Genomic DNA, 70,902 nt, shown 5'->3' with positions numbered 1-70,902 from the left:
ATGTTTAGTGTGAAAGATGTAAAATTGTAAAATATATTAATTTCTGGTATCTCTTGTTTCAGATCAGAAAATCAAAGGAAAGAAATAGAGCATTCTCCCACACATCTAGCAATCTGGCCCTAAAAAGAACAGAAGAAACAAGTTGATAAAAAAAGGGAAAGTGAACTCCTGCAACAGTAACTGGTAAGAGTAACACATTAAGAAAAAGAGAGAGGGGGGCAAGACCGGATCAAGTTACACTCTCGCCACAAAGAGTTGCTGATCCTCTACGGAGGGGAGACATGATTGGGAGAGTGGCTTGTACCGGACCCCCATTCCTAGGAATCCTCCTACTTATGATCATCGACAAGGGAGGGACAGAACCATGTGAGAAGTGTTACTATCCGCTGTATGCAGGAGAATCTCGGACTGCCGTCCTCAGAACACACACTAACCCGAGTCCTAATTGTATCAACTTTTTGTCAGTAACAACTTGTATAGAGGACGGTAAAACATATTGGCTATTCGAAAATATAGCAAATTTTAAACAAAAATTGTTGGGGGAATGCCCTATGAAAGAGAAGTGGATCTGTTCTGAGAAGAAACCCATTGAAGGACAAGTAGGATTTGAGGATTATGAACCCGATTTGATAAAAGAAAAAGAAATAAAATGGGTGATTAAAAAGGGACCGAAAATCCCAACTCCGGGAGGAAAAAATCTATTCCTTGACCTAGCAGAAAAGATAAGTCACGAATTTAACATCTCTAACTGCTGGTTTTGTGGAGATACTCGTATGGCTGAAATTTGGCCATGGGAGGGAATCCCCATGAGTCCACAGGACGTACTTAGAATTCTAGACAAAGAAGGATCCGAGCGAGACAACCAACCGGAAGAAGAGGTATGGAACCTACGATCCGAAATGACTGGTGAAGAGTGCCTTTGGAGGAGGCATCCAGAGTACACCGTGTATTTGGGTGAGATCCATTGTAAGAGTTATTTAGTCATGAATAAAACCTATCAGTGGTGGATCCCCAAACGTCCGCACTTATATTGGTCAAGGTCCAAAAGATCCCAATGCTCTTATATAGAAAAAGTTATATGAATGCCCTACCAGAGAGCCCAATCCATTCTGGGATGCACCCCAAATTGCCAAATTTTGGAACAAAACCAACTATAACTTAGAAAGCCAACTCCAATTTTGGAGAGCTCCGAAAAATTTATATTGGCTGTGTGGAAAAAGAGCATATGTAGTCCTGCCAAAAGGATGGGCTGGGAGTTGTACCCTGGGCGTAATAAGACCCTCCTTCTTTCTCCTCCCCAGGATAGAAGGATATCATCTAGGGGTACCTCTCTATGATGAGTTAGCCGGAAAAGGTGATATGTATCCATAGGAGGCACTCAGCAATGGGGAGAGGAAGAATGGCCACCAGAACGTATCATAGCCACCTATGGTCCAGCTACTTGGGCTCAAGATGGGTCATGGGGATATAGGACACCTATTTACATGCTAAACAGAATAATCAGGTTACAAGCTTTATTAGAAATTATTTCCAACCAATCCACACTAACAATAGACCTCCTCAATGCCCAATCGAGGCAGATGAGAACCATGATATACCAAAACCGGCTAGCTTTAGACTACCTTCTAGCCAAAGAAGGAGGGGTATGTGGGAAATTTAATTCCTCGGAATGCTGTATTGAAATAGATGATCACAGTGAAGTAATTATCAATATCATGACTAACATCAGAAAACTAGCCCACGTCCCTGTTCAAAGGTGGACCCCATTGATACAGACTGATTGGGGAAATTGGTGGAATAACTTATTAAAAGGTGATTGGTGGAAGAAAGTACTGGTTGTCTTAGGCGGTGCCCTAATAAGTATCATTTTTCTTCCATGTATGATCCCATGCCTCATCCGGGTTGTTACGAGAACCATGATCAACTCCCTCAAACTCACCCTCAAAAGTGGAGAAAAAGACAAAGATGCTAAGAACATTTTAATGTTACAAGAACAAGGGATGGAACCCAGCCCAGTGGCAGAGAATGATGAAACCGCGGCAGAGACTTATAGAAGATACCAGAAATTAAGAGAATTATACACTATCAAAGAAGAAACTATTTAAAAACAGTTCAAAACGAACTGTTGAAAAGACTGTTTGGAGAAACTGTTAAAAACAGCTCAGAAATGAACTGTTAAGAGACTATTTAAAAAGACTGTTTAAACTAAAGACTGAGTGGGAGTTGATGCGGGTTGATGCGGGCTAAAGCCTGATCAAAGTTTTAGAGGGGGAGTTGTTATGAGTTTTGTTTTAATGAAGTTGGGGAAGAATGGGGGTTGCTTGTTGTGGGGGAACGGAAGCGTCCAGGACTTTGTGGTGGCTGGAAGTGGACAGTGATTGGACCAGGGCACCAACCAATCACTCGACACCCTGGGGAAATGATTGGTCCAGAATGAACATCAGTAAGGACCAATCAAAGCGCCCAAATTCCACCAATTGGTGCGTGGATCCAAAACCCACCAATCCTGGACCAGGGACTGTTATAAAAAGGGGGGTTTTCAGTTCTTCGGGGTTCTTTCGGGTTTGTTCGTGTTTGTGTTCATGTATTTTTGAAAGAACCCAGCATGTGAGAAGCACACTGCTTTTGGAATTTTGAGCTGTTGTGAAAGACCTGGGCTTATCCTGGGTCTTCTGTTCTCTTAGACTTATTTTTAATAAACGAGAGCCTGTTTCGACCTCTCTTCTGAAATTTGGCCTCGTTCGATTTATAACAGCTGTGACAGCACAGGGTAGGGTGTGAGGCTATAGAGCAGACTCTTCCATCATAGAGGGTGGCTCTGTGACATCAGAGAGTGGGTTGTGACATCACCAGGTGGCTGTGAAACATCATAGAGCAGGCTGTGACATCACAGAACAGACAGTGACATCACAGGGTGACTTTGTGACACCACAGAGTCTTCTGTGACATCACAGAGCAGCTGTATGACATCACAGGGTGACATCCCAGAGTGGGCTGTGATATAACAGGAGGCTGTGTGACATTACAGGGGCTGTGTTACATTACTGGAAGGCTCTGTGACATCACAGGGGCTGTGTGAGGTCACTGGGGAGGTCACTCTGCCCCAGACCCCCTCACAGTTCCCCCAGAGCAGTCCAACCCTGCTCGTGCACAGCGGGGTCCCCTGTCCCCCCAGGTCCCCCTGCCCCCGGCGCCGCAGCCTCCCCCAGAGGATGTTCCACGAGATCGACCCCAGAGCCTGACATGGGGACGGGGGGCCGGGGACCTGGGGGTGGGACAGGGGGACAGGGACCCCCCTGGCAGTGTCCCTCTGTCCCCCAGGGCCAGAGCCTAGTCCAGGGCTCCTTCACCCTGTTACCAATGAGGGCTTGAGAGCACTTAAAACATGCCCAGCAAGGGATCAGCAAAAACCAGATTTAATATTAAGTGACAGCACCACAAAGTTTCTTGGCAAGAGTCACTCTGCTCCTGACTGGACACTTCAGGCACACCAATCAAATGAACAACAACTAAGCCAAACAAAATCTAGGCAGTCAAACAAGAATTGAAGCGTGAACTGTCCCTATGTGTGTGTGTGTGTGTGTGTGTGACAAAAGGACAGCGACAGCAAGGACAAAAGGAATACAGCCCAAAAGCTTTAACAGAGCTCAAACTTAACAGGACTTAACTTATATTTTAACCTTAATTTCTGCCTTAAACCTCACAATTTAGCAAAAGAACAGCACTTAACACTATTTAACCTTACTTATAACCTACGATATTGCAATGTAACAGTGGAATAACATTTAACAATATTTATATCAGCTTATAACTTATATTAAACTTAACGGAAGTACAACTCTTAGCAGCAACTCTTATAACAACTTAGCTTAGACGTCATGACTTAACCTCACTTACAGGCCTGACTGACTCAGCTATCCAAGGCACTCCAACCCCTCCGAGAGCAGCATTTCTGCCACATTTCCCCAACACAGGCACTCCTGTGTGCACACAGACACAAAGAGTCAGTGCAAGGCACCTGTGACAAATTCCCCTGAGGGCAGGAAATGCTCACTGTGGATGCTTTGGCATCTCCCCAGCAGGTGAAGGGTTGAGCCTGGAGGAGTGGGGGCAGGCTCCCTCATTGTTCAGGGATCCCCATGTGCAGCAAACAGGAGAGTTCCCGACTGGGAGAAGCCCCACTCAGAGGGAGTCACTGGCCCAGGAGAGCTCCAAGGGGTTCCTTTTGTAGCGCTGTTTGTAGGGCCCCAAGAGAGGGGCTGCAGTCCCAGCAATGGTTCATCCTGGCCGCACTTGGCATCAACAGCTTTCTTTGGCACTGTGAGAACAGGGATGTTGTGCCACTGAGGGAACAAAACCAGTTCCCAGGGCTGCTCCTACAGCAACCAGGAGCTGGTTGGGCAGCAGCAGCGCCTGGAGCAGACAGTGTTTGTGCTGAGCTGCAGAGGAGCTGAGCCCAGGGGCTGTTGGCCAAGGCCGAGGCCCAAGGAACATTTGTCAGCTGGCAGGGCAGCCTGAGAAGGGGAGGGGGGAATGCAGCAGCACAGGGCTCATGGAATGCATGGACCATTGTGACACCGTGAGGCCTTGTGACACCAAGGTACCATTGTGACATTGTGGGGACCAGTGAGACCAAGGGACCATTGTGACACCGTTGGGCTTCATGGAATCATGGAGAGCACTGTGATATTTCGCTCGCCTCATGGAACAGGGGGACCATACTAAAGCTGTATGGTTCCATGGAAGGTAGGGACCATTGTGACACTGTGAGGCCCCATCTACAGAGGGTCCATTGTGACACCAAGGGGCCTCATAAAACTGTGGAGACCATTATGATGCTTTGGAGTGTAATGGAACCAAGGGGCCATTGTGACACAGTTGATGAGTTCTCCTTAGAAGTTCTGGTTGTAGATGTGAGGAGAAATGAGATTAGAAATGATAGGTAAAGCCTGTCCCTGATGCTTCTCTCTTGCCACAGACGACAAAAGCAACAGCCGTCTCTCCCCTGGCTCCCTCTGCTCCTGGAGAAGAAGCCAAAGAGGAGCAAAGTGAGCAAGACAATCACATGCGTCCAGCTGTGCTCACAGCACAGCCCCATCATTCCAAGAGACTAAGTGCCAGTTGTGGGTGCAGCTGTCTTTAGTGCAAGGAAGAGGTGCAAGTTTCTGAGCAGCCAGCACTTTGTGTTGCTGGCCAAGGATGCTGAGTGCTGGAGTCCTGCAGGATGTAGCCATTTCCTGTGGGCAGTGACAGCTCAAAATTGGCCTTTAACCTGTCATGCTGAGGCACCGAAGAGCTGGGGGCTCTGCATGACCCTTTGGCTGTCTGACTCAGTGAAGCTCTATCTCTGGGCTTCTGCAGTGCTTCGGCCAAGGGCACACATGGCAGTGCTGGAGGTCCCAGGGCTATGTTGGTTTTTCCATCCTGGAAAGGTGTGGTTGGCTTGTGGAAGTGTTCTTCAGTATTCCTGAGGAGTTCTTCACTTGTACAGACTCTTTTGGCCCAGCTGTCTTTTGTCTTTTGATAAGCTGCAAGGAGATGATTGCACTGTCCGTGAAGCTGTGGGAGGCCATTCCTGTCCCGTGTGGCCAAGGAAAGGAACCGCGCAGTTGCGAAGCCTTCTTGTCAGGTAAAAGGCAGAAGCGGCAATTTTCTGTCGCTCTCTTTCGTGGTGAAGTCTGCAGCTTTGGAAAGTGCCTTGGAGCCTGGAGTGGGGGTGAAGCTGCAAGTCCTTGAGTGCGGTCTTGTGTTGCTCTGCACCCGAGGGGTGTGTTGAAATGGAGAATGCAGTATTTGAAGTCAGATGGGCAACTTTGTGGCTGGCCAGCTGCGTGGGCCAAAAGGAGCCAGGCGTGCTGCCCGTCCAGAGCAGCTGAACGTGAGGCAGCGTGTGGCCGGGTGGCTAAGAAGGCCAAGGGCAGGGTGGCCTGTGTCAGCAGCAGAGGGGCAGCAGGAGCAGGGCGCTGAGTGTCAGCCTGTGCTGGGCACTGCTGCGGCCACAGCTGCAGCAAGTGCTGTGTGCAGCTGTGGGCCCCGGTGAAGAAGAAAGTCCTTGAGGGGCTGGAGCGGGTGCAGAGGACACGGGAGCTGGGCAAGGGTGTGGAGCAAAAGCCCAGTGACGAGGTGCTGAGGGAGCTTTAGTCTGGACAACGGGAGGCTCATGAGGGGACCTTCCGCTTCTACTCTCTCCATTGAACTATTTTAGCCACTTTTTGTAGTTACTTTTTCCCCCCTTTTTTTAACTGCTGTTTTGTCTTTGCTTGGAGAATGAGGCCACTTCATTTTCTTTTTTTCCCATCCATGCTGCTTTTCCTCATTATTTTCTGCCCTTTTACAAGACTGGTACTGGTTCTGCTAGAATTTTAATTTCTAAGGTGTCACTGCTGTAGAATGAAATAGTTTTGCATGACATGACATCATTCAGTGCTAGCACCTTGGTACAGATGAAACTGTGTATTTCTTGGCCAGCCAGTATGGCATTTGAGATCACTTTCAGGTTATCAGTGCCTGTGGCTTTTTGCAGCCCAGGGAATCAATTTGTTTTGTGTTCGGGAATTGAGCAGGATATCAATGGCCCTTCATTCCAACTGGTCCTCTGAGATCAGAGGAGCTGGGAGGGGCTGGGCAGCATTTCTGATTACAGCCACTTCAGCAGTGTCACTGTGGTTGAGTCCAAGAGAAGAACTTGCTCAAGCACAGATGCAGAAAGAGTGCAGTTCTCAGTGCAATGCTCTGGGTCAGATCGTTTTCCATAAGTACCTACAAGCTCCAGATTCTCCAAGAGTGTGGTTTATTGAAGCAGCAGGACAGCAATCTCAGGATTGCTGCTGAGTGGGGGCACTGCCTACCAAGTTTTGATGTGAGAGAGGACAGTAAAGACAGATTATAGTAGTGATATCTACCTGTCTGTCTATCTATCTATCTATGTAACTTTTACATAATTGAATCTTCCCATCTCTGGCCCAAGGATGTTGGAGGTGCAAACCTCACCTAAAGCATCCCTTTCAGGAGAGGATTAGAGACATGTTCCATGTACCAGTTCTGAGCAGGCAGAGATGTTTCCCCCTCCAGACATGGGTTTTTTCCCCCTCAAAGCTGTTTTCCTCCTCCGGCCTCTTCTGCCCTGAAGTCCCCACTTAATTCTTTAAATTTCTGCTTGTCCTAGTTAGGTGGAACAATTCCATGGTTAGGTGCTGTTTGGTGACTCTGGTCATACATGCATTACATGACACATGGTTTCCTTCACTGGCATCCCCAAGGGTGTGTAAGTGCATTCATTATTGGGGCCTTATGAGAGTCTCTGTTACTGCTGGTCAGAATTCTCAGCTGACAAAAGAGGGAGAAAAAACACCTTGGCCCTCTTCCATATACTGAGGCGGCTGTAGAGGCTATGTGACATACATCAAAGTATCTTTGCACGCATTCCTATCTCCTGAATGACCAGGATTTCTAACAAGAGTGTAGACGTCAGGAAGGCAGGAATGCTGGTGCAGGCCTGAGGAGAACGTGAACTGCAGAAGTGCCTCTCACAAGGAGTGAGCTCAGCCAGGAAGCCACCTGCAGGGCCAGGATGGAGCTGTGGGACAGGGCTGGGTGTCAGTCACTACTGAAAGGCAAAGAGGACATGGCTGGAGCAGAGGGAGGCCCTCACCAGAGCCTTGAGGAATGCCACACCTTCCCTGTCAGCTGCCTGACAGGCTGTTGGAGCTCCAGTGCCAGATGGCCCCTGATTGTAGTGCCAGGGTCACTTTGGAATCTGTGCCTCCCCTCGGGCAGAGAATGACCCAGGAGAGCAGCAGCACAGAGCTTTGCGGATGTGTGAGCCCATCAGCCTTTGAGTCTTGGCCCACAAATATCACATGGGAAGTTGAAACCCATCGTCTCTTGCTTTCTGTGCAGGTCTTTCTAGAGAAAGAGCAGGAGCAGACTGCTTATCAAAGATGCCATGCCAGGCTCAGGGAGAGCTGTTCCCAGCCCGAGAGCAGGAAGAGCAGCTCAGGCAGCAGGTGGAAGAGCCACAGCAGAATGGCCAGGTAAGCCTGACTGGCCAGGTGACAGAGGGAAGGGCAGGAAGAGTGGCATAAAAGAGAGCTCTTGGCCCTGAGGAGGCCAGGAGTCCCACAGGCACTGAAAGCACAGAGCCTTGGAATCTGCAGAGATCAGCATTGGGCCAGGAGGTTTGCAGTGGAAGCAGAGGTGGGTAGGGAAGCAGAAAGAAGTGGCTGAATAGATGTGCTTTTGAGGCTGCAAGAGGAAAAAGCTGAGCCTGATGGCAGCTCCCGGTCACTTGCTCTGCATTTGTGTGTACAGAACATCAAGGCAGAGCCACAAGCAGAGCTGCCTGAAGCTCAGAGTGCCATCATGGCAGTGAAGAGGAGGAAGAGGAAGACATGAGAAGAATTGAAGAGGAGATTCATCTCCACCAGCACAGGGGCGATCAACAAAAACAGGTAAATGAAAGATTGGCAGCCACTCCACTCATGAAACTTCCTCTCCATTGTTGCTTACAGACCATCAAGGAAGACGTGCAGGAAGAGCTGCAGGAATCTGAGGACAGGGACAAGACAAGGGAGAAGAGGCTGGAGGAAGAAATGAAAATCATCAGAGAGAAAGTTAATCCCCTCCCTCAGGCTCTACAAAAGCAAGTGAGTGAGGGAGGGACAGCCAGTGCAGTCACCAAACTGGTGCTTTCTGCCCTTCTTGCCTTTCCACTGCAGAGCAGCAGGGAGTGGGGCCATGCCTCTGAGTGCCATCCTGCTCTAGTGTGGATCACAGTCACTCTGAAGGACATTTCCTGCTGTGCTGAATCTCAGCTGCTGCCCTGAACAGTGGGACTTGTCCTTTGGCCTTTTGGCCAGCAGTCATCCAAATTGATTCCTGCTGGCCTGTTGCTGCTCACCTTGTTTCTTTACAGTGGAACATGGTGACCCAGATGGAGGACTGAATCCCTGTCTGTATCCCTTTTAAATCGGTTCTTTCCCTATCCTCACAGTCAATGACTCTTGGCTGACAGGTACAAGCTGTAGTCTCTGACTGCTTTGTTCTCGTTGACTTGAGGTGCAAGTGTCGACATCTCACCTGGCAGTCTGCAAAGACTTCCAGAAAGCAACTGGCAATGAAGGGCCCCAAGGTTGGTGTGAGGCACAGGAACTGTCCCCACCAGAAGTGCGACAGGTTCAGCACACCATGGGCTCTGGCATTAAACCTGCTGCTGCAGCAGCATTACCTGGGGGAATCTATTCTGTCAAACCTGGGAACTCAAGCTGGGGCAGTTTGTTCATCTCCAGTTCTGACATCAGCATGGCTGCTCCAAAACCGGAGATTGACAAGGGGTATCTGGAGATACTGGGTATGTCTGGTGTATTTCTTGTCTGAGGGACTGTGTACTCTGTGTAGGTGTCAGCACAGCTGTACCAAATGCTCCTCCTGAGTCTGGTGTCCCACTGGGGACATTCAGGACTCCCCAGAGGAAGTGCTGTGCTCCGAGGCAGCGAGGGAGCACTCTGGGTGTTCCTGCTGCTTCAGAGGGCAGCTTGGACTGGCTTGGCTTTGCCTGAGCTTCCCTCTCTGCTAAAGGCTGAAGCAGCGATTGTTCTTGAACCAGATGAAGGCTGTGAGCTAGCAAATCATCTGGACAAGTCCTGTGTGCCAGTGGCCAAACTGAATGGAATCTTTAGCTTCCTAGATTCTCCTTAGACTCCAGACTTCCAACTAGTCATCAGAGCAAATAAACCTCACAGAAGTTAACTGGTTTTGGAGTTTTGTTCTTTTGGTTGGGGATTTTTTTTGGGGGGGGGGGGGGGGCGGGGGGGGAAGGTGTGTTGTTGTTTTGTTTTGCTTATTTTTAGTGGGTTGTTTTGTTTTGGTTTGGGTTTTTTTGCTATTGTGGTTGTTATTATTGTTACCCAGCTGACCACAAAGGGCTCAGAGCCCCAGACAGTGGGGCTGCCTTTTGTATCTCCTGGAAGCTGGCATCTCTGCTTTAAAGTGAGCATCTTGCACTTTTTGCACCGTTTCCCTCAGGGAGAACGGTGACCATGGAAAATCCCGCAATGAAATACACGGAGCAGGAACACATTGGCAGCGGGTGAGTCCAACTGCAGTTACTTCTTCACAGCCATGGGCCAGGAATTTTTCTGGTGGAATGTCTATCCAGCGTGAAGTCAGGCCAGATGGAAACATGTTCACACCCTGAGGATAGATTGTCCCATCTCTCAGTGCTGCTCAGAATTTGTGAGTATGCTCAGAGTGCTTTGTCAGAGACATCTTCATGCTGCCGAGGTCTTGCCTGCATCGAGGAACAGGACCTGGAAGATCTCCTTGTCTCTCAAGTGTAGGACAGCTCTGTGTTAATTTCTTTAGCATTTTTGTATGTCTCACAATCATACTGACACACTAATGAACAAAGAAGAATCTTGCTTGCCTGAAAGATCAACCTACCCCCTATCAAAGCTGTCAGGTAACAGTTCTCAGGAACATTCCTTTCCCATGGTTTGCGGAAGGAAATACTCTGTGGTCAGGAGAGGAACCACAGAGTTTAGAAACTGAAACCCAAGATGAAAGAACAAACTCCCTTTAGGAGCTGAGGCAGCGAACCCCAGTGCTTCAGGAACAGGTGCAGTGCCAAGGCACTTGAGAGGAAAATGCATCATCTGCCTTCTGGCAGAGCCCTCCTGCATCCTGCAGGTTTTGGGCATTTACAGGAGACATCTCCTGTGGGGGCTGGCTTGCACTCCAAGAGCTAAACAGCTTCTCCTTTCTCTGCCTCTGTTTTGTTTCTAGGTCTTTTGGAGATGTGGTTAGAGCACTCAAGAATGCCACAGGAGGAGAGATAAATGTCAACAACCCTGTGTTTTTATGTCTGTAATTTCATTGTTTTTATGAAAACATTCATTCCCATCTCCCTATTTTTGTGTTTCTAATTATTAATATACCAAAATACTTCTTTTCTAACTCTTAATTTATTGCAGTTGGCAATTTTTATGTAGCATATTTTAAAATGTCACAAAACAACACACTTCGGGTAATTTTCTGCATTCTTAAAAAAAACCCCACAACCCATTTTAGCTTCTGTCACTCAAAGGTCATTTCATACCTGTCTGTTTTAAATCAGGCCTACAATTCTTTAATAGGATTGAGATGGGTCCAGGAAATGCACACCAGTGACTCTTCTTACGGAATGTCATGGCCCTGTCATAAGCCTCTTTTCTTTTTTCTTATTCTTTTTTTTTTTTCTTCCTCTCTCATCAGCTCAACATTTAGCTGCAAACTTAAACAAGATGAACAAAATAAAAACGATGTCATGGGCCTTTGGGATCACCCTTGCTGATCTTTCTGCTTTTTCAGTTGAGCAAGGCTCTGATCCAGGCAAAGAGATTGCACTTAGTGATACAGAACCAGTTGGCTGGAACTCTGCTGATTTCTAGTAACAGCTGGAGGCCTGGATCTCCACAGGATGCTTTGGCTGTCCCAGGCTTTGTTGGCTTTTGGCTGCAAATACCATTGCCTTTGCTTTCTTATCCAGAAGCACCATGGCAATAATCGCCAGTGGGCCATTCCAAAGGCAGTTTGAGCCGGAGTTTGTGAAGGAAGGAGACCCTTATCCAATTCCAAACCACATTAAAAAAATCATAAACGAGAAATTCCCATCCTTAAAAAACAACTGACAATTCAGAAGTGGATACAGAGCTTATTTACAGAATGAAAAGGAAGGGAATTTTCCAATGGAGTTGTGATTTCTGGAGTTTTTATTCTGACTCACAGCTAGCACTGGAGAAAGTCATGTCTTCTGCCTGCCATGAATTATTTGGCTGCAACCATCAGAGGCATCAGGCTGGAGACAGGCTCGGCTGATGTTAGCTGCCCCAAGGAGAAAAAAATGAATGAACTTGTACCTCCCAAACCCATCTCCCCACAGGCTCCAGCAGGATTCCTTTGGTTCTCAGAAATACAGAGATATAGGGCTGAGAAGACCATCTGGATCTATGTGTTCATGCCCAAGACCTCGCTGATGCTGTTTGCGTTTTGTAATTTTTCTTATCCATGTTTTCTGTATTCTTGGCACATGTATTTGTAGCTCTGTAGAGCCTACTCTATTAGTGACTAGTTTTCCCAGTACTTTTCCACGGCCTTTCCCTAAGCAGAAAGACAAACTTCCAGAGCTCCAAGCACTACCGGGGGGGAGGTAGAAGGCCCCAGTGCTACCTTGACTCTTCCTGGGACAGACCGCTCCAGGCAGCTGGTGGAGTCACCATCCCTGCAAGTGTTTAAAAAAAGACTGGATGTGGCACTGGGTGCCATGGTTTACTTGAGGTGTTAGGGCATGGGTTGGACTCCATGATCTTGAAGGTGTCTTCCAACCCAGTGATTCTGTGTTTCTGTGACTGAGGGAGCTTTCCCTGCAGCCTTGGAAAGGGCTCCGGGGGCCCTTGGCCCAGGACGGGGATCAGGGCTCAGGGAAAAGCAGCAAAGGGCTCAAGGCGAAGGCGAGAGGGCAGAGCTGCCACAGCGTGGCCCAGCAAGAGCCTCATCTGCTCCTCCTCAGGACACGCCATCTGCGCTGCCGTTTGTGGCGCCGACGGCTCCTCTCGCTGCGGGGCTCCAGCGCGTCCCGGGGGCCAGGCCCGTCCTCTTCGGGAAGCGCCGGAGCCTCGGAGGCGAGCGGCTGCTGCTGCGGCCGGGCGGGGAGAGCTGCAGCCACGGCCCCGGGCACGGCGAGCTGCCGCTATGGCCGGCTCCTGCCACGGCTCCTGCCCGGCGGGCACAGACACGGCCAAGGGCTGCCCGGGAGCTCCGTGCCGGTCCGCAGCGGGCCCGGCCGGGCTGCTGCTCTCCGCGGCCTCTGCCCGCTGCTGCCGGCCCCGCTGCGCTCCCGCTGCCTCTGCCGCAGCGGGGCCCACACGGGAAGCGGCACATTCCGGCCAGCTCGCAAAAGCCCTGCCCGCAAACCCCCCGCATGGCCTCGGCTCAGGCACAGGCTGCTGGCGTCCTCGCAGCTGCGAGCCGGGCCTGGCCGCTGCCGGCCTCGGGCAGAGCTCCCGCCTGTGTCTCCATGGCCGCGGCTGCTCGGCACAGCGGGCTGAGCACAGCCAGCGCCAGGGGCAGCTCTTCACGGGCCCGGGCTCCGGGCACTCCAAGCTGCAGGCAGCACAGAAAGGGGCTCTTTGTTTCACCTCTTCTTTCAGCGCTGCTAAGAATGTAGCCTGCAGCAAGCTGAGAACACCAGAGCACGGAGCCCTTTGCAGGCAGGGCTGTGTCTGCTGGAGGGGCAGAGGGAGTCCAGCAGGGATCAGACACAAACCAGCAGGGCACTGAGGAGCCTCTGTGGTGGCAGTGAGCAGCTCCGGGCTCTGGGCGCTGCTGCTGGCATTTCCTATTGAGCCATCTCCAAGGTCTTGTCTTGTGCTCTGTATTTCTAAGCGTCTTCCGTCTTGGTTTTGGTTGTCTGCTGCACCCTCGTTTCTCCAAATTTTCCTACCCTGTCAGCAGCAACCCCCATCCAGAAGTGGCTAAAAAATACGAGCAAAACAGCTGGGAACAGCAATGTGTGGAACCCTATTGCTCAGGAATTCTTATGTCAGGGCCCTGTCTGTGCCTTATGCATGTCAGCACTTCCTTCTCTGTGCAAAAACTAGTGATGACTGGAATTTTTTTCCTTAAAAGCTCCTGAGAAGCAAATGTTGTGCTGGCATTCTCATGAGTGGATCCATTAAGTTCATTGCTGGGAAACAGAAAGTAAGGCCAGGGTAGCAGATCAGCTGGGAGCTGGTCACTCCCTGCAAAGGGCTCGTGTATGATGTGGGAACACCACGTTCCAGGATGGGCAAGAAGGGTCAATGTGCTCAAGGTGCAGCAGCTGAGGTTTGGGTTCACCTGGAGCACAGTCAGGGGTGGTGAGCACTGGAAGATCCAGCTGCAGTCCCCATCCATGTCCCTTTCACCCTTTCCCTTGAGGGTGCCTCAGCCTGGATCCAGAGCGCCCTGGGGGGCTCCTGGGGCTGGCTTTGCACTCAGGGTGAGGATGGCCAGGAGCCACTGAGGCCGGCAGTGGGGACCAAGGCTGGGGCTCGTGGCCTGGCAGGTGTGGCTCTGGGGGCTGGGACATGCCAGGGCATGGCTCACTGCCACTGTCCTCCAGAGCCCTGGCTAGCTCTGTGATGCTCCAGGGGCAATGGTGAGAGCAGGGAAGTGGCTAAACTGGGGTTTTGCCTGAGCCAGAACCTCTAAGCCAGCCCAGCAGTAGAGACCCTGGAGGAGCCACGAGCACCGAGTGAAGGAGGCAGAGGAGACTCTTCTGTGGTGCAAAGTTCAGCAAATTTAATAGGAGTGGCAGAGGGAGGGCACACAGGACAGATATTACCAAAGATGAACACAAGCAAAACAAGCCCCCAGCATCCCCGGTGCACAGCTTTTTAAAAGCTTTCAAAACAGGGGTTAGGCACCATATAGTAACCAATAAACGAGTCTCAGGTTGTGGTTTTGAGGGCTGCAACAAATCAGAACAAGGAGAGGAGAGAGGGTTGGGATCGGGATTGGATCTTAGGGTGAGGGACAGGGAACTTTCTGGAACAAAGGGTAGGGTTTGGGCTGATGGACAGAGCAAAGGGGCCAGGTTGTTTTGACAGACAGGGAAAAATCTGGGAAGGAGGGAGGGGATTCCTGGAGGGCCAGTTGTGTAGGAGGGCATAACATGGGGGAGAAACTAACTGTGATAACTCGGGGAACACCTGAACATACCACAAGGTAACGGAGCATGTGACTAAATAAACTAACACGCTGCAACCCAGGAATTGAGGCTCTCAGCAGCTGTGAGGTGGCAGTGTTAGAGCACGCAGCAGCTGGGGGAAACCATCTCTCTCGCTCGGCTCTTGCTGTGCGGGAAGGTGCTGCGAGCTGTGGTGGCTGCACTCAGCCTTGGCTGGGAGGATGATCTGTACCAGGGGAGAGCAGAAAGCTTCCACGGTGAGCCGAACATGCTCAGAGCACTGCAGTGCAGAGAATGATACTGCGCCTGAAGTGCAAAAAGCGTGAAAGCATAGAATTCTGTGCAGCACTGTGGTACAGATTTTCTCTTCTAGAACATGTCTCTTTTGTATTCTGTAGACGAATTATCAGGATTTACAAAATGCATTGGGGTTTTTTCTTAAGCTTTTTGGGAGAACTCTCAAGTTTATTTTTGTTTCCATACTACAAATAGTATTTATAGAGATTTCTTTTTATTCTTCTTTTGTGAATATTAGGGAACAATATTTTTGTCAGTCCTTAGGAATATTGTGATTTGTATTCTTAGAAAGGAAATGTAATAAATAGGTATGATTCATGCTGACAAAATTGAAACAGTAATCAATATTGATATTGTAATTAATGTTTGGAAATAATAAAAGAGTTGAAGGTGTAATGCCAAGAAAGAAAGGGAGATGAGGGCTTCCACCCGCCCACTTCTCCTGCAGATGTTCAGAACAGGAAAGTGCAAGAGATAACTATTACTAAATTTTGTTTGAAGAGGAAAATTTGGTTGGACACCAGGAAAAAGTTAATTATATGAAATTTGATGCTTTAATGTTCGAACATAAGATTGGCTATACTATACCAGCCTGGTGTACATGTGTAATCCAAAAGGTGAACTAAAGGACACTGAGGAAGAGGAGAGGCCTTCCTCAAAAAAGACCCCCAAAGAGTGGCGCAACACCCTAAAAGGATGGTGGAGCATGCGTGGTAAAGGTGATGATGAGGGCGGTGATACAAGTGTGACGAATCGAAAATGGGAGGAAATGGAAATGGCATACAGCATAAAAAGGGGAATTCTGGCTTGAAAAGCTTGTATGTGAGGTGACGGGGGTCAAGGCCTGCCCTCCATACCCTGCGCGGTTATTTTTGCTTGTACGCTATTATCAGAACCAAATTATTCCTTATTTTAACCAAAGTGTATTGTCAATATTTCAAGTGTATTTAATTTTATATAAAATAAGCTACTTAATTAAAATTGCTGTTACATTTAATTTTGCCTTTTTTTTTAATAATTGGGGAAATATAACAAGTATTTTGGGAGATCTTTCAGGTTTATTTGCATTTGCATTTTACATCCAGCATTTATACAGATTTTTTTTAAATTCTTCTTTTATAAGCACTTAGGGAATAAATACCCAAGCATTTTTTAATCCTTTGGGTTATTGTGATTAATATTCTTAGAAAGAGAACCTTGTTGAACAAGTGTGAAAACACCAAGAGAGGAAAAACAGCATAAAAGTCTTTTAAAACAGGGCATATAATGAGGACTGCAGAACTGAGTAATTCCTCCAAAGGGGGAATTAGCAAGGTATATTACCAAGAGTTGCTGCCAAGATACTTCCTGAAATCAAGGGAAATGTGATCTACAGCCATACAAAGTACAGCCAAAGCAAATGAAAACCCTTTGGAAAAGAGGGAATGTTGCCAGTGATATCAATCTGCTGAGATAACTGAGGGATGCCCACCATCCTTGCACTGCATTCCTCAGTATCTGCAGTGTGCTTTCTCCCAATTTCTGTCAAGTGAACAAGCAGATGCCGTTGCTTTACCATTAACTTCAGTTCTTAGGAGAATTACCAAGCACCATAAATGTTTTTCGTAGCTGAGCAGGACTTGAGTTTCCCAAAATCTTCTACAAAGCAGAAAGGAACCACACAGTTACTTCTGCTGATGTTAGTGAAGGGTTTCGTAAAAGGAGATGTATGAGAACATTGCATTCTAAAACTTCCACATTCAAGAAAACATGACTGCACTTAGAATAAAACATACAAGGCTAGCATAACATCAGAACAGAATAAAATGAAATTACTAGACTGGAAGTGATGTATCAGAAATGAAATGTATAATTTCTGATACATCTGCATGCATTTGCAAGCTAAAACAGAAAAAGAAAGGCAGAGATAAAAAGAGATGAAGGTTTTAAAATTGCACTGTGCAGGAGAGTAAACCACCAGTATAAACAGAGCTGAGAGATTCAGCTTGGAGTTGTATTAGAGTGGAATCCATTCACTGAAGGTTTCTGGTGCACACGAATGCACCAGACTGAGGAAAAAAGGAGAAAAGTTTAATTTCTGAAAGCCATTTAGATTCGGGGAAGCATTGTCTAGAGATCTAAACAGCTAAAGCCTCAGAGAATCTGAACCTAAAACCTCCCCAAATCGATTAATAAGGTAGGATGGGCACACCTCTGGTGTTTTCAGAGTCAATGAAACTGACAAGGAGTGTCTGGAAATTAGGAATGCCAACCCAGATTTTATCGGCATTACTTTAAGAACACCTTAATAAGGCACAGTAGGAACTCAACAGTAACATTCTCACCCTGCTCTATTTACTTTACATTTGAATACAGGCTGGTAGAAGGAGAGATCTGGCTTTAATTTCTCCCCAAGTTACCTGTTGCACTTTCAGGTTAGGAGTACATGTAAAATGCAGCTAATCACTCTTTCTATCCATGAATATTCCAGTAGTGAACTGACATGTAGGAACATGTACCTTTGTACCTTCCTAAGTGGTGCAATAATGAACAGGAGACTTGCATAAATCACACAGAACATCACCAAAATTGCTGAAATTAACATTTAATTCCATGACAAGGGGTTCTGAGAAAACACTCCATAGGATCACTGAACTAACTCAAGCTTTGAAGAGAAATATTCATTTTAGCACTGATCAAGGGGAAGGAAAAAGAAATGCTGCAAAGATTCCAAGTGGAAGATAAGGAGAAAGACAGGAAGCAGAGGAAGAGCTGTGGAAGGTAACTTTGTGCCCCGCTGTGTCAGAGGACGTTCCCTGTCATTGGTGCAAGCAGCTGGAGACAGAAATACTGCTTAATTTGGGGGCCACAGTCTTGGTAAGTGCAGAGATGGTTCAATAACGTGACATGAGGGAGTTCCCCCAGAGCAACTGGGGTTCCTGAAAGAAGTGAACAGCTCACCACAGCCTGGCCCACTCGGCTGCTTTTCCTTCTGACCCTCCTGGGGAGGCTCTGAGATTTCCTCTTCCCTGATGGAAGTGCAGCTGCTGCCAAGGGAAATGTCCCCATACTGACTCAGTGTTCCCTTTGCTTCCCACATGTCCCATCTGCTGTCCCTGTCCAGGAGAGCTGCTCTGCACGGGAGGAGGAGACCGAGGGAGAGCCTGGGAACATGGGGGGCTGCAATCCCTCCTGATCTGGTTCTGTTTATGGATGGGTGGAGTTAGACTTTGATAGTTACAAGTGTAGGGATATTTACATACATTGACTGATATTTGTATAAGGATATTATGAATGTGAATCTAGTTGCATTTATGGATGTATGTTATGTATGTATATATGTGTGTGTGTGTGTGTGTAAACATATATAAAAACATAGATATGTATGCAGTTACATATATGTGTACCTATGTTCATTTTACGTCCCTGCTTTGTTATATTCACATATGTGTACAGTTGTACAGCTCTATAGTTCCACTGTTACAGTTAGATGGATTTTTCTATTGGTACACTGATATTTGTATTTTTAGATAGGATTTTTAAGAATATGTTTACATATGTCTTAATATATGTCATATGTAACACTTAATATATATTTATATTGCACATTGCTGTGGTGTATTTACTTCTATTGAAATGTGTTTGGATTTGTACAGTTCTGAAATTGTGTTCATTTAGTTCTAGGCTAGGGTTGTTTAGAGAGGAATATTGATATTCCTGTTTTTGTATATGGGCTGTTCAGTTGTAGTAATTTGTAATAAATTTAGTTGTTAAACATTGATTGATATTTGTTTCTAATTAGTGTTTGTAGAGGGTTTCAGTACATTATTTTTTTAACTGTATTTGATATTTGTATATATTTAAATTGCATGATAGTAACAATAAATTTGTTTTGCAACCTTTAATTGATATTTGTATGTTGACATCGCCAGTGTAGCAATTTATAAAAAATTTCATTTTTTTAACCTAAGTTGATTTTTGTATATTTGTTTAGTGTTGCAGCGCTGCAGGGTGGTAGAAATGCTGCAATCTTCTTGGAGGCGTCTCCTTCATAAGCCGCTCCGAGGAAGGCCACGAGAACAGCCATTTCCAGTCCATGCACACGCACACGCCACAGACAGCTCAGCACAGGAAGGCAGGAAGAGTCTTTGCATGGCATAGCACAGCAAGGGTTTTACTGCATCCAGCACGCCAGAGGGACCAGAGACTGCAGCGGCAGCGGCTGGCCTCTGGATCTCTGACTCTTCCGGCTAGCTGCGGCCAGCACCGCCGGCAGTACAGAGGGGGAAGGGCACCCTCCCGCTGGGAGACTTCCTGGGGAGAGTGCTTAAGGCAAAATTCCTTCAGAAGAGCGAGAATCCCCGGAGCTATTTGAAGAGGAGCCGGGCTGCGACCCACAGGAGAAAGACCGGACCGCGCTGACAGGGAAAACGGGAGGGTTTATTGAAAGTGCGTCGGGCGCGGACAAAAATGCTTGCCCGGCAGGGCCTTATAAACAGAATACAATGACCAATCTAAATTTTTGAGAGGAGGGAATAACGTGTAACAAACATCTCGGATCTCCAGTGGGAATAAACTGAGGGATGAACCCTGACCTCTGGTCCAATCACTCAGTGTCCAAGACAGAAGGTTCTGGATGGAAGGGTATGGACACTGAATAACAGACAGGCAGCCAGGGAGGGATTAGGAGAGATAACTCGTAACTGACGGGACAATCAAGAAGAGGGAGAGAGAGAGAGAGAGCCTGGGGCAGAACCATAAACAGGAATGGGGGGTACAGGAATAAACCAACTTAAACTAATGCACCCCTACATCTCCCCCTTCTTTGTTTAAAAAGAAAAAGGAGGAGTGGGGTAACTTAAAAACCATCTTCTGAGGATTCATCGGACCAGGGGTTGTCTTTTAACTGCTCGTCTTCTTCGGAACCTTCTTCTTCTTGACTTTCGTCCATAACCTGTTCTTCGACTACCACTCGATTCACTTCTACAGCAGACATCGACTTAACTATAAGCCCTCTAAGAATTCTCCAAACGACAGAAATTGCAATTGAAATGACCAGTAAAATGAAAAGAACTAAAACAACTGTTTTCAAAATGGAGACTACCCAGCCCGAGAGACCCCATCCCGTAAAGATGTCTCCCAACCAGTCTGATGTTTTCTCCTTAATGTTGCTGATCATTCCCTTCATTCGGTCAATAGATCTTCTGGCGTCCTCGGCTCTGGATGATAAATTGAGGCAGCAGAGCCCTTCGAACTCTTCACACCGGTGATCATGGAGCAGCAATAGGAAATCTATTGCTGCCCGGTTTTGGAGAGTCGCCTGCCTTGTTATTTCTTCGTCTGCTAGGAGGTTACTTAAAGCGGCTGAGGTAAAATTGGCTTGTTTGGCTACCCAACACTCTAGGTGGGCTAATTCACCTAGAGACTTCGCAATAGACACCCACGGGAGAAACACTGTCCATGCGACACCTTCTGGCTTTGACCAATGAACAATTTTGGAGTCGCACTGTTCATTTAAATCTTTAAGGTCTCTTGCTATGCGGACCGAATTGTGTGCGACAATTTTCTGTTTCCAATCTTTAATTTGGGAATTGTTGGGAGCAAACAGCGTCAGCCGTCCAAATGTACACGGGCTTCCTAGAAGGCGAGGGGGGATGCCTGCCCATGCTCGGTCTCCGCAAATGAAAAATACACCGTTGGGAAGGGATCTGGGTTTATCTTCAAAGGAGAGGGCGGTGGTAATATGGGAGGTGACAGAACACCAATTCCCCGCCACGTAGTTTTGATTTGGTTCTATGATTGGTGTAAAAGATTTTTCGTCGTGGTCGTGGAAAGGGAGAAATTCAACACACAAATTTGCTGATGCGGAGCCGAGCAATTTAAATTCAGTGGGGTCAGATTTAGATATGTTCAATTTGGACATTAGCCACCTCCAGATTAAATTGGGATTGGGACTAGAGGGACGGAAAACTTTATTTTGGGAGAGGGGTTTAAGGAAGGAGTAAAGGGGCTCGGGAAACTCCTTTGGAGGAAGCGGGATCCCCACAAGGCAGGTCGACAAGGGGTCTGCTGCCGAGGTGGCGGTGAGGCACAAATGATCTCTGCCGAGGGCGCCAGCGAGCATCTTCCAAACGTTTTGCTTAGGTTGAGGGACAATCCATGGGCTCGCGATGGCAAAAAGGTTCCAGAGAATGATCAGCTCGATGTGGGTTATGGGGATGGGCATTCTCGGGCTTTCTGAAAAGAACAAGACAAAAAGTCATAAAGGTAAAACATCAGGAATGGTTCTGCTCCGGGAGGTCTAAACCTCCTTCAAAAGGCCTCTTTTTTCTCCTCCAACAGGCTTCTTCAACCTGTGCCACTTTCTTAGTTGGAACTTGACTGGAGGCGGTGTATGGCCTGACCCATTTTGAAGGGACCCATTTTGGACCCGAGGGAGTGGAAACACAGGCGTAACCTCTCCCCCAGGTGACAAGGTCAAAAGGTCCCTCCGTCCTCCAGGTCTCGGGGTCTTTTACGAGAACTGGAGGCTTCTCTTTCGGCTGCAGTTGCTGGTGCCGCCCGAAGTGCCGAACAATTGGTGGATTTAGATTCTCAAAAGAGCAGTTTAAGAAATTGATCGTAAAAAGGGCCCTGGCAAGGCAGACCTGGGGGGACTCCATCTTCATTCCCTCACGTTGTTGTTGAAGGACCCTTTTGAGGCTCTGATGGGTCCGCTCCACTACAGCTTGACCCGTTGGGGAATAGGGGATGCCGGTCTTATGCTCTATTCCCCATTGCTGCAGGAAGTTGCGCAGTTCCCTGGACTTATATGCTGGGCCGTTGTCAGTTTTTAATATTTTTGGAATGCCCAGCGTGGAGAAGGCTAGAAGTAGGTGTTTCTTGGTGTCATTTGCCTTCTCCCCTGCGTGGGCGGAGGCAAAAACCGTACCGGAAAAGGTATCTACTGATACGTGAACGAATTTCAGTTTACCAAACTCAGGGACGTGTGTAACATCGGATTGCCACACCTCGCAACTTGCCAATCCTCGGGGGTTAGCCCCTGTGTTGACAAACGGGAGCTGGAAGGATTGACAGTGGGGGCAGGTGGCCACAATGGCCTTGGCCTGGTCACGGCTAAGTTGGAACTGCCTGACCAGACCCGGCGCATTCTGATGGTAGAGCTGGTGGCTAATCTTAGCCTGGCGGAACACGTCTGGGAGCGGGGCCATTTGCACAGGGGCAGCGAGGGCATCCGCTCTCCTGTTCCCCTCGGCAATGAACCCTGGCAGGTTAGTGTGGGACCGCACATGCATCACATAAAATGGTTGCTCTCGGTGAGAGACTAAATTTACTAATTTGGTGAGCAACTGATAGAGGGCTATGTTGGACACCTCCTGCAGAATCGCTTGTTCTGAACGGGCAACTACGCCCGCTACATAAGCGGAATCGGTGACTAGATTGAATGGTCCAGGGAACTTCTCGAAAGCCCTCACGACAGCATCTAACTCAGCTACTTGAGGTGATCCTTCTACCTCTTTAATGTCAGCTTCCCACTGCTGAGTCTGCGGATCCCGCCAAGTCATAACTGACTTGTGGGATGCGCCGGATGCGTCAGTGAAAACGGTCAGAGCCTTCAGAGGAGTCCTACTCTGAAACTGCTGAAGAGATAATTTAAACTGGACTTCCGAATTAAAAATTTTGTGAGCCGGCCGATGAATAGAAATCTGACCGGTGTAGCTGTCCAGAGCGAACTGCAGGGCCTCATTCTCTTGGAGAAGGTGTTCCAACATAGCTTTTGTAAAGTGGGCCGAATCTAATTTGAGTGGTATGTGAATACATGTGAAGTCCACACCTGCCAGCTCCCTGATCCGAAGGCGAGCCTTACGGATCAATTCCGCCACCAGCTCTTGTGGCCTCGTCATTCTTTTGGACCTTTGGTGACTAAGGAACACCCACTCTATAATCAAGAGAGGGTCCCTAGCCCCTTGATCTTTTTTGGTGTTCTTGATGTCCTCCCACTGGAAGATCATCCCGTGGAGGTGTGGCAATTTCCCGAGAATAATGAATTTGAAGGGCAGGCCCGGCTGGTAACGATGGGCTTGCCTCTCCGAGATGGACTTTTGGATCTTTTCCAACGCAGCTTGCGCCTCTTGGGTGAGCGACCTAGGAGAATTGAGCTCCTCTCCCCCTTTCAACAAATTGAAAAGGGGGGCCAGGTCTTCGGTGGGAATGCCTAGCCAAGGCCTCACCCAATTCAGAGACCCACACAGCTGTTGGGCATCAGAAAGCGTTTGAATGGAATTCCGAATTTTAATTTTTTGTGGTGTGATAGTTGTTTTGCTAATTGTAAGACCTAGATACTTCCAGGGTGGCATTCTTTGAATTTTGTCCTGCTGCAACTCGAACCCTGCAGCAACCAATGCACTGATTGTTAGGTCAAGACTGTGAGCAAGTTCATCATCAGTTGGAGCACAGACGAGAATGTCATCCATGTAATGGAAAATTGTAGCATTGGTTGCCTTTGCCCTGACTGACGAGAGCAAGGAAGAGACATACCACTGGCATATTACTGGACTGTTCTTCATTCCTTGGGGCAAAACTGTCCAGTGGTAGCGCCTCCTAGGGGCTTCTCGGTTGATGGTAGGAACCGAGAAAGCAAAACGCGGAGCATCGTCGGGGTGTAGGGGAATTTGGAAAAAGCAGTCTTTTATGTCAATTACAGCTAAATTCCAATTTTGGGGAAGCATTGTCGGGGAGGGCATCCCTGGTTGGAGGGGACCCATATCTTCGATGACGTTGTTAATTTGTCGAAGGTCGTGAAGGAGCCGCCACTTCTCTTTATTAGGTTTCTTTATGACAAACACTGGGGAGTTCCACAGAGACGTGGTCTCCACCAGGTGGCCTCGCTGCAGCTGTTCTTCTACGAGCTCCTCGAGCGCCTTTAATTTCTGTTTTGAAAGCGGCCACTGTTCTACCCAGACTGGTGTGTCAGTCAGCCAATTCAATTTCTGGGTAGGGCGCTCCTCAGTGACCGCTGCCCCAAAAACCTGGGGAGCCGCTGGTAGGTCAATTCGGGCTCCCCATTGGGCGAGCAGGTCCCTTCCCCACAGGGGCTCTGTGTAATCTAAAACGAATGGACGTACAGACGCTAATTGTCCATCCGGCCCCATAATTTGCACAATGCTCTTAGATTGTTTCGCCAATTGGATCCCTCCTACACCTCGGATCCGTTCTGCTGCGTCCTGCAACTCCCAATGCGACGGCCAATCCCGTGAGGGAATGACTGTGACATCTGCTCCAGTGTCCAGAAGCCCGTGAACGAGTTTCTGGTCTCCACCATTCTGTAGGCTGCAGGTGATTCTTGGTTTTTCTCTGCCTAGGGCCTGAGCCCAAGCCACCGATGGGAGGTGTGAGGATGTGGATGTTTTGGGTGGCTCGGAGTCCCAGGGCCCCTCAGGGATAGGAATGGCTTGCGCCACAACTTGACCCCGAGGCAGAAAGGTGGGAGGGCTGGCACAATACATGGCTACTGCGAATGTTCCCAGGTCTGATGATATGAGACCCGGGATGATGTGAATGTCTTGTGGTGTTGATTTGGAATCTCCAACCGTGACGAACCTACCCTTGGTCCGATGCCAGGTACCTGGGCACTCCAGACTGACGGAGACGAGCTGGATATTTGAGTCAATAAGATGGAGTGGCTCCGTCAACTGCAACCGAAAGGGGCTTGTCCTGGAGGTGGTTGTTAGGACTGGCCGAGGCACCGCCTGAAAAAGATCAGAAATAGGTTCATGAGAAGTTGAGTTTGGTAAAGTTTTAGAGTCTGTTGCAACAGGCAGGTCCTGTTGGAGGTCTCCCTTCCCTCCCTTTTCCCCGCGTGATGGAATGGTAGCACCTGCCCTATTTTTATCGTGGCGCGGGGAGGAGGCGTGCTTGCAATTTAGTTTTTTGGTTGGTGTTGTGGGGTCCCCTGAGGCCGCTGTTTCTTTTTAAATTCGTAAAACTCACGCCTCAGGGGACAGTCCGGCATCCAATGCCCGGATTGGTTGCGCAGGTGGCACGGTGCATCCGTCCGGGGTTGCAGCTTTGGCGTGGTGGGATGTCGGGACGGGGCAGCAGCAGCAGCTTCGGTGACTTCCTCCAGGTCTGTCGCAGATACCCTCCGAGCCGGAGCCCTGGGTTGCTTGTCGAGCTCTTCTGCGATGATGGCGACTTTACAGTCGCAGACGTCTAGCATCTGATCCAGCGTGGGAGGAGGATCTAGCGGCAGACTGAGGATGGCGGCCTTGCAGGATGGATTTGCATTTGTTGCTGCCATCTCAGTGAGGATCCCTCTCTTAGTTGACTCATCATGGACCTGCGTCTTGACCGCCCTGCGGAGGCGCTCAACAAAGCTTAAAAAGGGCTCATTAGATTCTTGCACGATCTTTACAAATGGTATCAAGGAGGTAGCAGGAGACCGCAAGGTAAGGAAAGCTCGCTCGGCTGCTTTGGCTCCCTCCCTTAAAGCCTCCACTGGGACATACCACGCTTGAGTCTGCCCATCTTCCCATGCCCCTGTTCCACACAAGTGGTCGGTTGATAACACACCCCCCTGCAGATCTGAGGCTGTGGCTTGGTTCTCCCACAGCGAGGGTAAGATGTTACTAATTTCTCTTCGCCAATGTTTCTCCCAAACAAGGAATTCTGTGGGGTTTAAAAGGCAGGAGAACAGCCGCCTTAAATCTGCAGGGGTGACCACTGTTTCAGAGAGCGTGGCTCTCAGGATTCCCCGGAAATATTCACTCTCCCGGGAGAAGTCTTTTTGGGCTTTGCACAGCTCCTTTATCGAATGATGTGGGAATGGTGTCCAATGGGGCTGGGTCCTCCCCCCCCACCCCGGGATGGTAAGTGACCAGGGCCGCCGAGAGGACTGGCGGCTCCGGGTTCCGTCCCTCAGCCCCCCCCCCCGCTCCGGACGGAGCGTGGGAATCGGAGCCGAGAGGGGAAGGGGGAGGGGGAGAGCTAAGGATGGGGGCGGAGACGGATGACGACTTTGTCCCCGCCTGGGAGACGTGGCATGGGGGAGGCGCCGACGCCGGAGTGGGAGTGCCGCGGGGTTTAGAATCGGGAGGAGGGAGGGGAGGGGCGGAAGGAGGAGCAGTGGGAGGGGAAACCGGAGAAAGGAAAGGGTCGTGATGAGAAAGAAGTGGGTTTTGGGAAGAAGGAATGCCGGCGTGAAGCGCCACACGGTGTCCGCCATTTCGGGCTCCTTGTGAGCTATCCTGGAAGAGTTGGGTAGACGGCGGGGAAGGAGGAGGAGGGGGGGGGGGAGTATTAAAACGAACTGAACTTTTACAGCTGGGAGTGGTCTTAACTGGGTGAGAAGGGGGACGGGGAGAGTCCCGGGAAGTTTGGCCAGAACTTCTCGGGCGTGGGGACTGGGATTCCCAAAAGGGGCCGGAGCGATGACTTGGTCTCCGCGCGGTGCCTTCGCGGGCTGCCGCTTTCGGGTTTCCGCGCTTGGGGGTAGCGGGGGAGGGAACAGAACAAAGGGAACAAGGTGAACTGGGAACAAAACGCAAGTCAGACGGCTGTTTGCTCAGTTTCTTCTGGGACTTTAGAACTTTCCTAATTTGGGAAGCCCAGAAGGCAGTCTGCGAAAGCGAAGAGTTCCCTGCTCTAGTCAATTCTCCTAATTTAGTACAAACTTGTCCCCAAAAACGCCAATCGTGAATTTGTTCAGGGGAAACCTCTGGGAACTGAGCAGATAGCCAAATGACTAGTTTTTGAACCTCTTTCTTTTCTATTTTTTCAAAACCCCCCTGAGAAAGGATAACAGAAACAAAGTTAAAGTGTCTTTTTTGAGCTTTGGTAAAATGAGCACCCATAATGAGATGGTAAAAAGCTCAAACCACCAACCCTGGAAAACGCGAGAGAAAGGACCTTTGGGGCAGCCCCCCACCGCCGGACTAAGCCGGCAAGACGCTGGCCAGCTAGGGAAAACGAGAAACCCGGGCGAAACTGGGGAGCCGGACGAAACCGGCGGACCGGACGAAACCGGCGCAAGTAAAACGAGAAACCCGGGCGAAACCGGGGAGCCGGACGAAACCGGCGGGCCGGACGAAACCGGCACAAGTTAAAAAAGTGGGGGGGGGGGGAAAGAAAGGAAGAGAAAAGAACTTACGTTCCAGGAAAGGCGACTCCTGCAGAAGGATCGACTCCGGAGTGCACAGAGCTACCGATCCCGGTCCCCAGGGGAGCGGTACCCATGAAAATGGGTCCGCTATCCCACAGGGTAGGTTAACGTCCCATGAGAAACTTTCCGGTAATCCAACGGATCGAGCCCGCCGGCTCCGGGATTTCTCTGCCATGGGGTCCGGTGATTATCTCGGACTGTCCCGCGGTGGGCGCCACCCTGCAGCGGCAGCGGCTGGCCTCTGGGTCTCTGACTCTTCCGGCTAGCTGCGGCCAGCACCGCCAGCAGTACAGAGGGGGAAGGGCACCCTCCCGCTGGGAGACTTCCTGGGGAGAGTGCTTAAGGCAAAATGCCTTCAGAAGAGCGAGAATCCCCGGAGCTATTTGAAGAGGAGCCAGGCTGCGACCCACAGGAGAAAGACCGGACCACGCTGACAGGGAAAACGGGAGGGTTTATTGAAAGTGCGTCGGGCGCGGACAAAAATGCTTGCCCGGCAGGGCCTTATAAACAGAATACAATGACCAATCTAAATTTTTGAGAGGAGGGAATAACGCGTAACAAACATCTCGGATCTCCAGTGGGAATAAACTGAGGGTTGAACCCTGACCTCTGGTCCAATCACTCAGTGTCCAAGACAGAAGGTTCTGGATGGAAGGGTATGGACACTGAATAACAGACAGGCAGCCAGGGAGGGATTAGGAGAGATAACTCGTAACTGATGGGACAATCAAGAAGAGGGAGAGAGAGAGAGCTCGGGCAAAACCATAAACAGGAATGGGGGGTACAGGAATAAACCAACTTAAAACTAATGCACCCCTACAAGAGACAAAAGACCAGACCCTGTGGTTTGCAGGACTTCAGTGTGGGGCCAGTGACCGATGACCTGAGGGCACAGGGGCGGGCAAAGGGCAGGGCCAAGCGCAGCAACCTGTAGGGGGGATGAGGGATGAATAATTGGGGTGGGCGGTGTCAGCTGGCCAGTGGGGGAGGCAATCTGATGTGGATTGGCAGAAGTGCTGCAGAGCGTCAGGGGTTAAGTCTTCTCTATCAGCCTAGGTGGGGAAAACTCTGTGATCTGATCTTCCTGGAGGGGGAGGAGTCAGAGGATTCCACAACTCCCCTGTTTTTTCTTACTATGAAGAGTTCCCCAGTGGACCTCTGCAGTCACTTAACTAAACAGGGAAACATGAGTAAAAACAATGATTACAACCTGAAAAATTCCTCTAACAAACGATGAAACCTATCCTGTCAACCCCCATTGTCTGAAAAGTTCATTGATGCCATCTGGGTTCTTCTCAACTTTTAAGTCCTTTGCTTGCTCCCTGAGCTCTGGATGTTTACATGGATGGATGTTGGGTGTGAAGAAATTTGAAGCAGTACATCCTTTCAAAGTCGTGGCAGCTGTGTCCATGGTGAGCAGTGAAAAGTGTATTGCTGCTGGTTTTAGAGTGTTACATGCTTGGTGTTATTAGCATTTGGTAGCAGCTCACTCAGGGCTTAGGAGGTAGCACTGGTTTGCTTACTGAGCGAGCACTTTTGATTCTCTTAGCCTTTATTTTTTAAAGTTTTTGCAGCAGTAACCCCAGAGACCAATACTAAGACTGCTATTTTCTTTATTCTGCCTCAAAAATCAATATTGTTTCTGCAGCCAGATTTAAATTGATGGACAAATCTGTTGTGCTTAATTTTTTTGGTCACGAATTATGGTAATGCTAGGTGCTAGCAGAGCAGGCTTCCCCAAGTCACAGGGTGTTTTGACCATGGCACCATTTATTTGCTGGTGTGGAGTAAGGTTTCCAAGAGGCTTCATGGGCGAGCAGGGCTCCCTCAGAGGTAATTTCTCAGAGAACAACCTGTAAATAGAATACATTGGCAAGAAAAAATTAAATTGTGATAGGCTGCAAGATTTAGTAAACACTGAGTATTTGCAAATTTCAATTCACAGATTTGTTACGTCCAGAGTACACAGAGAGACAAAATTTTATTTAGTTACACATCCTTTTAGTAAGGCTGTTAGAGGATTTTACCTCTCTGCTTCCCAATGGTTTTAAAGACTTGATATTCTTAAGACAAATTTACTGGGGTCTTCTAACTACCCTTATAAAAAGGAGACACAGTTGTGCTGTTAGAATATAACAGAATTTTGAAAACTGAAAGCATTCTTAAAAGCTCACAAAAGTAGATATAAAAGAAACCATGCCTATAAAAAAATTAATTATTAGATGACTTGAATATGTTTGAGCAATTGCACATTGGTATATATCTTTGCATGAAATTCACACATGTAGAACACAAAGTCTTATGAACTTCTGAAGTTGCTGCAGGTGAGGTTTGGGTGCACCTGGAGCACAGTCAGGGGTGGTGAGCACTGGAAGATCCAGCTGCAGTCCCCATCCACGTCCCTTTCACCCTTTCCCTTGAGGGTGTCTCAGTCTGGATCCAGAGCGCCCTGGGGGGCTCCTGGGGCTGGCTTTGCACTCAGGGTGAGGATGGCCAGGAGCCACTGAGGCCGGCAGTGGGGACCAAAGCTGGGGCTCGTGGCCTGGCAGGTGTGGCTCTGGGGGCTGGGACATGCCAGGGCATGGGTCACAGTGGGAGCTGTGAGCAGGGGCACAGCCAGCTTGGCAGCTGTGTGACATGGTTCTGCTGGCTGTGACATCACAGAGGAGAGGTCACGCTGACATCTGTGTCAGGAGCAGCTCTGGGCAGTTTGATTCTGGCAGCCAGTGAGTGCACATGCAGGGGAAATGCTGGGCTGGATGGGGGTTGGGAAAGATGCCCTGGGGATTTAAAGCCAGAGTGAGAGCTGGGACCTTCAGGGCAGGGCACTGTCCCCAGGGCTGAGGGAAGTGGGGCTTGGGGCTCTCAATGTGGCAGGTGCCCAGAGAGGCTCTGGGGACATTGCAGGTGTCACCAGCTCCCTGGTCCCTCCCAGCCAGACATGCTGAGCCCCCTTTCTCCCACCAGGCCATGTCTCCAACGCTGGCCTTCATCCTGGCCCTGTTATTCACCCCCAGTGGGTTGAAAGCAGACATGAAAATTGATAAAGATGAGGTCAGGCGGATGCGGAAGTGCGAGGAATTTCTGTATCAGGAGATGACTCGGCTCCTGCGGGAGGTGGATGACAACAATTCCATCATGGAAAGCCTGCTCCTTTCTGTACGACAGCTGCTGTGGCTGCCTTGGCTGACCATAGCTGGTCAGAAGGGGAATCCAGCAATTGAAAAGAATGAAGCTCAAAGGATGCAAGAGCGCGAGGAGTATCTGCTGCAGGAAATGACTCGGCTACTGCAGGAGATTGATGGCAACAATTCCATCATGGAAAGCTTTTTCCTTTGTCTATGGCAGCTGCTGTGGCTGCCTCTGCTCCCTCTGGCCTTCTGGCTGGTCACGAGATGGAAGTGTGGCTCTGCCAGACACAGCACGCAGGAGGAATCCATCAGCAAGATGAATATTGTCAGGGTGAAGTTCAGCAGCAAGGAGAAGGTGAGTGAGCATGAGAAGGACAAGGGTGCAGACAGGGGTGGCAGCATTTTGGCTGTGTCCAGCCCATTCACCAATAGGCACATCCAGGACAAGGCGGGAGGGGGCTGTGAGCAAACTGATCTCATTGGGAATGTTCCTCCTCATTTCTGTGGGATCAAATTGGACAGTCCCTAAAGGTCACTGCCAAGCCCAGCTGTTCTGTGATTCTGCAGCAGGGCCTCCCCAGCACGAAGGTACTGCAGGAGCTGGTGGACGAGCTCCTCAGTGTGTGCCGAGTGCTCTCCCGGAGGAGCTTCATGCCGGAGCTGCACCCAGCTGCCAGGACGGACACCAGCCCTGCAGCCTGCAGCGTCCAGGAGAGCAGCAGCAGCTACCGCACGCTGGTCATCCTGCGGCCACCCCCCGGCCACTGCTTCAGCCCGGAGAGCACCAAGCGGCCGCCAGCCAGGCGCATCCGTGTGGCGCTGGAGTGCCTGTGCTCCGGGGAGCAGCTGCTGGGGCACACGTGCTTCCTGCACGCCGCTGGTGGCCAGCTGCCCACGGATCAGGAGTGGTACCTGCTGGACACCCTCTGCACGGGCTCCTACTTGGACCTACAGAAAGTCACCCACTGGGTGCAGATGTTGGTGCTGTCGGCCTGGCCGCTTCTGCCACAGTCGCGCCACTGCCAGCTCACGGCGCTGCTCTCCGGCAAATCCTGCAGCTTCCGGCTGAGTGGCGCCTCTGGCCTGCACTGCAGCATCGAGATGGCTCTGGCCGTGCAGCTCGGCAGCTCAGGGGCCCGCCTGAGCCTTGAGTAGGCAGCAGCCGGCTCTGCCAGCAGCACCGTGTGGGCCAGAGAGCTGCCACCTCTCAGACTCACTGCCGCGATGGCACTGCTGCTGGGGTGACAGCATTGCAGGCAAAAAGGAGTTGGGGAAGGTGAAGGGAACCATTCCTCATGGGACATTTTTTGTTTTCTCTTAGGATTCTTTAGTTCCTTATTATGAAAGCTGAAAAATGCAGCCAGACCATAATAATTCTAAAACTTCCCAAGGCAGAGCTGAGAAGGTTAACATGATTTCAAATACGTAGAAGTTTATGGTGAGAAAAATTAGACATCCATAGGAGTTTTCATATGCCACCTTTTTTTTTCCATTAAAAAAATAAAATATAGTTCTTTGACTCATATTTGGTCTCCCAACATGTCACTTGTGATGAGAATGCAGACAAGTCACAAACATTAGTAAATTGTCAAAAGAAGCAACTGTGGTGGCAATTCAAAATTTCATTGGCTCTCCCCCAGCTCCATCTCAACTCCAGGAAGGTTTCTATAAACAGGAAAGAGAAATTTGGCCCACTACATACCCATTATGAAAAGGAAGGAAAAGCCTCCTCTATGTAAGCCAAAGGTAACAGAGCCTAAGTGAAAAATTATTATCACATCTCGATTTAAAACTGCTGGCAGCTGCCCCACTCCCAGACTGGTTCTGCTGATCTTCAGCAGGGAAGTGGGGGTGTTCCTAGAAACAGCAAACAAGACAAACTTCCTGGGCAAAACCACCCTGTGAAGCTGCATCAGCTCAGGGATCTGTAGGGCTGGGTCCTAACTTGTATTGCGTGAAGTGCTCGCTGCACTGCTCTTGTTACTTTCCCCAACTTAATGACTACTATTACACTAACTGCAAGCATAACTTAGCACCAGCAGAGAACCTCCTCTTTGTCTTCCTTCCGGGTTAGAACAAAACAGATTTGAAGAGGAATAGTCCCTGAAAATTTGTTCCTCTACAACTCCAAGTTGATCCATACCAATTCTGTCTAAGAGACAGCAAGAGACAATAAACTCTTCCTGAAGCTCTTCTGTGGTCATGGCTGAGGGAGCTTTTCCTGCAGCCCTGGAAAGGGCTCCAGGGGCCCTTGGCTGAGGATGGGGATCAAGGCTCATGGAAAAGAACCAAAGGGCTCAAGGCAAAGGCTGAGAGGGCAGAGCTGCCACAGCGTGGCACAGAAAGAGCCTTATCTATTTTTTTTTTTGTTTTTTTTCTGTGAGGGAATGAAACCAAAGAAATTGGTCTCAGCATGCCTTCTGGGATGGCAGAGATCCCCACACATCAAACCCTAAGTGAATCTTTACCTTTACTAATTAGACAAATCTTGCATATATCCTTCACTTACAAACTGTCTGAAAACTGTGCAAAGGCTTAGGGATGCCAGATGAGAGTAATGGCTTCATTCTAGTGACTGCATCTCTGTGCACTTTGCAAACTTGCAGAATTTTTCCAGCCAACTTAAAGAATGAAACAGATTTTGTCTCTCCTATCTCCTCCCATGAAATCCCTGATGTTTCATTTTGTTCAGTGTCTTTTCTTTATGGTAAGGACAAGAGTGCGCCTGGTCAACAGCACATTGCTATGGCATTTTTCCAACAGGCAAAAATATTCCTGTCTTCTGCTTACAGATTCTAAAGAAAAAAGAAAATCAGAAAAAATCAGAGGTTTTCAGAGGTGTTAGGAGGAAAAACAAATTTGTGAGAGTACAAACTCTGTCTTATCACTTGATCGTACATGGGTTTTGCCAGTCCATCTGCTTGGAGAAAGATTCACTTTGGGAGGTAGTTTTCAAAAGTATTCCTTGGAATTGAGGGGCACCATGTCACAATGCATCCCCCTGTGATGTCACAGCCCACTGCTCTCTGACACCAGCCTCCTACCCCTGTGACAGCACAAAAGGCATTGAAACTCCTTGGAACCCCAAGATAAGCAGGGAGAGAAGGTGAGGTCACAATCCAGCAATGCCTGATGTCATCATCCAAAGGTTGGTGACATCAGAGTCCTCTACCCTGTTGTCAGAGATGAGGTAATATTTTGCTGAACCCAAAAGTTTATTAGGTAAAACAATGAAAGTTGGTTCTGTGTGTTGTTATTTCTGGTTTGGATTTTCTCCAGTTAATTTGTTGGGTGTTGCTGTGAGCTGGGAAAGCAGCCCGGTTAAAGACCTGACCAAAAAGGAAGTAGGATCAGAGGAATGCGGACAGAAAAGTAGGTGATTAGGAGAGAATAGAAATTCCCAAGTACCCAGGCAATGGGAAAGGGGACAGGGATTGCCCCTGGCCAGGAAAGGGGATAAAATGTAGTCCTTTTTTGGAGGGTGTGTGTGTTTGGCTCTTGGGGGAAAGAGGGCATACCTGCAGCTCAGGTGAATTGTTACTAATAAACAGATTTCTTTTGCCTCCACTACTTTGTCTCTCCATTTATTTGTATCTAAAAGTTCATTTCTAACACTGTGATGACACAGGAGGCCTTCCATCCCTGCAGGCACATGTTGTCAGACAACAAAGGAAATCCTGTTTCCTAGTTTCAATTTCTACATCTCCATGATGCTCTCCCTCAGCCACCTGCATCACATCTCCCTGGCCCTGTCTCTAATGCCTGCTCCTGACACCTTGCCATGGTTTCCTGGGCACAGTCCTGGTCTCTACTGACAGGGCCTCTGGTCTCTCTCCCTGGGAGCGGCCATCACATCCAGGCCTTCCAGGCCAGGCCCTGTACAAGGTTTCGTCCCTTTTGGTTTAAAGGTCAGAGTTTGTCCTCTCTGCAGCCCTGCTGGATCGAGGGTGATGGGCACAAGGACACTTTACAGCTGTGTTTGGGGCTGTGGGGCTGTTCAGCCTTGCTTGCTCAGTAGAATGGATCCTGTCCAGGGGGCTCCAAACCCAGGAAGGAATTCTCTCTGCCTTTTGTTTTGGCAGCAGTTCTTTCATCTGCACAATGACAAGGCCAGGCCTCCATGCTGGCAGCACCCCTGAGGTGACAAGGACAGCATGTAGGCCCCTGAACAAAGGAAATCTGCAAATACACAAAGGGTGCCCCAGGGGTGCAGCTCGACTTTTCTCCTCCTGCCTGTGCTGAGTTGTCCTCCCCACCTGAATCCTGAAGCCTGGGAAGGGCACTGTGCCAGCAAGGTGCAGTCTGATACTTCACTGCTGACCAAACAAGGGCCCCTTCCCATTGTTCAAGCTGCAGAACTGTGGGAAGAAAGGAAAATGTGTCTGAATCAGGGCAGCCAGGCTGCCAGCAGGGTCTTGTGGGCCTCCCTGTGCTGTTGTGGGACACCTCGTGGGAACTGACTGAGTGAGGGACAGATGGAAGCTGAGCTGCAGGAGAAGGTTGCGATTTTTCAAAGATTGGGATGCTGCAGTTAAATGTCCCATTTCAGGGCTGCTGCTGATCTCAGACTGGGAGGGGCTGTTGATTCTCTTGAGTGACAAGACGCCATGCAGAGAAATGCAGAGAGATTGGAGCCTTGGATTTCCTGTGGGAAAAGGTGCTGCCCCCATGGCCCTGGGCCTAAGTCTGTGCCCCACAGGACATGGGTGCCACCCGTGGTGGGGCACAAGGGGAAGGCTGAGGAAGCAGAGCCCAGAGACTCTGTGGGGGAAATAACAACAATTTCTTTCTTGTCTCTAAAATAAGGGGCTGAAGGAGCCTTGCTGGTGCTACTGGCAGGGGGGGCTCTGGCAGGGGTGGGGAGATTCCTCAGGGTCTGGGGCCTTTCTCTCTCTGCCATGGTCAGGGACACTTTACACTAGACCACATTCCTCAGACCCTCATCCAACCTGACCCTGAACACTGCCAATGATGGGACGTCCACAACATCCACAAGCATCCTGTTCCTGGCTCTCACTTGAGCTGAGGGGCAGAATTCCCTCCCTTGACTTGTTGGACATCCCTGTTTAGGCACAGGTACAGAGGGGTGTCAGGGCTGCAAGCACACAGTGCCAGCTCATATCCAGTATTTCCTTTCTCAAGGATGGCCCAGTCCTTCTTCACAGGGCTGCTCTCAATCCATCCATCACCCCTGCTGTTTTGCCAAGTTCTGGAATGTGTCTTTCTAAAGAGGAGGCATTTCACACACTGGGAAAAAAAGTTGTAGGTCTAAGGAAAGGAGGCTGAGCCAAGTGGTGGCATTGAAATACAGGTGGGGTAGACATTCCTCCTTGATGAGAGGAATGGTTTGCAGGTTTGCATGCAGAATGTAACATTTGGGAAGGAGAAAAGGGCACAGAAATTGAGGCTTTCAGCAGCTGTGAGGTGGCAGTGTTAGAACACACAGCAGTTGGGGGAAGCCATCTCTCTCATTCAGGTTCTTGCTGTGTGGGAAGGTGCTGCGAGCTGTGGTGGCTGCACTCAGCCTTGGCTGGGAGGATGATCTGTGGAAACTCCCCCATGGATCACCTGATGGAGAGACCCCTAAAAAGTTCTGTGCCAGGATTGAGAGATGAAACGGGACTTTTGGTCTTCAGGTTGTTGATTTTTTCTCTTATCAACAGTTCAGCATGCTCTCTGCACACAAGACTTAGTGTACAAAGAGACGCACCAAAAAGTCACAAGACACACAGGTTCAGGGTCTTTTAAAATTATTTTGTCCAATTCACTCTTAGAACATATTTTATTTCTACCTTTCTATCAGTAGTTATTTGTCTGTTCATGCAACATCTGCATTGCAGCTCTTTCTAACCACTCTGTGCTTGCAACCGTGCAGAAAATGGAGTAGATGAAGAACAAGAAGGAGATCAGACAACGCCCAAAATCCTCCATCTTGTGTTCTATCTACCTCCATACTAAAAACCCAAAACTCTAAGTTTTTTACCCTGTGATAAACTACACAACTATCTATTTCATACACTCATAGGTTCCAATTCATCCCAAAGTCTTGGAAGCTTTCTCCATGGATGAAGGTTAAAAGCAGTGTTCTCCTGGGGATTAGGACTCCTGAGGACAGGCAGAGAAATATTCCCTGTGCCCTGGGTTCTGACAATGATCTGCACCAGGGGAGAGCAGAAAGCTGCCATGGTAAGCAGAACATGCTCAGAGCATTGCAGTTCCAAGAGTGATACTGCTCCTGAAGTGCAAAAAGCTTGAAATAATATAATTCTGTGCAGCACTGTGGTACAAGTTTTATCTTCTGGAACTTTTTGTATTGTTTTTGTATTCTGCAGATGAATTATCTTGTTTTATAGAGTACATTGGGTTTTTTCCTAAGGTTTTTGGGAGAATGCTCAAGTTTTTTTGTTTTTGTTTTGTTGTTTTTTTTTTTTTTTCATTTGCATTACCATCTGCATTTTATGTCCAGCATTTATACAGTTTTTTTTAAAAAATTCTCTTTTGTAAATACTTAGATAACAAATACCCAAGCACTTTAAGCTTCTGGGATATTGTGATTAATATTCTTAGAAAGGAAACCTTGTTGAACAAGTGTGAAAACACAGAGAGAGGGAAAATAGCATATCAGTTTTTTAGAACAGGGCATATAATGAGGACTGCAGAACTGAGTAATTCCTCCAAGGGCAATTTCTTCAAGAACTGCCACGATACTTCCTTAAATCAAGGGAAATGTGACCTGCAGCCATACAAAGTACAGCCAAAGAATATTAAAATCCTTTGGAAGAGAGGGAATTTTGCCAATGACATCAGTCTGTCCGGAACACTGAATCAGTATGGGGACATTTCCCTTGGCAGCAGCTGCACTTCCATCAGGGAAGAGGAAATGTCAGAGCCTCCCCAGGAGGATCAGAAGGAAAAGCAGCCGAGCGTGCCAGGCTGTGGTGAGCTGTTCACTTCTTTCAGGCATCCCAGTTGCTCTGGGGGAACTCCCTCATGTCACGTTATTGAACCACCGCAGCAGGTCCAGGGCCTGCAAGGCCTCCTTGGAGGCCAGAAGCCTGAGCTAGGAAATGCCAAGTCATGATGATTGGGCCTTAGCAGCCCCTCTCTTCCGCCTCTTGGACCCTGCTTATCTCTTTGTAAGGCCATAGGTCACTTTCCCTTGACCCTTACTCTTGGAGAATTTCCAAAACCCCTGTAAGGTATATAAAGCCCTACTTCTGCCCAGTCTAGTAGAAGAGCTGTCACTGAGAACCTTCATAGAAGACACCAATAAAGAATTCTTTGGAACGTCACACAGCGCTTCCCCTCTCTCTCCCGGTGTCTGCTGCAGCACGAGCAAGCTAAAGAGCTGAAATCACAAAGAGCTGATAATCACTAAGAGCTGATATCACTTGAGCTTGCTTAGGTTGCCTGCGGCTGGTAGCTGCTTGGGAACTCGGACGCTGTGCTGAGCACCACTGAGCTATCCTGGCCAAGGCAGCCCACCGGGCACAGCCCGGCTGGAAGCCGCCTCAATAGTCCTCATATGATTCTTTGGGGTCTGTCTTCAACATCCGATGTCCTTTTTAGGTGGCTGTTCCTCACCCCCACTTTGCACTAAGCACAGTATCATTTTTTGCACAGTAACTTCTGCTTTGTCAGCCTTGCAGAAATGAGCTGCCATCCTGCTTGTGTTTTGTATTACTTCTGTCTGCCAAAGAAGTTACATCCTTCATCCACTTCTTCAAGGTTGTGCTGCTCTGTTCTGTGGTCCTTATCACGTGCCCCCTTTTCTTGAGACAAAGTTCCTTATGGGAACTAGTTTCTTAATAGCTATAATTTCATCTTACAGGGTAAGGCTCTACAACAGCTACAGACCGATGTTTTAACCAAGGCCAGCTGGGTAACCATGAAGTAAGCTTGGCCCAGATTTTTTCAAATCCCCAGGAAATGTTATCTTGAGCTAAGAGGCTTTGGCTCTTTTGATTCTGGAATAATGTATCCACTATTTTATCCTATCCATTTCAATGCAGCAGTATTGTCTACAGAAGTTGAAAAGGCCCTGCTTTGGCTGCAGCAGAACAGCTTCCCCAGCCTTTCAAGTACACCCAAGCTCTTGGTTGGAACTTGTGCACTGCTATGTCCAGTCCTGTTGGTCTGGAGATCGCCACTGCTCGCTGTAAGTCCTGTAGAGTTTTGCTAAGAGAAATGAGGTAATTATTCAAATCAACCTCTCCTTATATGTGTGTGTTTCCTGAAATGTGTGGTACTTGGTAGGGTCAACCATACAGCAGCTTACAGGGCCAGATTTTGCTGGTGCCCCATGTCTGAACCCTAATTCAAAGCAGAGCCACGGGTAAGGCTTGGAACCATGTCAAGGAGGTTTCCTAACATATTTTACCCAAGTTCAATTGGATTGTATAATTCATTCTCTCTCCTTTGCCGCTAGCTTGGGGCCTATAAGGAGCACAAAGATCCCAAGCTATTCCCAAGGCTTTCCTAACCTCTTGTACCTCTTCTGCAAGAAAGTGGGAACCTCTATCTGATGACATTCCCAAAGGTACCCCAAATCTAGGTATTACTTGATTCAACAGTATTTTAGCCACTTCCCTAGACTGGTTGGTAAGACAAGGGAAGTCTTCCGGCCACCCGGAAAAGGTATCCACCAGATCTAGGAGGGATTTATACCCCCATTTTCTGGGAAATTGAGTAAAATCCATCAGGCACTATTCCCTTGGAACACCTCCAGATTTTATGGCTCTTAGCACTACATTGTGAGCTGTGCTACCGTTGTCTTTTTTACAAACTATACACTTTTGGAGTCTTGATTGTACAATCTGAGCCATTTCACACCCAGTTACAGATTTTTGCAAATGTTTCCAAAGTTTTTCAGTACTCCAATGAGTGGCTTTGTGTTTGCAATCCATTTTTTCACACAGGAGTGATTCTGGGACTACTCTTTGCCCAGCTGGGATAACTGTCTAACCCTGTGGATCAAATCACAATTCTACAGTTTCAGTTAATTGACAGTCCCTAGCATTATACTCTGGTTTTTCTAGTTGGAGAGGTATCTCTGGCAAGGGTATTAAAGATAAAGCTTTGTTTTCTAACATGTCTTTTTCTGCAGCCTTGTTGGCTAAATGTTTCCCCAATTGCAGTTTGGTATTATCCACTTGGTGTGCTCTGCAATGCCTGATGGCAACTTCCTCTGATTTCTGGATACTTTCAAGTGTACCCAAGATTTGTTTTCCATTTTTGATTGATGTGCCTTGAAAGGTGAAAAGATCCCTTTCTTTCCAGAAATCCCATGTGCATGTAGCACTCCAAAGGTATATTATGAATCCGTTCAAATGTTAACTCATTGTCCTCTACTCAATTCCAAAGCTCGGGTGACTGAAATTAGTTCTACCTTCTGGGCTGGAACATCAGAGGGGAGTGCCCCTGATTGGATTACCTCGGACTGTGCAGTCACTGTGTATCCAGATGTTTGGATAGGAAGATTGAGGGCATGGTCCTGTGAGAGAGCAGCTGCTCCTGCTGCCCGCTCTGCCTTTGGCATCTGATATGCTGCAGGTGTGGCAGCTGCAGCAGGATTTCCTGTGGGAAGAGGCAGCACTGCTGCCATGGCCCTCGACTGCAGGGGCCCTTGGCTGTGCCCCCAGCACAGGAGTGTCACCCACGGTGGGGCACAAGGGGAAGGGGAAGGGCATTAGGAGGGAGAGAAACCAGTGTCTAGGGAGTGTGTGAGGGAAATACCAATTGATTTCCTTTTCCTTGAGTAAAGAGTTGCAAGAGCCCTGCTAGAGCTGCTGGTGGCTTGGCCTCTTGCAGGGCTGGGGAGAGCCCTGGGGCCAGGGCCCCTCCTCTTTTTGGGACACCAGGTCTAGCTGGGCAAGCGGCCCCTGTTCCAGCCAGGAGCAGAGATGCTGTGCCTTCTGCCCTGGGCAGAGGGACCTGCCACTGTCACCAGCTCTTTCCACAGCTGGTCCTGATGCTGGGCCTGCCCTGAAGGGATGGGCACAGGAGGGGAGTGGCTGTGAAACCCAGGGCGGGGCTTTCACATTGCCTGCTCTCAGTGAGTGCCTGGAAATGACAGTTTTCCATCTTCTGCCAACCAAGGCTGCCAGTGTTTCTGTGTTTGTATTAATGAGAAGAGTAGAGCGTGGACTTGTGGTTTCATGGAGAGCAAAGCGGTGTCTGAATTCAATTTATTTCAATTTTTTCTTTCTTGGTATTTTGTCTGTGAAAATCTGAAAATCGACATCTTTTTGGAATCCGCTGTCTGTGACCTCAATACTCGCGAGTGACCTTCAGAACCTTGACCTGACTAAGCGAGTGCATGAACTCTTTTAGTTCTTTTTAGAGGGAGAAAATAAACCAAACCCAAACCTGTTTCCTGAATTTTTGGAAAATCTGACTTATCCAAAACAGTATAATTTGGAATCTTTGGAAAATCTGACTTATCCAAAACAGATTTTCTGTTCATGATTCATTCAGGCACCTGTGAAGCCAGACTAGCAATGCTCTCTTCAAAGATTTAACACAGCTGATTGACATCAAGTCGCTTAAAATTTTGGCCTCAACTTTCAATGATATTTTAAATATGAGAATTTTCATTTCAGGGAGGAGGAGAATGCATTTGCACAGTTCCATTACAGGTTTTTTTTTCAACACACAGATTCTCTCATTTCCCCTTCTGTAGCCTTAAGCATTAAAGTCAACCATCTGCTTTGGAAATGCAGCTGAAATGTAACTCTTTCTGCTATTTTGCTAAAGTTTTTTTTAGGGGCTGAAAATGTTCAGTTGTAATTTGCTTTATAGAATTCTTTGTCACTGTGGGTTTGGAAAAAGTTCACAGAAATTTCTCCCATCTTAGATTTTAAAATAATTTTAAATGTTATTATAAAGACTATTTGGCAATATTTAATTTTTGCTTCCTGTGTAACTTTATTAAATCTGTACTTTAAAACAAGTGTTACCTAGCAGGCTTTCAGTTCAATGGCAACAGTTGCTTTTCAGCAGGCTGATTTTCCTGTAGGACTAGCCAAGGAAAGTACCCTAGGAAACTGAGTTTTCCACATTGTTGCAGTGTAGGAATGGTATTCCCCAGTTGAGTGCTCACACTGATACCCCTCAGAGCACGTGCCCCTCACTGACTTCCCCACCACTTTCCCTGTGGCAGGATGGAGAGAAGAGCACAAATAGGTAAAGATCACAGGTTGAGATAAGAACAATTTACTAGAAAGAGCAGTGAAAAAAGAACACAGACGATAATAACAACACTAAAAGGAGAGTGTACCAGAGGCGAACGAGTCACACGCGATTGTTCTCCACACAGAACTTGGCACAGCCCATGACTTGCAGCACACAGGTGGAGGAAGAACAAACCCTTCCATTTGCCCCTGCCACGTGGCAGGTAGTATCCAGTTACCCCAAGGTCCTGGCCGTGCTCCTCCGAGCTGCTGCAAAGATCACCCTCCTGGCCGGATCCAGGACACAGGATCCTTCCTGCGGGTCCTGGCTCTTGCTCTGGGTGACAGACCCCCATGGCATCTGCCCCGGCAAAAGGGACTTGAGGACAACCTCTCACTTTTTGACATCAGCCCCTCTGCCCCCGCCCCAGCTCCCTTTTTGCCTCCAGAAAACTTTGAACAGAAGTGGCACTTAGGTTCAGTTCTGCACATCCTGAACTGGCAGGAAGGTGACCCACATGTCGCTGTAGGCACATGTGCAGCAAGGACAAAGAAAGTGTTTGAGGGGCTGGCTCTCAAGGCATTCACTCATGCAGTAGGAGCCCTGTTTCTGAGAGGCACAGCCAAGAGTGGAGCAGTCAAACGTGAAGAACGGGGGATCTCCTGAGCCAGGGAAACCCTGGGGGAGCAGAGAGACGCAGACACTGGGCAGACCCCAAGTTACACCTGCTGCTGGCGCACAGGCACCGCGGGGACACGCACACTTTGGGGTGAGCTTGCTGTGCTTTACTGCAGTATGCAGTACACAGGCATTATGTTTCTCAGAAATCATTAAATATGTATAAATTGCTGGAGTCTGCACAGTTAGTTTCTGAGGGTCTAGCTGGGGATCTTTAGAGACCCTGGGTGTTCACTGAGCTTTTGGACTTTTGTTGACCTTTCATTGTGGTCTTCCATATAGTCGTCATTTTCATCTTGGTTATCTGAGCTGCAGAATGTCTTCTTGAAGAAACTGTATTGCTCTGGCTTGGCTTGGGGCATAGAGGGTTTCAGAGCTTTCAAAGTTCTACTACCCACTCCTTCCTCCTCAGCTATTTGCAACAATCCCTCACAGAGATCCTTTCAAGATTTGTCTTGGAAGTCTCACTTCTAAAACTAATTTTCTTTTCTAGGATAAGAATGTTTGTTATTACAAATATTTGCAAAACATCTCCTGAAAGCTGAAATACAATGAATTATCACACAGAAAAAAATGCAAACAGCAACAATTCCAGCACGGGTTAGAAATACTTCTGTAAGCCTTTAAAAGTCTGGTAGCCATGAGGAAAGCCAGTCCCACCTAGAGTGGGGACTTCTAGTCTTCTCCCATTCTTACATCCCTTTTTCTGATTGATGATATGCCAGATTGCTGCATATCAAATCAACAGCATTCTTGTAACAAATTCAGCAATTTGTAACCTTTACTCAGGGTTCAAGGCAGTAGCTGCCTTTAGCACCACGTTTTTTTTTGTCCAGGAGTACCACCTGTTACTTTCAGTTTCTGTTCAGGGATAACCAGTGACCTCCTTTTTGTGCTGAACCAGACATAACCATGTTGGGCACATAAACTATCATTTTTCTTTCCCATTTATTTTCAAGTATATTCTATCAATCAGGACCATGGTGGTTCCTGCTCCGAGGTGCATTGACCATGCCTTGAGTATATTGTTCAGTTATTTTCTGAGAAATATGCCCAAAATAGCACAGGGTTCCTTCCTTCGTTCCCATTCTTTGAGCTAAATATGGGGCTACTGTGCAGGGCAAAGGCACTCATGGATGAACAGTGCAAAGGGTTCCATCAAATCTGGTAACTCCAGAGCAGGGGTTGTCATCAATAACCTTTAAAAGGTATGGAAAGTCTGCTGGACATTCGAGTCCAGTGTAACAACCTCCATGGATTCTTTTCATGGTTCATACAAAGGCTTTTCCAACAGTCCCTAACTGGGGCTCCATAATCAACACAATCCAGTCATTCCCAAAAAGGCACGCAGTTCTTTTACAGATCTGGGCTCTGGTGTTGGACAAATTGCTTCCTCCCTTTGTGTCCCCAGACTACCCTGTCCTTGTGAGTGTGGCAGCCAGGAGATGAGACATGGGTAGATATAGACACAGACTTCAAAACTAACACAAGATATGATTAAAAATGAACTTTGGATGGTAATATTCAACACATTTTAAACAACATGCTTTATTACTTCTCCCTGTAATGCCTGGACAACTTATGGCTGGCACTTATTTTTGGTGCCAGCTTACTGAAATCTGGAATAATCCTGGGTATGGGGGAAATGACAACAAAACCATCATAAATTGAATATAAAATGTTTTTCTACCTGTGTCAATAACTTCAAGGGCCACTTGAAGTCAGCCTGTAATTGTGATCAGAGCCAGAGCTGGCTGTTCCATGTCAGTTCCTCCTGCAGAGGCTGTGGGGGCCTGGGCATGCTGCTGGCTTGTTTCCTTTTAGGAGACAGGGTTGAGGAAAGGTCGGGGGGTTTTGTCAAAGAGATGATGTTTGAGTGACCGTGTACGTGCTGGAAGCCTCACAGACTGAAGGGCCCAGGACAGGAGCGCCCAGTGCTGGGAGGGCTGCACCTTGCTGCCCTGGTGAGAGGTGTTAAGCTGCTCCTTCGCCTCCGAGAGAGCCAAGTACAGCACTTTAGTGCAGAAACCCTTCACTAGGCCTGGTTTGCACAGCTGCAGCACCTGGGGTTGGTGGAGTGCCCCTTTCTGCACTTGGAAATGGGCTGAGTCAGTCGTGGGCCAGGGCAGGGCATTCCCCACCAGTGCCCATTGTGAATTCCTCTGCCCCGACTGTGACGCATCCCGCTCCTCAGTGACATCCCGCCCAGCCTGGAACATGGAACTCCCCGTTTCCAAGGACACGTGGCCATTGTCACCGGCACACGGCAGGACCGCTCAGACCCTTCGGCGGCTGCAGCCAGAGCGGAGGTGTCAGAGCGACAGCGAGTGTTGTTCCAGATTTGGTGGTTCCAGCACTCGTTGTTCAAGAGGCTGATCCACACACTGAGTGGAGGTAATTATTTACAGCTCTGGGCAGAAAGGGGGGGCTTAGGGGCAAATTCACAAAGCCAGCACCACAAGAACCAGAGTGTCTTAGTATTTATACAGTTGAGCAAAGAAAGGAATTAGTGTTCATTTACTGCAAGTCTCCTAGTTATTTTCATAATTAGTATTTTGTCTACTGTTAGGTAATTTCCTCTCACTTCTGATGGTCAATAGTCTGCATGCTCAGTCTCCCCCTTATTCACAGTGAGATGTTTCTGGAGTGGGTGGCCATGGTCTGCCTCTGCTGGAATGGCCTTTTACCCTGTCACAGCTGATGCAGCACAGTTGCTGCGTTGGCTTCATCAGTTTGTTCCTTTTCTCAGGTGTTCTGCCAAATGTCCTTGTGTCCATAAATCCGGCATTCTTTGTGTCCACCATCAGAGGTGCATCCTTCTTCCCAAGCCTTGCTAACCTCCCCTGTGTCTGAGGTCACTGAAGGCTGTCAAGCCCTACACCTCACCAAGGCAATTGAGCCAACAAGTAACCTGCCTTTCAAAGGCCGGGCCATCCCTTTGAGCTTGGTGGCTGCTTCTTGTTTCATGGAGGTGATCTCCCTTCTTCTTGATGAGCCTGGAAAGCCACCAGGGCCAAACATCCAGGAACACATTTTCCCAAGAAGGATTTTGCATTTTGCAGACTTTGCAGCAGGATCAGTGTCTGTGGCAGCGGGAGCAGCCGAGGCAGAGCAGGATGGCAGAGCTGCGGGCCTGGGCAGGATCCAGTGTGTTCTGCAGGGCCCCAGCGCGCGCTGCGTCCCGCAGGGCCCCCAGCAGCACTGCCGTGCCCGTCAGGGTGACCCAGAGGCCCCAGGACCAAGAGGTGAGGGGCAGCTGTGGGGCTCTGCGGGCTGGCAGCGGGTGGGGGCTTGGCCATCGTGTTGGTGTCAGGAGCTGCTGAGTCCGCGGGACCTGTTGGGCAGGGCTGGGGCCCCACGGCTGCTCCAGGGCCCCTTGGAGCTGCTGCCCGGGTGGGAGCTACTCACAGGGATGACACACAGGAGGTGCCAGTGGATGTGGGAGGTTCTCTGATGGATGTGGCACTCAGGGATGACACTGAGGAGGTGCCAGTGAAAGTCACATGTTCTCCATGCTGGGACACTTGGGAAATTCATGCCTGGGCATGGCTCTTGGCCACAAAGCATGGATTTCTCATTGTTCCACGTTTGTACTGCACTCACCGAACATGTCAGGGTAAAGGAAACTCTCTGCCAGTATTTTCTAGTATTAGGAGGAGGTATTAGTATTTTCCCAGCTGTGATGCCTAGTGGAGAACTCCAGCCACATGCACATCATTTTCAATGCTTTTCCACTCTTTGATACAGTTTTAGCAAACATAGAAATTAACCTTAATTGGTTCTAAATTACAATTCCACTAAGTAATATGCTATCCTCTATTTGGGATTGATGTCTCCTTTCTCATGCTAATTAGTCCACATTTTCCAGTCCATTTATCATAACTTTTTAGATTTTATCTCAGCCAATTTTACCTTCAGAATGAAGCAGTTGGATGGCAGCAGTTGTTTTTGTTAAAAAAATGTACTTAGGCTGAAAAACATTTTAGAGATTTTTAAGTTCTACTGGAATGTGACACTTTCTGTACTAAATGATGAGATCAGCCAAGTAACCCAAATTTGGTATATCTGACTTACCGAGGAGAAACTCTTTCCTCTTCACATCTATGAAGAATTGCATCAAGAGCTGAGGAAAAGAGAAAGGGTTTTCATGCCTCTTGAGAGTCGAAATTCACCTTACACAGATGAAATTCTTCTTGGAGCTGACTCTACGATGTACTTCCATGGTGCCAGATAAATCCCAGTGTCGGGTCCTGCCCTGAATTCTTAATCTTTTTGTGAACCACTCTCACCTGGATTGTTAGCTGAGCACTGACCAGTTCAACTGTACTCAGGCACTTGATTTCAAGAGAAGCCTGTGCCTATAAATTCCAGCAATTGGGAAAGGATGACTTGCTACTTGAAGGTTTGGCTGCATTAGAGGCTAAGCGAGGGTCGCTCTCTCAGGGCACTTTTGTAGCTGGCTGCTTTCAGAGGGAGAACTGTGTCAAAGCAGCCCTTTTGAGTGATGGGACAGCAAACCTTTGCAAGTGCAGCTCTTGTTTAAAATGAAGGGCTTAGTTAATCAGCAGTGATGGAGAGTAGGCTGAAGATTTTACAGAAAATTTCTTCTTCCTTTTAGCCAAATGCCAGCGAGGTGTCGCACAATGGAAGTGTGCAGGATGTCAAATTGTATAACCCACTTGGAGGTATGGTTGCCTTTCATATTTTGCTCAATGTCTGTAAGATTTTCACCTTGGCAATTCATTTTTGCAGCATATTTTTTGGGAGAGGGAATCTCTTGTGTTCAGAGCTCTCAGCTGGAGGTGGTTTGGGCTCAGGTCAGCCTTGCAGTCTCTTGTCAGTGCATTCAGGCACTGGTTTGTTTTCCCCTGAGAAAGCCTGCCAGTCCTTCCTTGTTCCCATGCTCCTTGATGGGCTGGAATTTGGAGCATGGAGGTCAAGATTTGGACCACCTTATGCACTTAAATTCACAGTTTTGGTAGCTAATGTTTTGGATTTACAACTAGATTTTGGAGTACCTAGGCATTGTGCCTATCCATAAGAATTAATTGCAAATAGAAAGAAAAAATGACTGTGAGGAAGTCGCATGGAGAATTTCAATAAAGTCATTGTGGAGAACCATGCTTGATTTAATTTTTTTTGTCTTAGTCATAAATAAGTCAGTGTTATCATATTACTGTGTTGTGTTCTTTTCAAGGAAATTGGAAGGAAGGTATTGATGTCATCTTCCCAGCAGATTCCATCACTTCCCACAAAGCACAGTGTGCTTAGGGGCTGCCATTTGTTGTTAACCTGTTCTGAGTGCTGTTTCCCCATGGAGCCTGGCTCCAGGCAGACACCAGGTGCACATTCCCCTTGCAGCCACTCCGTGGTGCTGCCTGCAGCAGTGAGCTGAGCCAGGTACAGCCAGCTGCCCTGAGAAAAACAGGCTCTCACCTGGCTGTGGCTGCGGTCACATGCCTGTAGGGACATCCCTGCCCCTGCAAGTGCAGCTCTTGCTCTGCCTTAGCCTAGTGCACAGCATTTTAAGGCAGCACCCTTGGTGGCTTTTTGGAGAGACAGCACTAAACTTCTGAATTTCTCATTCAGGACATTCTGTTTCACATGTGAATGAAGATTTGTGTGATTCTTGGTGGTGGTCTACATAAATCCTAAGGGAATATTTAACATTCAGTAACTGGGGTCTGAGGACTGGCAGTAGTAAGATGATTGTGGAACTTGGGGCCACTTCTGCTTTGGGCTGGCACAGAGAATCTCAGGTGAGACAGCTCTGGTTGCTGATAGGGTAGAGCGTGCCTTTGCAACGTGCTCCATGCAGTATCAGTTTGGGACTGGTGTTTGTCACAGAATCAGAGAATATGTGATTTGGAAGGGACCCACAAGGACATGCAAGTGCAGCTCTGTCCCCAAGAATCCCACCAGGTACCTGTGGACCTTGTCCAAATACTTCATGAGCTCTGCTGGAGTTGGTGCCATGAGCCCACTAAGGGAGCCTGTCCCAATGCCTGACTACCCTGTGGTGAAGGACTCTTACCTACTTTTCATCTTGATGCTTGGTTATGGTTTCAGGTAATTTTCATTAGAAGTCATTCAGGGGTATCATTTTGGGAGATCTTTTGCTTGAATGCTGTGGGAAGTTTCTGTACCTACATCAGATTGAACTTCTCAAAACACCAGCAGTGCCCCCACTCAATAACTGGCATGTTTACCTTGTTCTAAGTAATTGAAGTGTGTGATGTTTGTGTCATTAGGTTTGCAGGCACATATCAGAGAGGCATGGTCCAAGGAACAGGAAGTGGAGAAAGGCATTAAAAGTTTGACCTACATTGTAAGATTGAAGGAGCGTTTAAAAAAAGGTCAGTCTCTGTGTGTGTGATGGAAGACACAAAGCTCCCGGATGTCTCACCAGGACTCAGAGAGTCTCCATCAGACACCAAGCACGAGTTCCTGGTTTCAAAACAGTGCCTGGTGTGTCATATCCCCTCCCTCGACCTGCTGGCCACGTTTCCCCTGGTGCAGCCCAGGACACGGTTGCCTTTCTGGGCTGCCGGCACCCGGTGCCAGCTCTTGCCCAGCCTCTCATCCACCAGACCTGCAAGTCCTCCCCACCTTCATCCCCAAGCGTGCCTCAGTGCCAGGGCATGTCCCAACCCCAAAGATGCAGCACTTGGCACTTGGCCTTGTTGAACCACATGAGCTTCCCAGGGCCCCAGTTCCCAAGCTTGTCCTGGTCCCTCTGGATGGCATCCCATGCCTCTGGTGCTGGAAAACTTGCTGAGAGTGCACATATTCCCACTGTCCATGCCATTCTTGACATAGCTCACTGCTTGAGCTTACAAACTGGGGAAATCATATAAAAGCACCATGCCTAAAAAGAATTTTTCATTAAAACCTCCCATCTAGTATTATTCCTTTACCAGGCATTTTACTGCCTCTTTCTTTTTAATGCTTTACTATTTGAATTCTTTTGGAGGTTCAACATTCTGGGTGCATCCTTTGGAATCAACTAACTTGCCTTCTGCAAATCTGCAATTTGAATTCTTTGTTTCTGGTTTGCCCTCACTTTAGGAGAAGAAGCAGGGGTCAGAGGAGCCCAACAGAACAATCCAGGTCCTGTGCCTGAGAAAAAGAGGATGGCGCCTGTGAGACTTGCAGACATCGACTGGAGCGGCTGCGCTGCTGTTTACGGCCGACCCTACAGGGACAGGGTGATTCATCTGCTTGCTCTGAGGGATTACAAGGAGCCAGAGTTACTTGCTTGGCTGCAGAGAGATGGAGTCAGGCCAAAGGAAAAGGACTCCCTTGGAAAGATCCTTCAGCAGGTGAGATTGTGGAGCTTGTGCCAGCAATTCTTCCATCATGCTATTCTGCTGTTCATAATATTACTACTTCCTCACCTGTTCAAGTTAGAGACTTTTCCAATACTCCTTCAAGGTAAGTTCCACTGGTATTTCTTTCTGATAGGTTTCATAACATGCACACCTATGGAAAGATGCAGTAGAACCTTCTTTCATTTTTAGATATTTTAGGTATTCCCCATGCACCTAGGCTGTTGCTGAATTATGCAAGCATTATTATATTAAATAGGATTATCTCCTCTTTAGCTAAGAAAAATAGTTTTGGAGCCTAGGCAAAGGACTCAAATTCAACATGGATACAGTTTCAGTTGATCGCAGGGTGACTTTTAAGAACTCATTTCCTGAACCTGCAAAGTTTGTTGCTGTGTTTGCCCAGGGCAGTGGCAGGGCTTTTTCACCTGAAGACATTCACAACATAATGAGAGCCATGTTCTGACATCCCATCTGAAGTAGCTCCTTTAGATTTCTGAAGTTTGCATAGGTGTAATGAAGATTTGTTTTCCTGAACCTCTGCCTGTAGGTAGCCAACCTGAATGCAAAGGAGAATTCCTTCAGTCTGAAGGAACATCTATTTCAAACCCTTCAGACTGATTGGCCTGGCTACAGTAAAATCGAAAGAAAGAGTTTGAAATTAATACTTTCTGGGTAAGTTCAGTCTCTTGGGGAAGGAAAAGAGCCTTTTCAGAAAAAAGCCCTGGGAAATAAAGCCTAGATTCTTAGAATATGCTGCACCAGCAGAGGCCCATCAGGGTCATGGAATCCAACTCCTGGCCCTGCACAGACACCACAAGAATCACACCCTGTGCCCAAGAGAGTTGTTCAAACTGTTCTTGAGCTCTTTCTGCAGTGACCACTGGCCTGGGGAGCCTGTTGCAGTGCTCAAGCACCCTCTGGGCCATGAATGTTTTCCTGATATCCTGCCTAAAGTTCCCTCAACTCTGCTTCATGTTTTTTCCTTGAGTCCTGACACTGAAGGTCTGTTTTCCCTGCAAGGAAAGAACTATGACAGTTGATATTTAGGCTTTGTAACATGAACTCTTGGACCATCCATACAGAAAATCAGCTCCATCTCAGAACCCCACCAGCAGCAGCCAAGCAACATCTCCAAGGCCTTCTGAGAGAGATGCTCCAGCAAGACCTGCTCAGGTATTTTGTGCATTTTTAATATTCTGCATTGTATAGTAAATTTTAGCAGACTTGCTGGTGATGTAGAAGCTGTGATGAGAATGTGCAGGATCAGGCCTAGGCATGTTTTGCCTCAGCCTGGTGTGACCTCAAGGTTGTGATAAGAAGAGAGGATCCAGCAGGGGTGGAGCAGCATTGTCCTGATCCAACTTTCTGCTCTGCCTGGAGACTTGAGCTCAGTCCCCACCCTCAACTCATTCCCTGGAGAAGGGCTCAAATGGCTGGCTCTGCTTGTGTGACAGAACTACATGAGAAATCTCCTGTGCATAAGAGGCTGCACCAGGCTGGGGCAGATGGGGCCCTCTTGCTCTCTTCTCCTTCTGTCTCTCTGTCACTCTCATTGTTGACCCCAGCTCTGCACTATCCACATGGCTGGACAAAACACAGCACCTACAGAATGGTGCTATTCCCTCACTCCCTCCTCTGCCTTAATTTCTCTCCTCCCTCCCTCTGCCTGGGCACAGCATGGCTGTCCTGTTCTACTCCATCCCCGGCCCTGAAGTTTGCTGTGCCTGTGGGGAGCTTGTGGCCGTGTGTTGTGGCTCGTGAGGCAGCACCTTTGAGAAGCTCCTTGGGAGGAGCTGAGAGATGACTGAAGGACCCTGAGCAACAGCAAGGGCTCGTTGGTAACCACTTGTGAAACTCTCTTCTACAAGTTTAAAGGCTTGTTAGCCATCAGCTTTTGAGTCTGCGGGGTGGGTGAGCCTGCTGGATTTAGACAGCTGTACCTAAATGCACAAGAGTTTCTGGACATGTGACTGGTGTCTGTGTTCATCCTGATGAGAATTCACAACCAACCATCCCATCCTGTACTCATGGGTTGTAATAGTGAACCATTAATCTTGTTTTTAATGCATAAAACTCCAAAACAGCCAGGTTCCTCTGTAATAAATTGTGTGGGTGTTTGATAGCAAAAGCTGAGTCTTTTCCTGGTGTGTGCAAGCAGTAATTGGGACCTAGACAAAAGTTACCTGGCATCCCCATTTTGGGGAAGCTTTGCTGGAGCTGCTGAAGGGAGCGTCTACTTCCCAAAGCCTTTTAGCAGTAGACTTGGAGAAGGACTTGCTAAGTGCTAAGATGAGAAAGTAGGAATGCAGCAGAGCAGATATTTACCTGCAGGTCTTCCAGGTTTGACAGTTATTTTTAATTAAAAATAGTGCATTTTAAAACTTTGCCAATTCACAGATGCTGCTTTTTTAGAATGGAGAGCAAAACCTGATTGTGATCATAGAAGAATGAATTATTTTGTTGTTGTTGCAGATACGGCCTTGGGCTTCTGGCTTTATCAGTCCTGTCAGGAGCAAGAAGCAGAGAACTGAGCAGTAGCCCAGTTACATCCAGGCAGCAGCTGGTGGCCACTCTTCTTCCTGGGTGCTGGCTTTAACATTGCATTCTACGGGGATGTCAAAGCCATCCCCGTTAAATGGGATGTCAAAGCCAGCACCCTGTCTCCAAGTCTGGGCTCCATTTCCCCTGCACCCTTTAGGTTCAAGAAAAAGACAAATGTTGGAGTTCTAGAATGCCAGCAGTTGTGTAGAGGACTAGCACGTCCAAAAAGATATGAAGAGAACTGGGGAGGCTGAAGCAATAGTGTCCCTTGGATTTCAATGAAGGTATTAATGTGCTGCTTTTCCTAACTCCGGTGTGAACAATGATGGAGCAAAATTTGATTATTAAGAGAAGCCTCTGCCCGAATTTTGGTGCAAGCAAGACCATATTTCAGAGTTAATATTACAGATGTTATTTACAAGCAAATGTGAACTAGGGAGATAGAAAGGTAAAGGAGGAGATGGGCAGGTGGGGGAAGTGCTGAGATGAACACCGAGGTGGGTTAGGCCCGGACGGGCCCTCCCTTCCTGCAGTGCAGCTGCACAGGCTCAGCTGCAGCAGTGCTGCTGCATCCCCTCATGGCATTTGCAGGAGGGGAGGGAGAAGTGTGTGTGTGGTATAAAGCCCTGGAAATTGCTGGCAGCTTGTGTCAGCTTGTTCCCTCAAGGGTGGTGGCTCACAGAGAAAAATAGTTCAAAAGATAAACTGAGTGTATTTTTACTGTTTTGCATGATGTCCTGGTTTAGGGCAAGTTTGGGAGATAACCCCCAAAGGGGCTTCTCTACAAAAGCAGATTCAATTGCCCCTCCCCCCTCCAACCGGTTCGGGAGAAAATATCTCCTTGGAGAAAAGTGGAAAGAAACCTGTTTATTAAACAATAGAAACCAAACAATATTAACAATAAAACTTCTCACTGCTCCAAAGAAAGCAAACTCAGAACAGTCCCCTCCCCAGGTTGCAGCTCGGCTCACTCAGTCTCTGATCAGTCTCTCTGGTGCTGGAAACGCCGTGGCCCAGGCCCGGCCAGGGGGGCCACAGGTGGAGCTGCCGGTGCTCTTCTGGGTGTTCAGTCCAGAGCAGGCTTGAACAGGTCCAAGAAAAAAGGAAAAAAATCACAATGCAGAGAACTTCTTTGCCTCAGCTAGCTAAAACTAACTAAAAGCAAGAAAAAGGGAAAAAAGGAGCTCTGTCCGGCTGTCTGTCCATCCGCAGACAACACAGTCCAGGAGCAGGAATGTGGAGGAGTGAGAGCAGTCTGAAAACAAACTGCGCACTTCTTCCCTCCCCTCCTCACTGTCTGGAAGAGAGTCTTAAAGGTGTAAAACTTATTATTCAGTATAAACAGAACAAGACGATTGGGGATAAAAGCATCATATAGTCAACCCAGGACATTCCACCCCTTATCCCCATATCGTCACCTTACTACTAAAACTAATATATATATTCTAACTCTACACACACATACATTATACATCTAATATACAGCTATACACAGACAATGGTGGCAACATTCAGCAAACAGTGAGATTTATACATGGTTCTCACCCAACAATCAGATCTCCCCGAGGTACACATCGTGTTCTTCCATCTTTTTGCATTATCCACCATGTACAACCTGGTCCCTGAGCAAAAGCAACCCCGCGAATGGGTTTGTCTGTACTCGAGGCAGGATTGATCCAAACTGTCTTCCCTAACAAACACCTGACATGTACCACTGGGACTTTGTCTCCATCTACTCTATGCAAAGGCTCTGATTGGGCAGGGCCCACTCGGTTAGTAGAGCCTCGGGTATTAACTAACCAGGTGGCCTTTGCCAGATGCTGCTCCCAATTTTTGAAAGATCCCCCACCTAAGGCTTTTAAGGTGGTTTTTAGCAGCCCATTGTACCTTTCTACTTTTCCCGCAGCTGGTGCATGGTAGGGGATATGGTACACCCACTCAATGCCATGTTCTCTGGCCCAGGTGCTGATAAGGCTGTTCTTGAAATGAGTCCCGTTGTCTGACTCAATCCTCTCCGGGGTACCATGTCTCCACAGGACTTGCTTTTCAAGGCCCAGGATGGTGTTACGGGCGGTAGCATGAGACACAGGGTAGGTTTCCAACCATCCTGTGGTGGCTTCTACCATTGTGAGCACGTAGCGCTTGCCTTGGCGGGTTTGAGGCAGTGTGATGTAGTCAATCTGCCAGGCCTCCCCATACTTGGACCACCGCCCACCATACCATAGGGGCTTCACCCTCTTGGCCTGTTTGATGGCAGCACACGTCTCACAGTCGTGGATAACCTGAGAAATACTGTCCATGGTTAAATCCACCCCTCGGTCTCGTGCCCACTTATAGGTGGCATCTCTACCCTGATGACCTGAGGCATCATGGGCCCATCAAGCTAGGAATAACTCTCCCTTGTGCTCCCAATCTAGGTCTATCTTGGACACCCCTATCTTTGCAGCCTGGTCTACCTGCTCATTGTTTTGGTGCTCCTCATTGGCTCTACTCTTGGGCACATGGGCATCTACATGGCGGACCTTCACAGGTAGCCTCCCTACCCTGGTAGCGATGTCTTTCCACTCTTCAACAGCCCAAATTGGTTTTCCTCTACGCTGCCAATTAGCCTCTTTCCACCTCTCCAGCCATCCCCACAGAGCATTGGCTACCATCCATGAATCAGTATAGAGGTAGAGCTTTGGCCACCTCTCTCTTTCAGCAATGTCCAAGGCCAGTTGAACAGCTTTGAGTTCAGCAAGTTGGCTTGATCCACCTTCTCCTTCAGTGGCCTCTGCAACTTGTCGTGTGGGGCTCCATACAGCTGCTTTCCACTTCCGATTCATTCCTACCATGCGACAGGAACCATCAGTAAAAAGAGCATATTGTGTTTCTTCCGCTGGCAGTTGGTTATATGGAGGAGCTTCTTCAGCACGTGTCACTTCTTGTTCCTCTTCATCAGTAAGACTGAAGTTTTCACCTTCTGGCCAGTTTGTAATTATTTCCAGAATCCCAGGGCGATTCAGCTTTCCAATACGGGCGCGCTGTGTTATGAGAGCAATCCACTTACTCCATGTAGCACTGGTGGCATGGTGGGTAGAGGGAATCTTGGCTTTGAACATCCACCCAAGTACTGGTAGTCGGGGTGCCAGGAGGAGTTGTGCTTCGGTGCCTATTACCTCTGAGGCAGCTTGGACTCCTTCATAGGCTGCTAAAATTTCCTTCTCTGTTGGAGTATAGTTGGCTTCAGACCCTCTGTAGCTTCGACTCCAAAATCCCAGTGGTCGGCCTCGAGTCTCCCCAGGCACCTTCTGCCACAGGCTCCAGGACAAACCATGGTTCCCGGCTGCAGAATAGAGCACATTCTTCACATCTGGTCCTGTCCTGACTGGGCCAAGGGCTACCGCATGAGCGATCTCCTGCTTAATCTGGACGAAGGCTTGTTGCTGTTCAGGGCCCCAGTGGAAAGTGTTCTTCTTACGGGTGACTAGATAGAGAGGGCTCACGATCTGGCTGTACTCAGGAATATGCATTCTCCAAAAACCCATGGCACCCAGGAAAGCTTGTGTTTCCTTCTTGTTGGATGGTGGAGACATTGCTGTTATCTTGTTGATGACATCAGTGGGAATCTGACGCCGTCCGTCTTGCCACTTCACTCCCAGAAACTGGATCTCTTGAGCAGGTCCCTTGACTTTGCTCTTCTTGATGGCAAAGCCGGCTTTCAGGAGAATCTGGATAATTTTCTCTCCTTTCTCAAACACTTCTGCTGCTGTCTTCCCCCATACAATGATGTCATCAATATATTGTAGATGTTCTGGAGCTTCACCCTTTCCTAGTGTACTCTGGATCAGTCCATGGCAGATGATAGGACTGTGCTTCCACCCCTGGGGCAGCCGGTTCCAAGTGTACTGCACACCTCTCCAGGTGAAGGCAAACTGAGGCCTGCATTCTGCTGCCAGCGGAATGGAGAAAAATGCATTGGCAATATTGATAGTGGCATACCACTTCGCTGCCTTGGACTCAAGCTCATACTGGAGCTCTAATATGTCTGGCACAGCAGCGCTCAGTGGTGGAGTCACTTCATTCAATGCACGGTAGTCCACCGTCAGTCTCCATTCTCCTTCAGATTTACGCACAGGCCAGATGGGGCTGTTGAAGGGTGAGTGGGTCTTGCTGACCACCCCTTGGCTCTCTAGCTCTCGGATCATCTTATGGATGGGAATCACAGCATCTCGAGTGGTTCTATACTGTCGACGATGCACTGTGGAAGTGGCAATTGGTACCTGTTGCTCTTCTCCCTTCAGAAGCCCTACTGTAGATGGATTCTCAGACAGTCCAGGCAAGGTATTCAATTGCTGGACGCCCTCTGTCACTACAGCTGCTATCCCAAATGCCCACCTCAGTCCTTTTGGGTCTTTGAAATACCCACTTCGCAGATAATCTATGCCCAGGATACATGGGGCCTCTGGGCCAGTCACAATAGGATGTTTCTTCCACTCATTCCCAGTCAAGCTCACATCAGCTTCCACCAAAGTGAAGTCTTGTGATCCCCCTGTCACACCAGCGATAGAAACGGATTCTGTCCCCACGTGTCTTGATGGAATTATGGTACACTGTGCACCAGTGTCGACCAAAGCTTTATACTCTTGTGGTTCCGATGTGCCAGGCCAACGAATCCACACCGTCCAGAAAACACGATTTTCCCTAGCCTCTACCTGGCTAGAGGCAGGGCCCCTCTAAGCCTGGTTATCCTTCTTTCCTTGGGCATATGTCTTAGAGGTTCCTTCAAGGGGATTAGACATGTCATCATCATCATCATACCTGGCAGTTCGGCTATGGGCAACTGGAGCTGCTTTCCTTGTGGTGGAACTTCCTCTCTGAGCCCTGTCTTCCTTCAATTCACGCACCCTTCGGGCCAGAGCAGCGGTGGATTTTCCATCCCATAGCCTCATGTTTTCTCCACAATCACGCAGGAAGAACCACAGCTCAGCTTGTGGGGTGTACCTTCTCTCTCCATCTGGGGAACGTCTGCGTTGGGTACCAGAACCTCTGATCTGTACTGCCGAGATTTGGAGAAGGTCTTCTTTAATCTCCTCTCTGAGCTTCTTATGATTCTCCTCTATCTTATCTTCTAATCTCTGCAGACGTGTTTCCACCGCTGCGATTCTGGCATGTGTTGGGCCATGTACAGCATCTGCATAAGCTCGGAGCTTCCTTGCCATATCAAGCACGGTCTCATCCGTGTCATCCCGCTTCATAATAGCTAGAGCAGATGCATATTCATGTGGCCCAAGTCGTACCAGTTTTCGCCACATCACAGATGTGCATGGTACCAAGTCTGGATTCCTAGTTGTTATGTCATCTGAGAATATAATCTCCGCCACTGCCATTTCCCTCAAGCGTTGAATCCCTTGTTCTATGGTTTTCCACTGTGTTTGCTGCATGTAGAGATCATCGGCACACAGGTATCTTTGTGCTACACTGTCCAAGACCCGTGCCCAGAGGCTGTGAGGGTTAGCCCCCCTCATCATGCCTTGGTCGATGACAGGATCATGTGACAGGGATCCCAAATGCCTCGCTTCTGTGCCGTCCAGAATTGTAGCCTCGCCTGCAGCATCCCAAAGACGGACTAACCAGCTAATTATGGATTCATCAGATCGTCGGGTGTAATCCTTCCTTAGGCCACGCAGGTCCTTCAGGGAGAAGGACTCAATATTGGCTTCTGATCTTGTGCCAGTTGCTTTGACTCCTGATTTTATGTCAGGAAATGTTGAGGGTCCTTCTCCTGCATCATCATCATCATCATCCACTGGTCGATCGGTCTTGTCTGTGCACTTCCCACTTCTAGTGCTAGTAGCAACAGCCATTGGTTGAGGCTTATTGTCGGGTTTAACTGCTGGCTTAGGCTCACTATGTGGTTTAGCTGCTGGCTTTGAGCCTGGGGTGTTGGCTGCAACCTGAGCGACTGGGATAGCTGATGATGTATCTCCCTGCCCCCCTTCCTCTGTCTGCTGCCCTACAGTATCTAGCAGTGTGCGATAAGCATGTGCTAGGGCCCAGCTCACTGCAATGATCCTTTTCTCCTTAGGGTCATCATGATATTTCTCTTTCAGATATTTCCCCACCTCAGCTGGGTTCTGAATTTGTTCATGGGGAAAGTCCCAGACTATAGGGTCAGAGAATTCTTTCAGGATTTGGCCCATATTTTCCCATTTTCCACCCCACTCAGGATTCTCCACACGTGGGTCTACTTCTGGGTCAGGGGTCTCATCAGCTCTTCTAGACATCTCGGCCCTCATTCTAGAGAAGCTGCAGACCATATAGAGGAAGCTTACGAGATTAAATACCGGAAAGATGGTCTCTTTAACATTCAGGGGAAACTGAACATTCTCCAAAAGTGACATAACAGATTCAAAGGAGAAGAAGGAAAGGAAAGGCTGGAAAGCCTCATTCCCTGCTCCTCCTCTAACTAGCTGGGTGTAATTACTAATAAATTCCCAAAACATACTGCTAGAACTGGGATGCAGGGTAGGACGAAGAAACCATAAACCATACATATCGTAAACAGACGCCAGTATCTTTGTAAACGCCCTATAAATCATTATCACCAAGGCCAGCACAATAGCTAATCCAATCCGTGCCCCTTTACCACAAAAACTACGTGATAGGGACAATAATCCTAGTGACCAGAAAGGTATTGAAACCTCAAAAAGGTCTAGAGACCAGAGCCACATAAAAGCCTCCCCAAGAGACATTACAAATTCAAATAACATGGCTACTGGGTACTTTAACCTACTGCACAGCAAGCACAACCAATCTGCAATCAACAAAGGGTTTTTTTCCACTTTCTCAAGCCTCACGTTGGGCGCCACTACCTGTATTTGTCCTGGTTTAGGGCAAGTTTGGGAGATAACCCCCAAAGGGGCTTCTCTACAAAAGCAGATTCAATTGCCCCTCCCCCCTCCAACCGGTTCGGGAGAAAATATCTCCTTGGAGAAAAGTGGAAAGAAACCTGTTTATTAAACAATAGAAACCAAACAATATTAACAATAAAACTTCTCACTGCTCCAAAGAAAGCAAACTCAGAACAGTCCCCTCCCCAGGTTGCAGCTCGGCTCACTCAGTCTCTGATCAGTCTCTCTGGTGCTGGAAACGCCGTGGCCCAGGCCCGGCCAGGGGGGCCACAGGTGGAGCTGCCGGTGCTCTTCTGGGTGTTCAGTCCAGAGCAGGCTTGAACAGGTCCAAGAAAAAAGGAAAAAAATCACAATGCAGAGAACTTCTTTGCCTCAGCTAGCTAAAACTAACTAAAAGCAAGAAAAAGGGAAAAAAGGAGCTCTGTCCGGCTGTCTGTCCATCCGCAGACAACACAGTCCAGGAGCAGGAATGTGGAGGAGTGAGAGCAGTCTGAAAACAAACTGCGCACTTCTTCCCTCCCCTCCTCACTGTCTGGAAGAGAGTCTTAAAGGTGTAAAACTTATTATTCAGTATAAACAGAACAAGACGATTGGGGATAAAAGCATCATATAGTCAACCCAGGACACATGAATAAAGCCAGACTGGACCAGCTTAGTGTGCCTCAAGGCTATTTTGTAGAAAAGGTCATGAAATTCTACACTCTGCAGAAATGTTGGCACGCACTGATTTTCTCTTGATTTCTCCTTCATAGGGTAGCCGCAGCTACTCCAAGATGAAGAGCAGGTGCCAGTAGCTCCACAAAAAGCTGTCCCACATTCAGCAATGAGTATCTGAATTTGGCAAGCAGCAAGCCCTGGAGTCCTGGCACCAGGCTTGTGCTTCAGCAAAGGAACATCTATGAGCTCCAGCTGTTTTATTTTAAAAGATTAGCTTTTTAGGTTTCTTCAAGTTAGTAATAAGGAGATGATTATTTGTTAAAAATGTAGGATTAGTTAGTCTAAAATTAGAGAATTTAGTCTTGAACTTTAGCAATAAAAAAGTTGCATTATTGTTAACTCCTTCTCTTATCATCAGTTTTATCATATTTGGAGAGTCTTTCTTCTGGTCAATTCTTCTCTTCAAGACTTAGCTCTGTCCACTGAATGAAACTTATCAGTAGAGAATGGAAGCCCAGTACCTCTATTATGAAATTGTGCACCTATTAAGAAAATATTGTAGCAAATGGAATTTCTTTATGACAAGAATAAGCCTGTTTTCTGATTTTCTTGTTAATTTAAGATCTTTGCCTTAAGGGGTGGAAGGCATAGAGGACAACCTCCACCCCAAATGACCTTGTTTTGGAGGGTTGCAGAGGAGTGCACATGGGCTGCTCTAAGCTGTCAGCTGAAGCAGCTCTCAGGACTGCTTGTAAATAATGGCCTCATCTTGTCATGAGCCAGGGAAGATCCAGGTCTCTGTAAGGGTTTTGTAAAAGACATGGAAAAGTGTTGGAGGCAAGGTACTTCAATGGGTTTTAAAGAGAAATTCAGTTCCAGTGTCCCTTCAGGATCGCTATCCTGAAGTTTTGTAGATTTCTCCAAACTAGTCAGTCACAACCTGTCTTTCTAGAGAGACACAGATGTTGATTCCTGCACAGACCTATGGGGACTTTGATGTCTAGTTATTTTCGTAAATTTCCTGCCATTTATTTATTCAGCTGAAAAAGAGGACATGTTAGTAACAAGACCATAGTCTTCTCTTGGGAAAGGATATGAAATTGTCTGAGGGAGGATAATATTTGGGAACACACAAAGGTGGCTGGGAATGCCCCTTTCTTCCTTGCAGAGCATTCTACAAATTCCTCCATTGTCCCCAAGCCAACGATGTTGAGTCCCTGTACCTGAGAGCCCTTGACTGAACACCTGAGACATTGTTGCCTTTCTCCTTCAAGCCAAGTTGAAGAAATGTCACCTCCTAAACCCTGAGACTTGGGTCCATTTTTGCCTGGCTCAGGGGGTGCTCCTCCAGCTCCGCAGTGCAGCAGCCCCAGGGACGCTGCTGTGGGGGGCATGGGGTGAATTGTGCTGGGGTGCCTCCCCTGGGCCTGCTGGCTGCTGCTGCTTGACAGAGCGTGCCAGAGTGCTGCTACCCAGGGTGGGCTGACACTGAGGACTTTTCATAGTTACCCCTTCATGACATATCTTTGCCTTGATGGGATTTCTTCTACACACTGCATTAGAAAGTTTTATTTCCATGCTTTAACAAATTGAGGCTTCAAATTCTCATCTATATTTTCCCCTCAAGTCCCTTATGTGTTGGGGCTGGCTTCCCTTGGGGGCAGGTGTATCAATGTACTGATCCCATCCCCTTTTATTGCTGCAGGAGTGCTTAGGAACACTTCAAATGGTCCTTTCCACTTTTCTTTAGGTGGCTTATTGCAGCGGCTGCGACTGGCCTCTGGTCTCCCGGCTGCTGCGGCCAGTGCCGCCGGCAGTACCGAAGGGGGAAGGGCACTCTCCCGCGGAGAGACTTCCTGGGGAGAGTGCTTAAGGCGGGATGCCTTCAGGAGAGCGAGAATCCCCGGAGCTGTTTGGAGAGGAGTCGGGCTGCGTCTCGCAGGAGAAAGACAGGACCGCGCTGACAGGGAAAAGGGAGGTGTTTTATTGAAAGTGCGTCGGGCGCGGACAAAAAAGCTTGCCCGGCAAGGTCTTATAACTAGAACACAGCGACCAATCTAAATTTTTGAGAGGAGGGAATAACGCGTAACAAACAACTCGGATGTCCAGTGTAAATAAATTAGGGGTTGAACCCTGACATCTGGTCCAATCATTCAATGTCCAAGACAGAAGGTTCTGGATGAAAAGGCATGGACACTGAATAACAGACAGGCAGCCAGGGAGGGATTAGGAGAGATAACTCGTAACTGACGGGACAATCAAGAAGAGGGAGAGAGAGAGAGAGAGAGCCTGGGGCAGAACCATAAACAGGAATGGGGGGTACAGGAATAAACCAACTTAAACTAATGCACCCCAACATCTCCCCCTTCTTTGTTTAAAAAAAAGGAGGAGTGGGGTAACTTAAAAACCATCTTCTGAGGATTCATCTGACCAGGGGTTGTCTTTTAACTGCTCGTCTTCTTCGGAGCCTTCTTCTTCTTGACTTCCGTCCATAACCTGTTCTTCGACTACCACTCGATTCACTTCCACAGCAGACATCGACTTAACTATAAGCCCTCTAAGAATTCTCCAAACGACAGAAATTGCAATTGAAATGACCAGTAAAATGAAAAGGACTAAAACAACAGTTTTCAAAATAGAAACTACCCAGCCCGAGAGACCCCATCCCGTAAAGATGTCTCCCAACCAGTCTGATGTTTTCTCCTTAATGTCGCTGATCATTCCCTTCATTTGGTCAATAGATCTTCTGGCGTCCCCGGCTTTGGATGATAAATTGAGGCAGCAGAGCCCTTCGAACTCTTCACACCGGTGATCATGGAGCAGCAATAGGAAATCTATTGCTGCCCGGTTTTGGAGAGTCGCCTGCCTTGTTATTTCTTCGTCTGCTAGGAGGTTACTTAAAGCGGCTGAGGTAAAATTGGCTTGTTTGGCTACCCAACACTCTAGGTGGGCTAATTCACCTAGAGACTTCGCAATAGACACCCACGGGAGAAACACTGTCCATGCGACACCTTCTGGCTTTGACCAATGAACAATATTGGAGTCGCACTGCTCATTTAAATCTTTAAGATCTCTTGCTACACGGGCCGAATTGTGTGCGACAATTTTCTGTTTCCAATCTTTAATTTGGGAATTGTTGGGAGCAAACAGCGTCAGCCGTCCAAATGTACACGGGCCTCCTAGAAGGCGAGGGGGGATGCCTGCCCATGCTCGGTCTCCGCAAATGAAAAATACACCGTTGGGAAGGGATCTGGGTTTATCTTCAAAGGAGAGGGCGATGGTAATATGGGAGGTAACAGAACACCAATTCCCTGCCGCGTAGTTTTGATTTGGTTCTATGATTGGTGTAAAAGATTTTTCGTCGCGGTCGTGGAAAGGGAAAAATTGAACACACAAATTTGCTGACGCGGAGCCAAGCAGTTTAAATTCGGTGGGGTCAGATTTCGATATGTTCAATTTGGACATTAGCCACCTCCAGATTAAATTGGGATTGGGACTAGAGGGACGGAAAACTTTATTTTGGGAGAGGGGTTTAAGGAAGGAGTAAAGGGGCTCGGGAAACTCCTTTGGAGGAAGCGGGATCCCCACAAGGCAGGTCGACAAGGGGTCTGCTGCCGAGGTGGCAGTGAGGCACAAATGATCTCTGCCAAGGGCGCCAGCGAGCATCTTCCAAACGTTTTGCTTAGGTTGAGGGACAATCCATGAGCTCGTGATGGCTAAAAGGTTCCAGAGAATGATCAGCTCGATGTGGGTCATGGGGATGGGCTTTCTCGGGCTTTCTGAAAAGAACAAGACAAAAAGTCATAAAGGTAAAACATCAGGAATGGTTCTGCTCCGGGAGGTCTAAACCTCCTTCAAAAGGCCTCTTTTTTCTCCTCCAACAGGCTTCTTCATCCTGTGCCACTTTCTTAGTTGGAACTTTACTGGAGGCGGTGTATGGCTTGACCCATTTTGAAGGGACCCATTTTGGACCCGAGGGAGTGGAAACGCAAGCGTAACCTCTCCCCCAGGTGACAAGGTCAAAAGGTCCCTCTGTCCTCCAGGTCTCGGGGTCCTTTACGAGAACTGGAGGCTTTTCTGTCGGCTGCAGTTGTTGGTGTTGCCCGAAGTGCCGAACAATTGGTGGATTTATATTCTCAAAAGAGCAGTTTAAGAAATTGATTGTGAAATGGGCCCTGGCAAGGCAGACCTGGGGGGACTCCATCTTCATTGCATCACGTTGTTGTTGAAGGACTCTTTTGACGCTCTGATGGGTCCGCTCCACTACAGCTTGACCCGTTGGGGAATAGGGGATGCTGGTCTTATGTTCTATTCCCCATTGCTGCAGGAAGTTGCGCAGTTCCCTGGATTTATATGCTGGGCCATTGTCAGTTTTTAATATTTTTGGAATGGCCAGCGTGGAGAAGGCTAGAAGTAGGTGTTTCTTGGTGTCATTTGCCTTCTCCCCTGCGTGGGCGGAGGCAAAAACTGCGCTGGAAAAGGTATCTACTGATACGTGAACGAATTTCAGTTTACCAAACTCAGGGATGTGTGTGACATCGGACTGCCTCACCTCGCAACTCGCCAATCCTCTGGGGTTAGCCCCCGTGCTGACAGACGGGAGCTGAAAGGACTGACAGTGGGGGCAGGTGGCCACAATGGCCTTGGCCTGGTCACGGCTAAGTTGGAACTGCCTGACCAGACCCGGCGCATTCTGATGATAGAGCTGGTGGCTGATCTTAGCCTGGCGGAACACGTCTGGGAGCGGGGCCACCTGCACAGGGGCAGCGAGGGCATCTGCTCTCCTGTTCCCCTCGGCGATGAACCCTGGCAGGTTAGTGTGGGACCGCACATGCATCACATAAAATGGTTGCTCTCGGTGAGAGACTAAATTTACTAGTTTGGTGAGCAATTGATAGAGGGCTACGTTGGACACTTCCTGCAGAATCGCTTGTTCTGAACGGGCAACTACGTCCGCTACATAAACGGAATCGGTGACCAGATTGAATGGTCCAGGGAACTTCTCGAAAGCCCTGACAACAGCATCTAACTCAGCTACTTGAGGTGATTCTTCCACCTCCTTGATGTCAGCTTCCCACTGCTGAGTCTGCGGATCCTGCCAAGTCATAACTGACTTGTGGGATGCGCCGGATGCGTCAGTGAAAATGGTCAGAGCCTTCAGAGGAGTCCTACTCTGAATCTGCTGAAGAGATAATTTAAACTGGACTTCCGAATTAAAAATTTTGTGAGCCGGCCGATGAATAGAAATCTGACCGGTGTAGCTGTCCAGAGCGAACTGCAGGGCCTCATTTTCTTGGAGAAGGTGTTCCAACATAGCTTTTGTAAAGTGGGCCGAATCTAATTTGAGTGGTATGTGAATACATGTGAAATCCACGCCTGCCAACTCCCTGATCCGAAGGCGAGCCTTACGGATCAGTTCCGCCACCAGCTCCTGTGGCATCGTCATTCTTTTGGACCTTTGGTGACCAAGGAACACCCACTCTATAATCAAGAGAGGGTCCCTAGCCCCTTGATCTTTTTTGGTGTTCTTGATGTCCTCCCACTGGAAGATCATTCCATGGAGGCGTGGCAATTTCCCAAGAATAATGAATTTGAAGGGCAGACCCGGCTGGTAACGATGGGCTTGCCTCTCCGAGATGGACTTTTGGATCTTTTCCAACACAGCTTGCGCCTCTTGGGTGAGCGACCTAGGAGAACTAAGCTCCTCTCCCCCTTTCAATAAATTGGAAAGGGGGGCCAGGTCTTCGGTGGGAATGCCTAGCCAAGGCCTTACCCAATTCAGAGACCCACACAGCTGCTGGGCATCAGAAAGCGTTTGAATGGAATTTCGAATTGTAATTTTTTGTGGTGTGATAGTTGTTTTGCTAATTGTAAGACCTAGATACTTCCAGGGTGGCATTCTTTGAATTTTGTCCTGCTGCAACTCGAACCCTGCAGCAACCAATGCACTGATTGTTAGGTCAAGACTGTGAGCAAGTTCGTCATCAGTTGGAGCACAGACGAGAATGTCATCAATGTAATGGAAAATTGTAGCGTTGGTTGCCTTTGCCCTGACTGACGAGAGCAAGGAAGAGACATACCACTGGCATATTACTGGACTGTTCTTCATTCCTTGGGGCAAAACTGTCCAGTGGTAGCGCCTCCTAGGGGCCTCTCGGTTGATGGTAGGAACCGAGAAAGCAAAACGCGGAGCATCGTCGGGGTGTAGGGGAATTTGGAAAAAGCAGTCTTTTATGTCAATTACAGCTAAATTCCAATTTTGGGGAAGCATTGTTGGGGAGGGCATCCCTGGTTGGAGGGGACCCATGTCTTCGATGACGTTGTTAATTTGTCTAAGGTCGTGAAGGAGCCGCCACTTCTCTTTATTAGGTTTCTTTATGACAAACACTGGGGAGTTCCACAGAGACGTGGTCTCCACCAGGTGACCTCGCTGCAGCTGCTCTTCTACGAGCTCCTCGAGCGCCTTTAATTTCTGTTTTGAAAGCGGCCACTGTTCTACCCAGACAGGTGTGTCAGTCAGCCAATTCAATTTCTGGGTAGGGCGCTCCTCAGTGACCGCTGCCCCAAAAACCTGGGGAGCCGCTGGTAGGTCAATTCGGGCTCCCCACTGGGCGAGCAGGTCCCTCCCCCACAGGGGCTCCGTGTAATCTAAAACAAATGGACGTACAGATGCTAATTGTCCATCCGGCCCCATAATTTGCACAATGCTCTTAGATTGTTTCGCCAATTGGATCCCTCCTACACCTCGGATCCGTTCTGCTGCGTCCTGCAACTCCCAATGCGACGGCCAATCCCGTGAGGGAATGACTGTGACATCTGCTCCAGTGTCCAGAAGCCCGTGAACGAGCTTCTGGTCCCCACCTTTCTGTAGGCTGCAGGTGATTCTTGGTTTTTCTTTGCCTAGGGCCTGAGCCCAAGCCACCGATGGGAGGTGTGAGGATGTGGATGTTTTGGGTGGCTCGGAGTCCCAGAGCTCCTCAGGGATAGGAATGGCTTGCGCCACAACTTGACCCCGAGGCAGAAAGGTGGGAGGGCTGGCACAATACATGGCTACTGCGAATGTTCCCAGGTCTGATGATATGAGACCCGGGATGATGTGAATGTCTTGTGGTGTAAATTTGGAATCTCCAACTGTGACGAACCTACCTTTGGTCCAATACCAGGTACCTGGGCACTCCGGGCTGACGGAGACGAGTTGGATATTTGAGTCAATAAGATGGAGAGGCTCCGCCAACTGCAACCGAAAGGGGACCGTCCTGGAGGTGGTTGTTAGGACTGGCCGAGGCACCTCCTGAAAAAGATCAGAAATAGATTCATGAGAAGTTGAGTTTGGTAAAGTTTTAGAGTCTGTGGCAACAGGCAGGTCCTGCTGGAGGTCTCCCTCCCTTCCCTTTTCCCCGCGTGGTGGGATGGTGACACCTGCCCTATTTTTATCGTGGCGCGGGGAGGAGGTGCGCTTGCAATTTAGTTTTTTGAATGGTGTTGTGGGGTCCCCTGAGGCCGATGTTTCTTTTTAAATTCGTAAAACTCCCGCCTCAGGGGACAGTCCGGCATCCAATGCCCAGACTGGTTGCACAGGTGGCACGGTGCATCCGTCCGGGGTTGCAGCTTTGGCGTGTTGGGCTGTCGGGACGGGGCAGCAGCAGCAGCTGTGGTGACTTCCTCCAGGTCGGTGGCAGCTACCCTTCGAGCCCTGGGCTGCTTGTCTAGCTCCTCCGCGATGAAGGCGACTTTGCGGTCGCAGACGTCTAGCATCGGATCCAGCGTGGGAGGATCTAGCGGCAGACTGAGGATGGCGGCCTTGCAGGATGGATTTGCATTCGTCGCTGCCACCTCAGTGAGGATTCCCCTCTTAGTTGACTCATCATGGACCTGCGTCTTGACCGCCCTGCAGAGGCGCTCAACAAAGCTTAAAAAGGGCTCATTAGATTCTTGCATGATTTTCACATATGATATTAAGGGGGTAGCAAGAGACCGTAAGGTGAGGAAAGCCCGCTCGGCTGCTTTGGCTCCCTCCCTTAAAGCCTCCACTGGGACATACCACGCTTGGGTTTGCCCATCCTCCCATGCCCCTGTCCCACACAAGTGGTCGGTTGATAACACACCCCCCTGCAGATCTGAGGCTGTGGCTTGGTTTTCCCACAGCGAGGGTAAGATGTTACTAATTTCTCTTCGCCAGTGCTTTTCCCAAACAAGGAATTCTGTGGGGTTTAAAAGGCAGGAGAACAGCCGCCTTAAATCTGCAGGGGTGACCACTGTTTCAGAGAGTGTAGCTCTTAGAATTCCCCGGAAATATTCACTCTCCCGGGAGAAATCTTTTTGAGCTTTGCACAGCTCCTTTATCGAATGATGTGGGAATGGAGTCCAATGTGGCTGGGTTCTCCCCCCCACCCCGGGATGGTAAGTGACCGGGGCCGCCGAGAGGACCGGCGGCTCTGGGATCCGGCCCTCAGCTCCCCCCGCTGCGGCTCCGGACAGAGCGTGGGAACCGGAGCTGAGAGGAGGAGAGGGAGGGGGAGAGATAAGACTGGGGGCGGAGACGGCTGACGACTTTGTCCCCGCCTGGGAGACGTGGCATGGGGGAGGCGCTGATGCCGGAGTGGGAGTGCCGCGGGGTGTAGGATCGGGAAGAGGGAGGGGAGGGGCGGAAGGAGGAGCAGTGGGAGGGGAAACCGGGTAAGGGAAAGAGTCGTGGCGAGAAAGAAGTGGGTTTTGGGAAGGAGAAGGAATGCCGGCGTGAAGCGCCACACGGTGTCCGCCATTTCGGGCTCCTTGTGAGCTATCCTGGAAGAGTGGGGTAGATGGCGGGGAAGGAGGAGGAGGGGGGGGGGAATATTGAGACGAACTGAACCTTTACGACTGGGAGCAGTCTTAACTGGGTGAGAAGGGGGACAGGGAGAGCCCCGGGAAGTTTGGCCAGAACTTCCCGGGCGGGGGGAACGGGATTCCCGAAAGAAGCCGGGGCGGTGACCTGAGCCCCGTGCGGTGCTGTCGCGGGCTGCCGCTTTCAGGATTCCGCGCTTGGGGGAAGCGGGGGAGGGGGAAGGAACAGCACAAAAGGAACAAGGTGAACTGGGAACAAAACTGAAGTCAGACGGCTGCCCCCTCAGTTTCTTCTGGGACTTTAGAACTTTCCTAATTTGGGAAGCCCAGAAAGCAGTCTGCGAAAGCGAAGAATTTCCTGCTCGAGTTAATTCTCCTAATTTAGTACAAACTTGTCCCCAAAAATGCCAATCGTGAATTTGTTCAGGGGAAAGCTCTGGGAACTGAGTAGACAGCCAAATGACTAATTTTTGGACCTCTTTTTTTTCTATTTTTTCAAACCCCCCCCGAGAAAGGATAACAGAAACAAAGTTAAAGTGCCTTTTTTGAGCTTTTGTAAAATGAGCACCCATTATGAGATGGTAAAAAGCTCAAACCACCAACCCTGGAAAACGCGAGAGAAAGGACTTTTAGAGCAACCCCCACCGCCGGACTACGCCGGCAAGACACTGGCTAGCTAGGGAAAACGAGAAACCCGGGCGAAACCGGGGAGCCGGGCGAAACCGGCGGACCGGACAAAACCGGCGTAAGTTACGAGAAAGCCGGACGAAACCGGCGGGCCGGACGAAACCGGCGTAGGTTACGAGAAAGCCGGACGAAACCGGCGGGCCGGACGAAACCGGCGTAAGTTAAGGAAGTGGGGGGGGGGAGAATGAAAGGAAGAGAAAAGAACTCACGTTCCAGGGAGGGCGGCTCCAGCGAAAGGATCGACTCCGTGGTGCGGGGAGCTACCGATCCCAGTCCCCAGGGGAGCGATACCCATGAAAATGGGTCCGCTATCCCACGGGGTAAGTTAACGTCCCATGAGAAACTTTCCGGTAGTTCAACGATTCGAGCTCGCTGGTTCCGGGATTTCTCTGCCGTGGGGTCCGGTGATTTTCTCGGACTGTCCCGCGGTGGGCGCCACCTTGCAGCGGCTGCGACTGGCCTCTGGTCTCCCGGCTGCTGCGGCCAGTGCCGCCGGCAGTACCGAAGGGGGAAGGGCACTCTCCCGCGGAGAGACTTCCTGGGGAGAGTGCTTAAGGCGGGATGCCTTCAGGAGAGCGAGAATCCCCGGAGCTGTTTGGAGAGGAGTCGGGCTGCGTCTCGCAGGAGAAAGACAGGACCGCGCTGACAGGGAAAAGGGAGGTGTTTTATTGAAAGTGCGTCGGGCGCGGACAAAAAAGCTTGCCCGGCAAGGTCTTATAACTAGAACACAGCGACCAATCTAAATTTTTGAGAGGAGGGAATAACGCGTAACAAACAACTCGGATGTCCAGTGTAAATAAATTAGGGGTTGAACCCTGACATCTGGTCCAATCATTCAATGTCCAAGACAGAAGGTTCTGGATGAAAAGGCATGGACACTGAATAACAGACAGGCAGCCAGGGAGGGATTAAGAGAGATAAAAGTGTAACTGACGGGACAATCAAGAAGAGGGAGAGAGAGAGAGAGCCCGGGGCAGAACCATAAACAGGAATGGGGGGTACAGGAATAAACCAACTTAAACTAATGCACCCCAACAGCTTATTGCTCTGCTTTCTGACATAAGACACAGTCCCCAGGCTGATGAGGAAGTGCCTGAGGCACCAGGGATGGTCAGAAATTTATGGAAAGATGAGAGCACTTTCCATAAAGATGATATGAAATGGGACTGAAATTATCATTTCCTATCATAAGACTTTCTCCAGAAAGGATTGGAACTTTGTAGTGCCTTCCATAGAGCATTTCCTATGGGCTCACTTTTTTCTTTAGAAGCCACTGGAATTCTGAACCTCAAGAGAGCAAGGGGAAGCACTGGTGGCCACATCAGTGAGTTTTCCTGGTCACTTTTATTCATTTCTGGTTTTAGACTCTGAGTTGTTCTTTCACCCTTGCAGCTGGGAATGACCTCCATGGGCTGAGTAGGTCCCATTTAACTGGGAGTGTTATTTACATAACTTTTGCAGTTTCAGCTATGAAATGAAGATCTCTATCTGATGACATTCCAAAAGAAATCAAGGAATCCCTAATCTTAGTAGTTTTTCTTTTATTATTACTTGAGGTAATTCTTTAGGCTTCTTGTTGTTGTTGTTGCTTTGGGGTTTGTGGGGTTTTTTTTTTGTTTTTTTTTTGTTTTTTTTTTTTTTTTTGTTTTTTTTGGTTTTTTTGTTTTTTTTTTTTTTGTGACAAGGAAAAGCCTCTGGCCTTGCAGAAAATGGTTCCACAAACTGTAGAAGGATTGCTGGCTGAACAATGCCATGACATTCTCCTGTGGGAACTGGACAACCTGGCCTGCAGTTTACAGAGTTACTCTGTACTGTCCCCAGAATGAGACAGACCATGTGCTGTCCTCGA

The 70,902-nt window shown here is 48.6% G+C and overlaps 1 protein-coding gene across 1 annotated transcript; it reads left to right on the top strand.

The window, feature by feature from the left end:
- The first annotated feature begins 45,330 nt into the window (after nt 1-45,330).
- Nucleotides 45,331-60,494, top strand: LOC135283172 (RNA polymerase II elongation factor ELL2-like). Its single transcript, XM_064393686.1, has 9 exons — nt 45,331-45,366; nt 46,740-46,806; nt 48,373-48,477; nt 49,190-49,443; nt 50,000-50,124; nt 50,327-50,454; nt 50,535-50,625; nt 51,925-52,277; nt 59,639-60,494. Exons 4-8 carry the CDS (start codon nt 49,255-49,257, stop codon nt 52,046-52,048), a joined length of 657 nt encoding a protein of 218 aa, XP_064249756.1. The 5' UTR covers nt 45,331-45,366; nt 46,740-46,806; nt 48,373-48,477; nt 49,190-49,254; the 3' UTR covers nt 52,049-52,277; nt 59,639-60,494.
- The last annotated feature ends 10,408 nt before the right edge of the window (nt 60,495-70,902 follow it).

The sequence above is a fragment of the Passer domesticus genome, chromosome 18 (genome assembly GCF_036417665.1).
Source record: "Passer domesticus isolate bPasDom1 chromosome 18, bPasDom1.hap1, whole genome shotgun sequence".
Classification (NCBI taxonomy): Eukaryota; Metazoa; Chordata; class Aves; order Passeriformes; family Passeridae; genus Passer; species Passer domesticus.
The sequence above is the reverse complement of the archived record's forward strand: the minus strand, read 5'-3'. Positions and strand labels throughout refer to the sequence as shown.

What these genes read in the sequence shown, in the direction of transcription:
- LOC135283172 (XM_064393686.1), top strand. Translation starts at nt 49,255, where the DNA reads ATGGCGCCTGTGAGACTTGCAGACATCGACTGGAGCGGCTGCGCTGCT. An exon ending in TTGGAAAGATCCTTCAGCAG is followed by an intron (nt 49,444 to 49,999) that starts GTGAGATTGTGG and finishes CTCTGCCTGTAG; the next exon opens with GTAGCCAACCTGAATGCAAA. An exon ending in TTGAAATTAATACTTTCTGG is followed by an intron (nt 50,125 to 50,326) that starts GTAAGTTCAGTC and finishes CTCTTTCTGCAG; the next exon opens with TGACCACTGGCCTGGGGAGC.